We start from the raw sequence: 72,089 nt of genomic DNA on the forward strand, positions 1-72,089 counted from the left end.
AAATTGATAATAGGATTAAATTAAAAAGTTGCTTAAAATTGTATGCTTTCGGATAATAGGAGTAAATTAGAAAGTTGCTTAAAATTGCATGTTCTGACTCAGGATCTGGAGGAGGAGTTCAGGTGTGTGGTCACGTATCGCACCTGCTCTGATTCACCTTCCCCCAAGCTGTTGGCGAGAGATTCGCGCCCAAACCCACAGACCAAGGGAGGCTTGAACAGCTGAATTTGTCGCTGCCAGAACCTCCATAAGTGCCACAATATCGCACTTTAAAGCTACATTTGACTGTCTTCGAAAGGCTCACTCTTACTTGTATTTAACTCTACAACAGGTAGACATCCTGTGCTGTTATACAAAGACCATCTCCGGGACGCAGCAGCGAACCAACATACTCACTAAGAAGAACAATTACCCCGATACTATAAGGGCAGTAGACAGGAGAAATAACTTACCCAGCAGAGCTAAGAGAAAGCTGGTCGACAAAGCCCGCCCGGGGAATTACTAAACCTGGACCCACAGAAGTTACCTGTGCCCTGTACCGGCATATGCATCCGTGCGGGGGACGTATCTTCTTTAAACAGGCTTGAATCCTGTCTGCACCTGCCTGTCGGTAATCCAGCTGGTAAGAAAAACTTTTACCCTCTTCTGCTCGGTTGAATATCGCTGTCTGCACCCCTGCGAGGGATTCCTCTTTCCCAGGTCGCTTTGTATCCTGTGCCCACCTGCTCCTGGCTGCCCGGCTTACAAGAAAGACCTTACCTGCTGCAGCACTGCCAAGTTACTTGCGCTGTGGGCCACCGGGTCGCTCTAACAACGCTCACAAAGCTCCCTCCCACTGAATCTGCGAGAGGGATAGGAGCTGTTCAGACCGGCAAAGGTTTTTTTTTTCCCCTCAGGCTCATCTGTGATTCTTCATCAATCACGGGCACAACTCCTGGCTAAAGTTTAACAGCAACCACGGCCATTTGACAAGGCCACCCAAAACCCCCCTCCCACAGGTGCTGCGTGAGGGGTAGGTACCGGGTAAATCTGCAGAGCTGTTTGTGTAAAAAAACCCTGGGGAAGACCCCACTTCAGCTGTTTCCAAAGGAATCGTTATACAGAACTTTCAGATTTCACTCTTTGTTCCTCCTGGACCGCTGGTAATCCCTGTTAGACCCCCTTCCCTTGCTCTTTGCCTGGTTCGGAGTGCACGGAGAAGGTTAAAAAGGTGGAAAGAGACACAACACAGCTGGGGACGGCCACCAAGAGAGCTGGTAACGTATACAGACAGTGAATGTTGGTTCTATTTCTCTTCCCTCCTTCTGCTGAATTAGCTGGGCAGACAATACCCTCTGGGTACCTGCAAAAGGGGTCAAGGCTGGAATCCCCTGGAACTTACCAAATTTAAAACACGGGACAATAGCACAGAACTTTGCATATAAAATAGTCTACACTGGGTACTATTGTGCCTAAGCAAAGTGTACAATTAGAACTTTTTTTTTTTTTTTTTCAGATTATCTCTCTCATTATAGAGGACACCACTAAATATCACATGTCATTTTGGTTTAATCATACTCTGTTTTATTTAATAACAAGAGATACCCTTCTATAACTTGAGGCTATTACAGAAAATTGGTTATATAAACTGATCATAAAGTGAGGTTAAGAGATTACACTCTAAGATATATTGTTTAAAACTGCAATACCTCTACTTTTCTAATTGTACAGACATATTGTTGCAACTGAAAGAGCTTACTTAGACAATCGTATTATTTAATTTCCTTGTTTTAGCTAATAACAAGAGATATTTTTCTACAACCTGAGGCTACTATAGAAAGCTGTTTATGCAAGTTGTTAACAAAGTCGCATTTTGTACATCACTAACAATAGAATACAGGTTGAAGCACTGATACTGTTTAAACTAAGTAGGTTGCTTGTTGCGGGGAACTCACAGAGTTAAAGGAGAAGGGAGGAAGGGGAGGAAGGGGAAGAAGGGTAGAGGTAAGGAAGGGGGGAAAGTGGGAAAAAAGGGAGGGGGACAGTAACTGTACAGAACCCCCACAATTTTATACTTTCCCAATAAAGCCCCCCCCCCTTTTTAGGAGGCTAAGAGGCTACACTCTAAGATATTTTGTTTTGTTTAAAACTCACAATGTCTCTATTTTTCTAGCTGTACACATACACTACTTCAATTGAAGGAGGTCAATTTGATAACCGTATTATCTCATTTTACTTAAGTATCACCCTTCCCCCCCTAGAATTTATAAGCTAACCAATTCTTCCTGGGTGATAGATGAAGGTGTGACTGAAATATTTCAGATCAGAAGCTTCAACTGAATTAAGTTGAAATTCCCCTTTTTTTTTCTTTGACACACCTTGGACCTAGCCGGTAATTCTTGTAACTGTGTATACTTGGATAACTTTCCAAGCCTATTTATCTCCTGGAAAGTAGAATAATTGCCTGTGCACCCAGGAATGCTTTATGTTTCTAAACTTGGAATCTACCTGAGTTTGCAGAAATTAAATCTCTCTGCTGTTTCTTCTCATAGACATACAGGTCTCTTGAAATCAGTGTATTCCCCCTGTCACTGCCTAAAGGAAAATTTCTATAATCTTTTATTTTTTGCTGGAATCCCCTTCTTAATTTTTTTTTTTTTTTTTTCCTCCTCCCTCTTCCCCACCTTTTTTTTCACCTCACATATGTTTTTTTTTTTTTTTTTCTCACTTTCACCGTCTTATGACACAAATGGGTAATATCACCCCTTGAACCTCACATTGAATTCAAATTTCTCAGACTCACTCACTTCCACTGGGTACCTTTTACCCCCTTCAATTAATCTATAATCACAGCACTTTCTAACCACAACCCACTTCACTAATTGGACAATCCTACATAGTAATTTTTATATCACCCCACTATTTATGGATAGATTTTTACACGGGCACCCTAAAACCCCTCCTTTGGCCATGATGGGGAGACAAAAAGAAAAGAGGAATAAAACTGTCCTAGAAACCTCTGCTGATATACAAATACCTCTCACTTCTGCCTCAGGCACCTCAGAACAAATAGATATTCACTCATTAGTTTTTAAAATCTCTGAAGCACTATCTCCTAAATTTGACTTATTAGAAAAAGAAATTAGACAAGACATTGCTTCCCTATCTACTGAGATAAAACAGTTCGCTTCCAGATTATCTGAAGCCGAACAAAGAATTTCAGATCTGGAAGATCTGACCATTAACTATAAAACTAATTTTGAATCTACAAATAATATTCTATCAAGAATGCAAAATAAAATTGATGATCTAGAGGATAGATCGAGAAGGAACAACCTCAGGATCATAGGGGTTCCTGAGGAAGGGCAACACGAAGACTTGGAGAAGTTAGTTAAGGTCACACTCCCCAGGCTATTACAACTATCAGAACTTCACTCGTCTATAATTATAGAAAGAGTACACAGGGTAGGCCAACTCAACACACATAGAAACAACACCCGGCCTAGACCCATTATTGTCAAATTTTTAAACTTTCAACACAAGATGTTATTACTCCAGGCTTTTCGCAAACAGCAACCTATTTTTCTAAATGAGGCCAAAATCTACCTGTTTCAGGACTATTCTATAGGCACAGCCACAAAACGAAGGGAAATTGCTCCACATTGCACTAACTTCATTAAGAAAGGGGTGCAAGCAACCCTGCTATACCCAGCAAGGTTGAAACTCTCACTTGATGGTCATACACACCTCTTTGATACAGCACGAGAAGCAGCTAAATTCTATGCTGAATCTTTCTCACAAGACAAAAACTGAGTAAAGTTAATCACCCAAACAGAGATACTCACTTAGAGTGAGTCCAATGTACAAGCAGACAGCAACGGGATGGGGCTGGGAAGCAAGGGTAAGTCTTCCCATGCTACCTGCCCCTCAAGAGGTTATAGGGTTAAAATCATTCTCCATCCCCCCCATCCTTCCCTTTTTTTTTTTTTTTTTTTTTTTTTTTTGTGTTGTAGCCCTTTATCATTTTAAATCAAAATGGCAGCGGGGAGTAATTTAAAAATGACCTCCTGGAATATTGGAGGCCTCACCTCTCCCATCAAACGGAAAGCCATACTTGCCCAACTAAAAAAGATAAACACCGATGTAGCTTTCCTACAGGAAACTCACCTAAAACCAGAGGAAGTTTTAAAACTTAGATCTTCCTGAGTTAGGGAAGTCTTTTTTTCTTCTACTACACAAAGGAAGGGTGGGGTAGCAATCCTCATTGGGAAGAAACTCCCCTATGAGGTAAAACAACTAGCCACAGACCAGGAAGGAAGATACCTATTGATAAAAATCAAGATTTTAAATACATTATTTACATTATGTAACGTATATGCCCCCAATGTTTTTAATCTTCCCTTTTGGGAAAATTTGCAAAATAAACTCCTTTCATTTACAGAAGGGTATCTGATACTCGGAGGCGATTTTAACATGGCTCCTCAATACCCGTTGGATAGGCTTAGACAGAATTCTATTCCAATTAAAACAAAACGAGATAACTTGGAGTCCAAACTATTCATTAGGCTGTTTCGTAACCTAAAACTTTGTGATATTTGGAGACTCCAAAATCCTGACAATAGAGATTATACGTGCCACTCGAGAGCGCATAAAACTCTCTAGAGAATCGACCTTTTTCTAGCAGATGAAAAAACATGTAAAATGAAAGTGTCCACCAAGATTTTACCTATAACAATATCGGATCACGCTCCGATTACTCTCGAGTTCCACTTAAATTCCTCAGGGTACAGGAATGGTAGCTTTGTATTTCCACAATATTTAACTTCAGATTTAAAATTTAAAAACTGGCTTATCTCCAGATTTCAAGAATTTGCACTGTTTAATCAACAACATACTTCCAAACCTGCCCTATTTTGGGAAACTGCAAAGGCGGTCCTTCGTGGGGAAATATTAGCATATTCCATATTCAGGTCCAAGAAAATTAAAAGGAGGGAAAATGAAGTCTTAAGGGCCGTTACAAACGCATATAACCGTTACATCTTAAATAAAACTTTAGAAAACTGGACTAGATATAATTCAGCACTAGCGGAGAGGGATTCTCTTCTTCTTTATAAAACTACCCAGAGAGACCTTAGGCTACAGGCCAAACTATATCATTATGGTAACAAAACAGGGAAGCTTTTGGCTAACCTGGTTAAGATTGAAAAAGGTTCTCGCATAATAAAATCTATCATAAATGGCAGCAAAAACCTTAATTCCCCCGAGGAAATTCGTGGAGTATTCGCAGAATACTATGAATCTTTATATACTTCTAAGGTTTCTAATATACTCCAGAGAGAGAATTTCTGGGATAAGCTAGTTTTCCCATCCTTGGCGCCTGATCTGCTTCAATCATTGCAATCTCCCTTTACTGAAGCAGAAATTTCAACCTCGATTCAAAGGCTGTCCTCCAATAAAGCTCCGGGACCGGATGCACTCCCGAATGAGTTTTACAAAATATTAGCACCCGAAATAATAAGCCACCTAACTTCACTTTTTAATGACATCTATATTTCTGGTAATTCACCAACTAAAGAATTTGTTGCGTCATATACAACCCTCATCTTAAAACAGGGGAAAGACCCAAGTAAAAAGGAGTCATATAGACCTATTGCACTATTAAACACGGACTATAAACTTTTGACATCTATCCTAGCGCATAGACTCCAACCACTGATTTCAACTATCATCCATAAAGACCAAGTTGGTTTCTTGTCGAACCGAAACTCATCAGCTAAAATAAGGGAAGTATTTACGCTAATAGAACATTTCAAGAGGCTTGAGGTTGGGGGGACGGGGGGAGAGGACACCCCTGATATGGCAATTATATCTATCGACGCTGAAAAAGCGTTCGACTCAGTACACCATGATCATTTAAGTTTCGCGCTACAGCAGTTCGGACTTAGAGGTAATTTCCTGCGTTTATTTAATAACTTATATAGTAATACATCCACGAGAATCATGGTTAATGATGGTTTAACACAAGATATAAGATTAGAAAGAGGAACCAGGCAGGGGTGTCCTCTCTCCCCGTTACTTTTTGATTTGGCCATCGAACCCCTTGCTATCCAAATTCGTCATCAACTTGAAGGGATCAAAATTAAGGAAAAAGAATTGCAAATTGCACTCTACGCAGACGATGTCCTGATTTATATCTCAAATACAGCCAGAAACATACCAAAACTTCTTGACATTATAGATCAGTTTAGCTCTTTTTCTGGTTATAAAGTGAACATTTTAAAATCTGAGTTATGTTGGCTTAAACACACAAAGGACTCTTATGTAGCTATTCCATTCTCTATAGTCCCAGATGCTTTTAAATATCTAGGCATCTGGATTTCCCCTAACCCTAATGATTGGTATGATCTAAATATCCCCCCGGTACTTAATAGAGTTAAGCAAGCTTTCAATAACTGGCAGAATCTCCCTCTCTCCTTGTCAGGACGTATTGCTCTTTATAAAATGTCTCTTCTCCCCAAAATTTTGTATGTACTTCAGAATACTCCACTCATCTTGAAAACAAAAGATATTCTTTCCTTTAACTCAGCTCTTCGCTCTTTTATATGGCAAAGTAAAAAACCTAGGATCTCTCTTTCTAAATTAATGCTTTCTACAGAATACGGGGGTCTTTCGCTACCAGATATTCGATTATATAATATAGTCTTCCAGGCTAGAGTGGTGGTAGATTGGTTGACAGGCGCTAATTACATTACAAGTCTTGATCTTGAAAATAACATAGTTTACCCATATTCTTTAATAGCGATACTACATTGTAATAACAATATAATTCCACCAGAAATAAAAAAAATGAAGTCCATCTATAACCCAATCCAGATGTGGAGAAAGATATGTTCTATACTGCATATTCAATTTAGGGTTTCACGCTTTTTACCTCTCTTAAATAACCCTCAATTTCAGGCTGGGATACAATCGGCTCTTTTCTCTAACTGGGAAACTCTGGGTTTAGTAAATATTGCTCAATTACTTGATTTTCCTAGAAAATGTATCAAAACCTTTGATTCTATTAAAGAGAATTTTCAGCTTTCTAATAAAAACTTCTTTGCTTATCTTCAAGCAAGACACCTTGCACTTAAATTAGTAAATGATTTTGGATGGGATTGGTCTCTGGGTATACTTGAGAACTGGATATTATTAGTTAAAAATGGCCGGTCATCAATTTCATATATATACCAAAAATTGACTTCCTCTAAAGGCCCAGAAATAGTAGAAAAAATTCAGACTAAATGGATAGCAACTCTCCCGGAAAACTCAGTGGTCCTTCCTGTAGTAACCTCATCAATACAAGCAATCTCGAGTGCCACATTTTCTGCCACTTGGCGGGAGGCACATGTTAAGCTATTACATATGACGTACTTCTCGCCAGAGAAGGGAGTTAAATGTCGAAGTCGTAGTTTTAACAAATGCCCAAAATGCTCATACCCTTCGGCAAATCTCATTCATATGTTCTGGTATTGCCCAACAATCAGGAATTGCTGGCTAAAAGCGCAATACTGGCTTACCAACCTGATGGGCATCACTCCACTGAAGCTATCCCCTGCAAATATAGTTTTCCCCACGGGGGACTTAGGCCTTCCCCAGGAGAAATTTAAACTCGTAGTTTTGGTAATCCTAGCAATGAGGTATTTAATTTTGAAGAAGTGGAACTCGAGAGCAGTCCCGAGCATTGTAGAGATAAAAAACTGTTTGAAGAAACAGTGTATTATGGAACAATTAGACACTAACTTACAGAACGACCAGGATGTAAGAAGTTTTTTCTCCAAATGGTCAAATTTCATTAAAATCTTACCTCCTAGCGAGATTGATCACCTGATCTACCCATTCAGAGATACGGAATTGGTTCTTCTGGGAGTTTGGTAAACTCCCCGCAGCCAATAAAGGGCTACCAACTTTTTAATTTTTTTTTTTTTTTTCTCTTTCTTCCCTACACACTGGAAGGATGCTATGTAAGATTTATTGATGTAAGTCATTATAACAATTGATATAAAATCTGGGGAAGATTAGAGGAAGGGGGGAGGGGAAAGGGGAAAAAACCAAGAAAAAGCAGCATCAGGTGGTATGTTCAAAGAATATAGTTGAATAATTCACCTAACTGTAATAACCCATGATTTTATTACTGTCTATTTATGATGTGGCCCTGGTGTTTTAAGGGCTGGTTATGCTTGCAGGGTTTTTTCTTTTCTTATGTATTTTCTTTGCTTTTGTTGGATTGATCTTATGTTTTGTTAAATACCCCTGATGCTTAATAAAAATAAAAAAGTAAAAAAAAAAAATTGTATGCTTTCGTATCCCATTAAGACTATGAGATATAATCCTAAAGGAAACAATAGAAAAATAATTTCTCCTTCACAAATCATGAAGTGAAGTAGCAACTTTTATTTTAAACAGGAGATCCTTCACTTTTCAATGAACCTTCCTGATTCCCTAATAACAATGGCAAATGCCTCTTGCTGATAATTTGTTTGTGGTTTCGGCCATTTTGAATAAGCCCTTGCTACCCCACTATCACCAGTTATGGAAATAAATAATGAGATGTTACAATAAGAGAAGAGTCCCATGATTCTACAATTGTGTATCATGTACGTATAGCTGTTGTAATAATAGCAATTGTCAGGTATCATCAACCTGTTGTTTGTGTTGAAAAAGTTACCACCCCTCTTTGAAATGAACATTTTGTGTAATTTAAAAAGAAATATCTCATATATATTATTTTGATAGTTTATATTATTGTTTGATAGTTTATTATTATTCTTTCTATTTGCATAAGGAGTTAGATGGTATAAAGTGACAAACTGCAAATGAGTAATTTCTGGGAAACATAAGGGTTAATCACAATCCTTTAGAAAATATGTATCAAATGATTTAGCTACAAAAGTCTCCATACACTGTAATGGTTTAAACATTTTTCTAAAGGTTTTGTGATCGACTCCATAGTTACAGTATATAATCCTAAATCACCAAAACCCCCAGTTTAAAGCCTAAAAATCTGTTTGTTTGTTTTAAGTCTGTAACTTACGTATATGAAATTCAGGTTTTCCAGTTATTATATATAAATGTTAACTTTTATAATTCAGATAGAACATTCAATTTACCAAAAAAAAAAATAACCTTCCAATTTATTTGTTATCAAATATTTTTCTTTTTCTTGGTATCATTTGTTGAAGAATAAACCTGGGTAGGCCTAAAGAAGCTCAGGAGGGTGCACACGTCTCACTCTATGGTAGCATTGTTTTCAACAATGTAAATCATTGCTACATTGTTGCAAGCACTGCTTGGATTTTGTTTTTATTATTTACATCATTTATGAGCAACCTTGGCTCTCCAGAGTTTTTGAATCTACATTTCGCATGATGCTCACACACTTAAAGCTGGCTGAGCATTATGGGAAATGTAGTGCCAAAAACTCTGGAGGGCTAAGGTTGATCACCCCTGAATTACATGTTGTTTCGGATTTTTTAAAGTTTAAATTTCATGAAAATATTTTAATTTAAGGGACAGTCTACACTAAAATTATTATTGTTTAAAAAGATAGATAATGCCTATACTACCCATTCCCCAGCTTTGCACAACCAACATTGATATATTAATATACTTTATAACATTTAAACCTCTACATTTCTGCCAGTTTCTAAGCCACTAAAGACAGCCTCTTATCACATGCTTTTTTATTTGCTTTACACAACAGGAGACTGCTAGTTCATGTGGGCCATATAGATAATATTGTGTTCAGACCCAAGGAGTTATTTGAGAGTTAGCACAACTCAGTACAAAATGCAAGTCAATAGATAATAAATAAAAAGTCATGTGATCAGGGGGTTGTCAGATGATGCTTAGATAAAAGGTAATAACAGAGGTAAAAAGTATATTAATATAACTGTATTGGTTATGCAAAACTGGAAAATGGGTAATAAAGGGTTATCTATATTTTAAAGCAATAACAATTCTATTGTAGACTGTCCCTTTAAATGTTTGCATTTTTGCTTGTAAACCACATAAAAATTAGATCAAAATTCAGAATTACCCTTATTTTCCATCACCTCCCCAAGGTCCATAAATCCTTGGAGGAGGTGAAGGGTAGGCCTATTGTGGCGGGGATAGGGTCCCTCTTCGAAAACATGTCATTTTGGGTTGACTCATTACTTCAACCCTTGTCTATAAACATCCTTCTTATTTGAGGGACACAAAGCACCTTCTTAAATGCCTCCAACAGATGACCTGGTGGGATGAGTCTCAGTGGCTTACTGTGGATGTAGTAGGGTTATACTCTGCTATCCCTCATTCTAGCAGTTTGGAAGCCATTTCCTACATGCTCGATACCCTTAGTAACTACAACGATGTACTTAAGGCTTATATTTTACGGTCATTGGAGTTTCTTTCCCACAACTTCTTTCACTTTGCAGGGGATTTCTATCTCCAAAGGCATGGTATAGCCATGGGGGGCCAAATTTGCCCCAGCCTATGCCAACCTATTCATGGGTTGGTGGGAGGTGGCCCAATATCTTTGGAGGTAGAAATCCATATAGGGATTGCATCTATATGTATAAGAGGTACATTGATGACCTTATGTGCATATGGACAGGGGGTCAACAAGAACTAATTGATTTATTCAGTTGCTTGAATACAAATAATATCAATTTACAGTTCACATATGCCCATCATGCATCATCCAATATACCCTATCTGGATCTCCTGCTTATAGGTGATTTAGAGTCATGCAATGTCAGGACAACCCTCTATCGCAAACATATAGCCTCCGATGCCATACTCCATTCACGTAGCAACCACCCCAGGCACACTGGATTTGGTATGGCTAAAGGACAGTTCATTTGTGTTAAAAGAAATTGCATGAATGACTGTGATTATGCAAAAGAGAGTGAGGTATTGGTGACCCAACTTTTGGATAAAGGTTATTCTAAGAAAGTAGTCAACAGAGCACTACTGGAAGTTAACGGTATGGATAGGAGTCAGATGCTCCTGGAACGTAAGGTCAACACAAGGAACACTAATTATGTGAGCTCGAAGCCTACTTTTATAACAACATATAGTGCCCAGTTCGATCAGATTTGTAACATTATTTAGACTCATCTTCCGATCTTAACAGCGGAGGACAACTTTAAGGATTTGGTGTCAGAAGGATGCAATTTTGTATCAAGGAGATGATGTACCTTGGGAAATGTTCTGTCCCCCAGCCTGCTCCATTCTACTCCCAGAAGTAGAAACAGTTGGTTGAATGTTAAGGGACACTTCAAATGCCACTTTGGGAATTGCATATCTTGTGGACACTCACTGATATCTAAACAATTTCAATCATATGTTACCCAAACAGTATATGATATTGATGCCCATACCAACTGTCAATCCACTTTTGTTGTTTACATGATTGGTTGTATCCATTGTAAAAAACAATACGTGGGATGTACTACCAGGGAGGCACGAAGTAGGATTAAGGAGCATTTAAAAAACATTGAAAATGGTATAGAATGCTCCGATTTAGTCAGACACCTTATTTACGCCCATAATAAGAATGTTACTACTTTTAAGTGGCAGGTGATTGATCAGGTCTGACCCTCAGTTCGTGGAGGGTGACAGAACAAGCAAACTTCTCTATAAAGAGGCATTCTGGATCTTCAATTTGAAGACCAGAAGACCAGGTGGATTTAACATTGATGGAGATATTATAAACTTTTGGTCGCGTCAATGATGATGCTGTGGACCTCTAGTAAGTGTCAATGCTATATCCATGGGTCCGAGCCCTACCCCAGATATGTGCTGGTCCTCCTCCCCCCCTTTTTTTTACATCATGTCCTATTAGTTACAGATATCGGATATGCCTATACACCAGATTATTGATTGATTCTTTGGTTTTGGGAAGTAACTAATTATCGGTATATTTGTGATGATGCCCCTTTAAGTAACCTTTTCTACCTTACCATACTAATATGGTTAATATCACACTTTAAGTGTTAGGATATAACTATACATCATAGCTTTGATAAGCACATGAGGAGATAGTAGGATATAGGTTTTGTTGGGGCATCCATCTTTAATACATTCACATTAGTAAACTCATACTAGCTTTGATTAGCCCTAGTTTTACTTATAGATATATTTGTTTGACATATTTAAATCTAGGAGGTGCTAGCTTAAATGAGTTGTATACTCTGTGTTACATTCACACATAATTGTCATACTCTAATAAACGTATCTGTATATATATATGTTCTATAACAGAGCTAAAATTCTATCAGAGGCTAAATTCAGTATTATTACTTAATCAAATTTTTTGTTGTGACTATATACAATCTGTTTCTATGTTCTAGCACTCTTAAATATGTATTCAGGGTTTCATTTAAAACTTTTTAACTATGTCCCTTTAAGGCCACAGCTTTAATTTCAATGCTTACATTTATTATGTCCATGATTAAGGCAGAACACTGCCAAAATGCGTAGGACCTCTCTTTTCTATGCTGTGTGCCAAGATTTTGTGTTTTTACACTGGATTTTATTTCTCCAAATAAATGTATATCCACACTTTGAGAGTCGCCGGATTTCTTTGTTCAGTAAAAATTAGATCAAGGCTATTGAAAATGTCAGATCAGGATCACTTGTTCGTTTTTTGTTTGTTTCTCATTTACAGTGCACTGAATAAGAGAAAATGTTTAACGTTTGAATTAGAAACCCCTATAACAAAATCTATTTAATCACTATAACATACAAAAAACAAACAAACAAACAAACAAAAAACCCAATAAGAAACAAGTGTATTGCACATTTTGTGTCATTTTAGTATTTACCATGTTTAAAGTGATGTTAAACAGTCAGTTTCATTCAAGGATGGATTGGCGTACCAGGATACCAGGAGATTTCCCGGTGGGCTTAAGCAGCAGAGTGTGTGATGGTTCTGGTGAGGCGATGTAGCTGTATCACCTCTGTTCTTTTTGCCTCTAAATTATACTTATTTCATTGTAAATTCTATTTCCTAGATCATGTACTATTTAGTTACCCTTTGAATGGTTTCTAGTATCTAGTTAAGTCACACTTCAACACAGAATGACACACTATCTTGAAGGTCTTCTCCAGATCACACTATGAGCTGGATTTATCAAAGCCCTTCTCCTATAATTACATCTCAAAAAACGCATATGAACTGTTCATCATATTTATTATTGCTTTCTGCACCTAAAATGGCGCCAATCTGAAGTAAACTTGCTCGCACTTCGCTTACATTGACCTAGGCGCACGGGCGCGCTCCCGACAGCACTAATACACATTTTTTCAAAGGTGTAATTGTACGTGCAGACATAGAAATACGAGTTGCTTGGTATTTATTATTACTTTTCACCAATAGTGAAGTGTAGTCTAACCTTCAATTACGTCTCCGCAATTTCGCCATATATACATAGGCGAATCTCAGTAGAGCCCACTGTTTCACATATCTGAAAATGGAGTACTTTCTGATGTTAGCACATTTGTCCGTTGCTCGGCGCGTGGAAGAGACTGATTCTGACACAAATATGCCCCTACAAAGGCGCACACGGGTGCTGAGACTTTTCCTGCCCCATTGTGGTCTGCATGCTCTAACTGATTCTGAAATTAAAAAAAGGTTCAGGCTCAACAGATCAAGTATTTTAGATTTATATGGACTAATACAACATGAACTAGAACCAAGCACAAGAAGGACAAGATCAATCCCTGGAATAGTGAAATTATTAGCTTTGCTACATTTCTTAGCTACAGGATCTTTTCAATTGGTGTCCAGTCCAATTGTAGGAATGAGTCAGCCATCATTTTCAAGGCATATGGGTGTTGTGTTAAAGGCAATCTTAAAATATCTAAACAAATATATATGTATTCCAAAGAATTCCGGACAGTGGCGCAGGATAAAAATTGGATTTTATAATGTTGCAGGGATTCCCAATGTGCTAGGTGCTATAGACTGCACTCATATTGCATTGGTACCACCTTCATCAGTTGAGGAACTCTATAGAAATAGGAAAAGTTTTCACTCCTTTAATGTACAAGCAGTGTGTGATGCAAAGCTTCAGATTTGGGAAGTGAGGTCTGGGTTTCCTGGGTCATGCCATGACTACCACATACTAAAGCAATCACAATTATATACATCTTTTGAACGTGGTGAGATGCCACACGGTTGGCTATTAGGTAGGTGCGATACAAATATCTATACATATCTATCTCTCTCTCTCTCTCTCTCTCTCTCTCTCTCTATATATATATATATATATATATATATATATATATATATATATATTGACATATATATATATTCCTATTCTGCTTTTGAAAAATGCAATTTCTTGATAATAGTTATAAATGTATATTACACATTGTACGTATATATGTCTTTTTTTACAAATGTGTTTATATTACATATAATTATATGTTCCTTTTTTTATAGCTGATAGTGGCTACCCTTGTCGGCCATGGCTTTTAACACCTGTATCCAATACGAAATCTGATTCTGAAATTCATTTTAATGAAGCACATCAAAGTACACGGAGTGCAGTTGAGAGGACAATTGAGAGGAAAATGCGTTTTCGTGCATTGGACCGCACAGGTGGTGTTTTATTGTATTCTCCAGATAAAGTAAATGACATAATACTTGTGTGCTGTATGCTTCACAACATGGCAGTCCGTTGTGGGGATGTGGATAACTTTGAAATTATGGATATCCCACATGATGATTATTCACCTCCAGAAGTAATATCTGAAAATTCAACTCAAAATGGATTTTCTAACAGGACCGAGCTAATAGAGAGATACTTCACCTGTAAGTATTTTTGTATTTACTGTTTTAATGCAAAACAATGTAACATTATGATGAATAAGCAATGCAAACCCCAGTCCGCCTCCGCTTCATAAATCTAGTCCTCTATCCCCATAGTTCATTATAGCATTCACTCATTCAATGAAAAGTAGATGTTTTATGTTATATTCTCATATGTACTACTCAATTTGTTAAATTACATCCTCTGTTTGTAGTAACACATTTTTTCTTTGTCTTACTCAACAGGAAAGGTGACACTGCCTCCGAAATCATCAATTGCAATAAGTAATTTGAATATCGACAATAAAATTTTACATTTCTTCATTAAAACTTTCTTTGTTTTCCGTAATTACTTGGATTTATATATTTAAATGTGTGTTTCTGTGACTACAGTTGTCTTTATCTTGTTCATATTGCTATAATCTTTTCCATGTTCACGCTAATATTGATTGATAAATTACAATAACTTATTTTTGTTTCAACATGCGCTCTCATTACAATTCAAGTGTCGTGCGAAATAGATCATTGCAATAAACAAAGCATTACAATTTTTAAAATTTTATTTTTTTAAACAGCAGTGTCATATTAACCACACGTGTTATATGTTATTGGTTCCATTTTCTTTACAAGCTTACACAATAATTCATTTTGTTTCATCACGAGCTCATTTCTGTCCCGCATCACATCATTTTGGTCACGCAATAAATCCTTTTGGCACCTCAAAACATCATTTTTGTCCCTTTTATTCCCCTCAAGAGATTATTTCTTTCACCTTCTATTAACAGTTTCCTTTCAATATATTCTTTATGCTCTAGTCTGTAGGTAAAAGCCATTTCATTAATACTTTCTATTTCTGTTCTTCTGCTATTGTGATTATCATTTTTTTTCTAATACATGTTCTGTGTCCATGTTGTCTGTTGCTGGGGGTGCAGAAATAGGTGTCACTAATTGTGTTTCATCATCCTCGCCATCATCTTCCTCTGTAATAGTGTTTTCAACTAGTGTTTCCAGATGAATCTCACAAATCTCCTCTGCATTATCTATAAGCCACATAACATTGAGTAAATTGCAATGAAATGTAATTCAAAAATAAACATCAATATTATAAGTTTGATTAAAGATTATAGTTATAAAACATGATTTAAATATTTGCTTACGCTGTTCTGCAATTTATATTTTAAAGGGATATTACAGCCAAAATTGTAAACCACATGGGTGCATTTCGGTATTGAACAGAAGCAATTTTGTAATATACATGCATAAGCAAAAATGCTTCTAACAAAAGCTATAGCTGTTTCAAAAGTGTATTTAAGTATGCACCGTGCACCAGCATTTGAAACACAGCACATGCTCAGAGAGCCTAAGTTGCTTGTACCATCTGGTAATGACTAAATTTGTTAATTGCTGAGATGATACAAGCCCCACTGATGATCTTAGCAGCTGCATTATTTAAAATGTGGGTGAAGGGACAATATCTAGCTATGGTTCACATGCACGTGCAGAGAAAAATGTTTGAAGATTAACAAAGACAATGAGGGATTAAAGCTAAATAGTAACAAATAGATTTAGCTACTTAAGAGTTACTACTATCATTGCACAGATAAACAATTGTTATATACTTACCTATGCTATCTTTTTGTGTCCTCAAAGTGCTGCTTGATGGGTCTTCAACACATCCAGATTTTTGAGATTCTGCATTTGCACATTCTCCCTTGTGACTCTCCATTGTTAATTCCTCATTGCTAGAAGCTTAAAAAATTCATAATAAATCGATTGCTTTACATATTATTATTTATTAATACATGTGTGGCACATGCTTCAATTGTTAATATCATGATATAACCAAATAATAATAAACATTTGTCTAATACTTTGGAAAAAGTAAAAATAGTATATCCAGGCGCCAGCAATGGAGGCTAAGGTTAAAATTATCAATATTTATTCAGGACAATTCCTCTATTGTAAACAGTTATAGTAGTAAAATAATTTAAAACAATTTAAAACAATAATATGAGTTTTAAAATCTAGAAGAAAAGCATGGATCCACGCTAAAAATTAATAAAAACAATATTCTTAAACTGTATGCAGGGTATTTATAAAAATAAGCAAGTTTCAACAGTAATGTTTTTAGACAATTTGGTGTGATGGTGTGTGTGAGAGCTTCCGCTCCACACTGTGAGTGCAGGATAAGTCCAAGTGGTGATGGGTGTGCTAAAAAATAAAGCAATCAATCCTATGAAAAAAATAAAACAATAAATCCTGTGAAAAATTAAGTCCTGTGAAAAAATAATAATATAAAAGTCAATCCTGTTAGAAACAAAGTTTCACTCCTGTGTGAGAAAAAGTTTCACTCCTGTGTGAGAAAAAAATCACTTCTGTGTGGGAGATGTCCAAAACAAACGTGATGTATGTTGCAAGTCAAAAGACAAAATAGAAAAAAATATGTGAAGAAAAAAACAAGAAAAAAGTGCTCTTTGGAGACTGAGCTCCAGGCAAAAATAGAGACAGTACACAAGGAATAACAAACAAATGTTAATGGAAAAGCATAGTATCGGAAGGCACATCAATACCGACAATCACGGCATTACCCATCCTTGCATACATTTGACGTTCGTAGTGGGTTAAATCTGCATTGAATCCCATTCCTCCACCTGTTTTTTTTGCCGAATGTTTTTCTTTACTAATTTTATTTTTAATTTGACGTCTAATACCATCAATTCTTTTTTTGCATGCCTTTGCATCTTTTGGAAATTCACCTTCTGAAGAAACAACATTGCTAATTTTTGACCAAATATTTCTCTTTCTTTGTGCAGGTACAGTTCTTGAATGATATCCAATAATCTCATCATAATTCTGCATTACTAAGTCAACTAGTATTTCATTTTGAGTTTGAGTAAATTGCACTGATCTTCCTGATTTTTTAACATTGTTTGTAGAATCCAATATAAACAAGCATAATTTTTGCAATAAAATATGGGGAGCTTATTACTAATAGTACAATGTTTTGTTTTGGACTGTTAAAAAGCGCAAATTAGAGTTACGGAAATAGTTATACATACACTACCATAATATTGCGCTATGAAGCTTCAAAATACTGCGCATATATGTTGCGCAGACTATACACTTGAAAATTAATACACATATTTTCTGCGTATTACCATTTGCGCTTGGTATCGAATAAAATAAATAATAGATATATATGTTTATAGCGATATTAGTACTATTTGTAGAAATCGTGTATACATATTAACATTCATTTACACTATTATATAGTTTTCATTTTGGTTTTTTTGTGTACGCTCGAAAAACTACTTTTTTGCGCATTGATATTATGCAATATTGCACTTGTTTAAGCTACATAAATCGGTCAGTTCCGGGTTTTGTTTACTTTCAGTTTTGAATTCCTTAGAGAATTGGTCATAATACTGCTCTATATAAAAAAATGTCTAGGTCCAGAAAATTTTCCTTAGGTGAACTAATTATAGTAACATACACCATGGAGAAATATTTCCCAAGGCACAAGAGGGGAATATACACCCTTGATCCAGACCGTTGGGGAGATGGTGCGCAGGATTTCGGGCCATCCAAGGACCAGGAAGCCTGAAAAGGTTTAATGACCTTAATCGCAGACAGAAGAAGCTGCGCACTTTAATACGCAGTTATCTGCGTAAATATAAGTATTTTTGGGGTTAGCATTCAGTCAATTCAATACACATACATATGTCTGTACACTGTGATACTGACTTACATATGGCTTAGGTGTAAACAATTTGGGTTCCTAACTAGCACTTATATGATAATTGTGTTACATGCAAATAAATAAGATTACTTGAGGAAATAATTTACATAGTATTCCTTTTTGTAGTTAAAGAAATGCTTGTGTACACATGGAAATGTAAGATAAAGAGTATTCCTTTTTACATAAAGCACTGCTTGTGTACACATGTCAATGTAACATTTAATAATAATTGGCATACAATTTATTAGTGTTCTGTAATAATTAAAGGGACAGTATACACCAAATTCTAGCTTATGTAAAAATATGAATAATCACTTTATTGACAATTACATGTTTTTCAATTTTGATTTCTGTAACTTTTTACAGTCAGACAACGAAGGGCTCCCCGGTATTTGCGCCCGATTCTGAAGGATGTGATTAGTTCAGAGGACTCCGACCCGCTGCCGAGCGTTTTCCTCGACCGTACCAACCAAGGTAAAAAAATATCAAAAATAACTAATATATCTTCTGTATTTGGTGAACCTTAATGTACATGCTCTTAAAGGGCCACTAATCCCAAAATGTTTCTTTCATGATTCAGATAGAGAATAGAAATTTAAACAACATTACAATTTACTTCCATTATTTATTTTGCTTCATTTTTTAAATATCCTTAGTTGAAGAAAAAGCAATGTACATGGTGAGCCAATCACACGAGGCTTCTATGTGCAGCAACCAATCAGCAGCTAGTGAGCATATCTAGATATGCTTTTCATCAAAGAATATCAAGAGAATAAAACAAATTAGATAATATAAGTAAATTAGAAAGATGTTTAAAATTGCATTCTCTTTCTAAATCATAAAAGAAAAAATGTGGGTGGCATGTCCCTTTAATTTTTATTATTTCCAAATAAATTACCTAGCACATCCAGTCATGGAAGAGCAGGAGTCAGTGGGTGCAGCACCGGAGTAGGCAGTAGTTGCAGGACAGGAAGAGGCAGCGGAGTCTACCGCGGAATGTAAGTTAATTGTTTGAAAACATGACCATAATCTATAGAAATTTATATATATATCAATTTATATATATATATATATATATATATATATATATATATATATATATATATAAAAAGGTATATATTCTAAAGAAATTCATATTCATTACACAGCAACTCCTGAAGATTCAGTGAACATGGTTCTGCAGAGGAAGGTTTGGACGCAGGGGAGGATGAGGCTTCAGCTGCCTGTAAGTTTGAGAGAGAAAGAAAGAGAGAGAAACATAGGGAGAGACAGAGAGAGACAGAGAGACAGACAGAGAGAGAAACACTGACAGACACAGAGAGAGAGATAGACTGAAACAGAGAGAGAGCTAGACAGAGAGAGAGACACACAGAGAGAGAGAGAGAGAGACAGTCAGTCAGACAGAGAGAGAGAGAGAGACAGACAGACAGACACAGATAGAGAAACAGACAGACACACAGAGAGAGAGAGACAGAGAGAGAGAGAGAGATAGACAGATAGACAGACAGACAGACAGAGACACAAATAGTGATTGTGAAAAATAAAGAGAGTGAGAGACTGTGATTTACTTCTACATATAAAATCTTAAATATTTATTAATAATGTATTAAAAATGTTTTTTTTTTTTTTTTTTTAGTTTCAAATTTTTTTTATTGATAAATAATATTCTCAATTACAAGGTAACAAAGTGAATGTTTTTTGGAGCTCGCAGGCTCCTGCCGGAAATATAAACAAAAACTTGAAACAATTTCAACATTTCAGGTTGGAATGTATTCATAAAATGGTGAGTGAGCGTGATATAGCTCTTATCATGAGAGGTAGGTTAGTTGGGATGGGAAAGGGGTTGGAGAGAAGAGGAGGGTAATAGTAGGGTTAGAGGTAGAAGGAAAGTTCTTATTCAGAGGATGGACATCAGAGGTCATCTAATGCGTGTTTATTCTAGTATTCGGGGACCAAGTAGTGGTGTAGCAGGATTGCCAATCTGCCCACACTAGTTCAAACAGGTCTGACTTATTTAGGGAATAGAAGATAGGTTTCTCCATGTTGTATATATATGCCATATAGTTTAGGATGCATGACCATTTTGGGGGCGTCTTGGTTTTCCATGCTTGGGCTATAGTCGCTTTAGTAGCTGTTAACAAATAGATTGCCAGGTATGCTTGGTGCTTAGGTAGTTTAAGAATGCCTATGTGTAAAAGGGCATTGGAAGGAGTTGTGGGAAGCGCTATACCAAGTCCCGCTAGTGTACGGAAACAAGTGTTCCATAAAGGTCTCAACTTAGGACATTCCCACCATATGTGTAGGGAATCTCCTTTTTTACCACAATTACGCCAACATGGAGGAGATGCTGAGTCAAACATTTTGTTTAGTCTAGCAGGGGTGAGGTACCAGTGCGTTAAGAGTTTGTAATAAGTTTCGAAGAGTGTAACACAGTGTAGTGCTTTTTTGGTGAGGGAAATTACATGTTGCCATGCCTGTGGGGGTACGGTCACGTTCAGAAACGATTCCCATTTGAGTAAGTGAGGGAGCTTGTTCTCAGAGTCTGAGTTTCCTATTAAGGTGTAGTGTATTGATAGGGGCCTATGTAGTTTGCTGCCTTGTTGCCAAGTCGTTTCCCAGAGTGTTCGGGGTCGCTGCAATTCGGGTTGAAAGCCCCAACTGAGAAGGAAGCTCTTTAGTCTCGTATATTCGAATGTCATATGTCTGGGTAGGTTGAAGTCAGCCTTTATTTCTAAGAGTGTCCTATAGCGCGGAGCTGGTGAAGTGACCCAAAAGTCAGCTACTGTCTGTATTCCTACTCGTGTCCAGCCGTGAAGATGAGAGTCAGGTAGGCCTCGAAGGAGACCTGTCATGGAAGTGATAGGTGAGGGATGCGGGGCGATATGTGGATAATGTCTCAGCTTATCCCACATGGCAAGGCATTCTCGTATTATGGTGTTACTAATGTCTGTGGTCCGTCGTATGTGGGTAGGGGTCCAAATCAAGTCAAGTAGAAATATGTGGTTTGGGAGTGAGGCTTGTTCTATGGTTTTCCATTTACTAGGAGAGTCCTTCGCACCCCATTGCGAAATGTGAGTGAGCATGGCTCCTTCATAATACCTTGTTATCGAAGGGGAGGCTATGCCTCCTCTACTGAGGGGACTTTGGAGAATTTTATGCGCCACTCTAGGGGGTTTATGCTGCCATATATATTTTGTGAATTCGCTCTGAAATTGATGGAGGAGATATCCCGGAATACGGAAAGGAAGGCATCTAAATAGATAGGTTATTTTGGGTAGGAATGATATCTTAAGGGCCGTTAGTCTGCCTACCCATGATATATAAGTGTAATCCCATTTGTCTTTCAGAGTGCGCAGTTCGGCTAAAAGGGGCAAATAATTGTCTTTGATCATCTGAGGGATATTGTTTGATATCTTGACCCCTAAGTGTGAGATGAAGTTGTTGGCGCAGTGTACTCTATATTGGGTCTTTAGGGTGTCAGCAGTGTCTTGGGGAAAGCCCCAGGTGAAAATTTCAGTTTTATCTAAATTTAGTTTGTAAAGGGACATGTAACCAAAGGAGTCTAAGATTTCCTTCAGCCTCGGAAATGAAGATAGAGGGTCTGAAGAGAATATTGTTATGTCGTCTGCAAAAAAATGTTTTTTATTAGCATCGGAAGTAGTACAGGAGGAAGAATCTGAAGAAGCAGCACATGAGGAGGAGGAGTTGCTCACGCAGTCTGATGAATGTAAGTTGATTACAGAGAGAGAGAGAGAGACAGAGAGAGACACAGAGAGAGAGAAAGAGAGAGACAAAGAGACAGAGAGAGACAGAGAGAGACAGACAGATAGAAACAGAGAGAGAGACAGAGAGAGACATGGAGAGAGACAGAGAGAGATACAGAGAGAGACAAAGAGACAGAGAGAGACAGACAGATAGAAACAGAGAGAGAGAGACAGAGAGAGACACGGAGAGATACAAAGAGACAGAGAGACACAGAGAGAGACAAAGAGACAGAGAGAGACAGAGAGAGACACAGAGACAGAGAGACAGAGAGAGACAGAGAGAGACACAGAGACAGAGAGACAGAGAGAGATACAGAGAGAGACAAAGAGACAGAGAGAGACAGGGAGACAGACAGAGAGACACAGAGAGAGACAGATAGAAACATAAACAAAGTGAGAGACTGCGATGTACATATAAAATGTTAAATATTTATTAATAATGTATTAAAATGTTTTTTTATTAGCATCGGAAGTTGTACAGGAGGAAGAATCTGAAGAAGCAGCACATGAGGAGGAGCTGCTGCTCACGCAGTCTGATGAAGGTAATTTGATTACTGAAAATCAATACATTATTACATTGCAATACAGATAGATTGATCAATAAGTGCAGATATAGAGAGATTGAAAGACATGCTTGTAGATTGACAAAGGTTGAACTAGTAATTAATAATCATCAAACTTATATAGATAGATAGTGATAGTGAACGATTGAAGGTTAAATCGAGTAATGGAAATAAAGATAGAAAATTATTTACTTATAGATGGTTATGCCAATCAATAGCTAGCGATTGCAGCAATGTGTGCATGTCTTTACTTTGCTTTTGAGAAACATTTTCCGTTTTTTTTTGGGGTGCCAAAGTTGGCACAATGGCTAACGAAGAGACTCCTGAGGAGGAAGAGGGTGAAGAATCTTTAGTGGAGGGGTCAGAACAGGAAGAGGAGAGAGTGGAGGAATTTCCTGATCAGTCGGCAGTGGAGGACGAGTCCTTGTTGGAAGAAAATAACGATGGTACGTTCAAAACATTACACCATACTCAAAATGGGGCACCATTAGAATCAAATACTATAAAATACTACCATATCGATAGAGCGAGAGATAGACAGATTTTTTAAATGTTTTTGCAGAAAGAACAGCAAGACAGGAGAGGAAGAGGATAATCGATTTCCTCAAAGAAACAGAGAACCAAGTCCGGGAACTACTACAGAAAATAATCACTACCAGATAGGCTTTTGAAGCAATGTGATTTTAGTTTATTTTTACTTTACGTTAATAATTTATTTGTTAATTAATTATTAAAATATTTTTACTAATTAATAAAAAAAAATTGGTTAAGCAAAATAATGAGTTGGTCGCATTATTTATGACTGAAATTAAAATATTGATAATGTCACAATGAGCATAGTTGATTCACATAACAGTATGGCACAATGAGGAGAGTCAACATTTTCATTTAGATGAGTTTGAGAAAATTGAACCTAACCACCTGCTTTGTTGTCAATACTAATATTATTACAATCTACTTTTGCCTGTTTAAAATGCGCAAATTATATCTATTTTTCATGCGCATATATGTTGTGCAATGTCTCTACAGGACATGTAGCATTTGTTGATGCATTTGGCATAGACAGGTGTAAACTTTTTGTAACATTTTGGAGAATGGTTGTAAAGACGTGAAGTATATCATGGAAGTGATAATTGAGTTAAGAAGATTACTATACAAATACATATATAACATTCAATAGACTGCTTTGTGTAAATACTATTTGACATATATCTATATATATATAAATTGTAAACTAACATGTAAAATGTAAACTACCATGCATGCTATAATATTGTTATTGTGATATCTACATAAAACTACATATTAGATGTACACACAATTTATCTACATATGTAGACAGACACTGAAATTGAAATATATGAAACTATTAGGGCATACATAGCAATATAGAAATATATACAGGCGCAAAATTGAGTTAGATTCATGATAAATATGGGGAAGTACAATTGCGACCAGCGGGATTTATCATAATACTCTACAGCTCGCCTGTTTTAAAAGGCGTATAGTTGCGAGCAGTTTTGTGATAAATATGAGCCCATATGTGCTCCGTCACAGAAGCGAGCAGAGGCGCAGTTACAGGCGCACGTATCAGACACTACGACTTGCCTTTGATAAATCTAGCCCTATAGATAATCATTTTCACACAGTGAAAGGGAGTCATGCAAAAAATTGGGTTGTTGGGTGCTTATGAAACAACAATTTTGTATTTTTTATTTTATTATTATAATAAATGAATACAATTTTATGGTGAAAAAAGTATTTGGGGAAAGAGTATCCTAGTAATCTCCTTGAGAAAAACCGGTGTATGGATTCTACGGCCTCATAGGAATATAGGGCTGATCTTCAAAATTGTTCAGGGGAGCTTTTAATTCATGGTCCATCCCTGGTTCTATTGTAGTATTAAAAAAAAAATTAAAAAAAAATAATATATATGTGTTATGCATAATATAATATACTCATGGAAACTTGTACTTTTTAATATTTAAAAAAAACCTGAAGATTATTCAAAATAACTTACATTTTGCTTTAAGACACCAAGATAAGCTGGTCAATGTTACTGTGTGTTACAGCTATTTCTGATAACCAAGGTTTATATGCCTATAGAATGCAAGCTGTACAGCCCTACAGGGGAGCTAAATGGCTCAAATTTACTTATACGTTTGCCCTTTCTCTGCCCACTAACTCAAGTTTTATGCAGATCAAGTTATGGTGATTAGGGGAACAGATTTCAGAAGAAAAATTGAAGACTGTACAAAAGAAAGATCAAAGTATATTTATAAATAGGCATCTGAAATATATATATTTTAAGGTAATATTCAAATGTGTTATATAGTGAATTGTCTTTATTAAAGCACATATCTGCTATATCAGACTGTGTCATCAAACTGATGCTTTGGCAGACTCTGTTTAACAAATCACATTAATCATTTTTAATCCTGTATGCTGCTGATTAGCCAATAGTTAGTAGAGCTGAACCCATCTAAATCTCATATACTGAACAAAAATATATAGCTGCTTTGTAATTTGCACATCATCAGACATCTTCAGGCTTGTAAAGTAATCAGCCAAGGTAAAATATTCTGGGTGATGACTTTAGACTAATTAGCAGATTACTTTACAGATTACGTCAAAAGCATGAACAGCCAGTGAATGCCTCTAGAGTCATCTCATATAAATATTTTGGCCTGTGGGCATACTTCAGGATGGCTTCTGATGGCTAGTCTGGAGTAACTGATTACTTCAGAATTACACCACGAAGATCATCCTTTTTGACTATAGGGCACATTCTGGATTTCTCATCTCATTTCACCTAGGAACAGTGCAAATACTATTAAATTACTAATGATTTAATAGAGGAAAGTCCTTGTCTGATAGCACAAATACTTATTGGTATCTCATTTGGAAAAATACAAACAAATGAAAAATCCAGACTATATTTTTTCTCTTTTACTCTGAAACATTTTTCAGTTTTTATATTTTATTTTTTGTTGTTTGAGCTTTGTTAACTAATACGTATTTGAAATATCACTTCATTTCTATACATGGGCTGAAAAATGATGGCCAAGGACTGCAATAATAAATCTCAGTGATAAACTGCTCTATGTAATGAGCAATTTATTAACCTGTCTTATGAATTAACTGGGGAAATGTATTATATCTAACTTAATTATGAAACAAATGATGTTTGCTCTTGCATTTTGTTAAGCTCAATAAAAATATATATACAAAAAAAATTATTTTCATCAGTGTTCTCTAATTCAGAGCAACTATTTGTACCGTTCTCTACATGATAAAATAAAAACCAGCATATCAGCATCATTAGTAGGGATGGGTGAATTATTGTTTCGAATTCCAAATGTTTGTACAATATTCTAACATTCATTTAATGTATTAGTATTTTTAATGCTTGCTTTAAATGTAATATTTGATTTGAATTTTTCTAATAATTCGATTAAAATTATGCAATATTAGAATTTAAAAAAATTGAATCAATGTATTTGTAATACTATTTCTAAAGCTTTCTTTAAATGTAATATTCTAATTATGCAATATTCAAAATAGAAACATTCAAATTGATATATTTGTATCTATTATGTATCAATTTACTAAATTCCCTACCACATGAACTATTGAACTTCTGAATCGTATTTGTTAAATCAAATGTTACATTTAAAATTTTGAATGTGGATTTTTGATCTAATTATGAATATTCAAAAACAAAAGTAACATTCTAAAAACAGAAATAACAACATTCAATTGTCCAAAATGAATGTACACTGGAATATTCTTTCTATCAAACAAATTACACTTTCAGCACATCGGCCCATTCCTAATCATCAGTGCTGAGTTCAGTTCACACTTTGATCTACTGTGATCTCCTGAGAATTCACAGAAATCTTGTGAGATTTCATTGTAACCTTTCTTATACCAAGGAGAAAAATAGCGTTACTGTGCATTCATATGTCAGATAACGCTTCCTTGCAAGTCCCGGGATTGGATGCTTAAAATCCCTTTACAATAGGCTACTAAGGAAATTGTGAGGTAAAATATCTTCCTTTTTACATAGAAATGTTCAGGGGATATTTTCTGTCAGCTTTGTACAGCTATGCTGCATCACTTCTTTAACCTTTGGGTATCTAGTCAAAAATAAACTTTTATGATTCAGATAGGGCATTTAATTTTAAACAACTTTCCAATTTAATTTTTTCTTAAATTTTGCACTGTTCTCTTAGGTATTCTTAATTAAAAGCTAAACCTAGGTAGGCTCATATGCTTATTTCTTAGCCCTTGAAGGCTGCTTCTTATCTGAATGCATTTTGACAGTTTTTCACAACTAGAGGGCGTTATTTTATGTGTGCCATATAGATAACATTGTGCACATGCCTATGGAGTTACTTATGGGTCAGCACTGATTGGTTAAAATACAAGTCTGTCAAAAGAACTGAAATAAGGGGGTAGTCTGCAGAGGCTTAGATACAAAGTAATTACAGAGGTAAAAATTATATTAATATAACTGTGTTGGTTATGCAAAACTGGGGAATGGGTAATAAAGGGATTATCTATCTTTTTAAACAATAAAAATTCTGGTGTAGTCTGTCCCTTTAAATAAAGGTTGTTCATGCATAATAAGTCTATATTTATCATCTCTCTCCTATCCTGTTATTCATTTCTTCTTTTCTTATACACAGAGGACAATGAGCAACTAGCATCCAGCAATATATTTGGTTTATGATTTCCTTACTAGAGGAGGAAGAAATAACAACTAAAGCTGTGCACCTGCTCTGATGTGCATAGATTACTGTCTGGGGTAAGACAGATGAAGGGGTCTCATTCATTCTTTTTCCCATATGGATTTTGCATTAGTTCATCATTATATCAACACGTCAGTCTTATTTCCTCTAAAATATATAATTCCTATGACTGTTCAGTTGCAATCAACTTTAATTAGTTCCTTGATATTTCTCTTATTAATATTTCTAGAATAATACTTTTTTGTTTTCAGATATTGAAAGGTCTGCAATTTATTTACTTAGCCTGGATGATTGGAACTATATATTATGATAATCAAAGGCAATATATTTAAGGCAAACTTATTGAAAATACATTACCAGGAATTCTATCACACACTATGGTATGCGAAACCTTTCAGGAAATGTGTTGACATTAGTTAGCTACATCAAGTCTAAATAGGAAAGAAATCACAGTCAAAATGAAAGACATTACTTAAAGCTAGAAGGTGCACTAAAAATATAATATGTGCATATGCTCATTAATAAATCAGACCATATTTTTGGAACACTTGTATCATGCAAACATACCTTTGTTATTCAATATCAATATTAGAGCTCCCCTATAAATCTTTTTTTCTTCCTGACTTACACTTTAATATAGTTTACATTATACCCATATTCACTGCCAAACCTGGCAATATACCTAATACTCACATTATTAGCTCAGTGCATGTTACTCTCTATACAATCATTTTGTTTCTCAGTTGGTAGAGGAGATGAAAAAGAGACTGATCAATTATTAACAATTAACTACTATTATAGAACACAGAAAGCTATTGAAAAATCTCACATTATTTAAATATAATAAAAAAAGGTTTAACTCACACATTTTCTCAATGTAGTGGAAACTAGTATTTAGTATATCACACAATGGGCTCCATGTATTAACGCTGGTTAAGATAGCTGCTTTTTAACCTTCCAACCACCTCAAGGATGATGCAGTTAAATCATACTGGACAGGTCTGGCCAGGAGGATTGAGAAGCTCTGATCTTGCACAATTGTTTGCATGAGAGCCAGGGTAGTGGTTGCACAAGCATTGTGCATCAGCAGTGAACCTTATGCACCCAGCATTTGTTAAATGGAACCCAATGGCCTACATTTATAAAAGATTGTAAGGCTTTGTGATCATGTTTGAAATTAAGTGCCAGGGCCGGACTAAGAAATCAGACTGGCCCTGGAAATGTTTGAAGACTGGCCCCAGCACCCCACCCGGCCCTGCCTCCATCTCCGACCTTGCCTACCTTGTCTAGATCCACTTTACTGCTGCCACAGGCCCCCACACCCTTGCCAGAAGCAGAACAGCCTTGAAGAAATGTGCTACGCATGCGCACAAGGCTCCCTGCGGGACCTCCCTGACAAAGGATGTGGTCCTACAACCTCAACGGCCCACCAGCCGTCTTTACCTTTATTTTTTAACGTTTCATTACTGGGTGTTTCTGACATTAACATCTATAGTTGTCTGAGGTGTCCAATACAACATCTCGCACATCAGATGCAAACTGCTAGTAACAGAGAAAAACAATCATTATAGCTTCAACACTTAGGAACCATTCCTGCAAAACAATTTATGTCAATGTAAAACATTAGCATTTTCATTTTATTCTGATAAAATAGACTCACTGGATAGAAAGAAGGGAAACTTGAGGGGCGAGTGTTCTGGAGCATTTTAGAGGTGATTTTTCACCTACTCTTGTGTAATTCAGAAAATTTCTATTATCCTTAAAGGAACAGTCTAGTCCAAAAAAACTTTCATGATTCAGATAGGGCATGTAATTTTAAACAATTTTCCAATTTACTTTTATCACCAATTTTTCTTTGTTCTCTTGGTATTCTTAGTTGAAAGCTTAACTTAGGAGGTTCATATGCTAATTTCTCAGACCTTGAAGGCCGCCTCTTAAGAATGCATTTTACCAGGTTTTTCACCACTAGAGGGTGTTAGTTCATGTTTTTCAAATAGATAACACTGTGCTTGTGCACGTGAAGTTACCTGGGAGCCATCACTGATTGGCTAAACTGCAAGTCTGTAAAAAGAACACATAAAGGGGCAGTCTGCAGAGGCTTAGATACAAGATAATCACAGAGGTAAAAAAATATATAAATATAACTGTGTTGGTTATGAAAAACTAGGGAATGGGTAAACAAGGGATTATCTATCTTTTAAAACAATAACAATTCTGGTGTAGACTGTCCCTTTAATGTCTCTTCAGGTCATTTCTCACTATTTCAAAGCTGAAGAGGTTGTTACATTTTTATTACTATTTTATTTCTCTTTTATTCAAGTTTTCATTCTTTATTTTTTTGTTTCTTATTTTTGCTTTTAATGTGGGGTTTTTTCTGTAAGGTTTTAAATGTATATCCTTTGCAGAACTAGTTATATGCACCAAGAAGTCAATGGTTACTTGATCAATCAATAGGTAGAAAAAAAAAGAAAAATAAGCCTCAAGAAATAATACTGTACAAAACCAGGTAACTACGAATCAGATGCTAGAAATGTGTTTTGCAGTTTGCTTTAAAGGGACAGTCTAGTCAAAATTAAAATGTCATGATTCAAATAGGGCATGCAATTTAAAACAACTTTACAATTTACTTTTATTATCAATATCAATTTTTTTTGTTCTTTTAGGGCCGATTTATTGAGCCTTCAGGTCTGAGGCGGTGGACAGCAATCCGCCTGATCGCATACGATGGGGTTGATTAACACCCCTTGGCCGCAAATCTGCAGGGGGCGGCTTTGCCCAAGCATTTCACATCGGTATTTATCGATGTGCTGCGAACATTGTTAAATCAGCCCCTTTCTTTGTTGAAAGCTAAACCTAGGTAAGCTCATATGCTATTTCCAAACCCTTGAAGGCTGCCTCTTATCTCAGAGCATTTTAACAGTTTTTCATGACTAGAAAGCGCTAGTTCATGTGTGCCATATAGATAACATTGTGCTCACTCCTGTGGAGTTATTTATGAGTCAGCACTGATTGGCTAAAATGCAAGTCTGTCAAAAGAACTTAAATGAGGGGGCAATCTGCAGAGGCTTAGATAAAAGGTTAGCACAGAGGTAAAAAGCATATTAATATAACCATGTTGGTTGTGCAAAACTGGGGAAAAGGTAATAAAGGGATTAAGCCTTTAAAAAATATAAATTCTGGAGTAGATTGTCCTTTTAATTTTGGCAGTATAGTAACAAAGCAGGCAATAATTATATTATATTGTTCATGTGTATATCTAGAAAAGTTAGGACGCTTATTTTTTACAGCAATTATCAGCATAGAGCATGTTTTACCACAACAGGTTCTTCACATATTTTAACTTCTAATTTCACTTAAAGCCATGAAAAATTTCACAATTTCAAATTAATGATACAAATTCATTCTTCTATAGCATAATTCTATAAATGAAAAATGTATGTGATAAATCACAAGTAAAATAAAAGAAATATACAGGTATACCCCGCTCATACAGCGGGTTAGGGACCGGAGCCCCGCTGTAAAGTGAAAACCGCCTTAAAGTGAAACAAGGCAGTTTTAGCTTTCTTTTCACTTGCCAGTGTGTTTAAAAACTTGACAACATGTTTGAACTAACATATATTAGGGGTGCAATAGTGCTAGGTTTAGTTTAACACTAGCACAGCACAGTATTCAATAAATACTGTACCTGTAAAATAGTGACAGTGACTGTAGTAAAATTTGCCAGACTATAGCACTGAGACACAGTTTGCACTGTAATGCTGTAAACAGAGTAAACTAATCATAACAGAATGGTGCCAGTCACTTTTCTCGCAATCTCACGATGATTACAGCACTGTTTTAAAATCACTGGAGGATGAACTTCAGCTCCACAAAGCGCTGTATTAGCGAAACGCTGTAAAGTGAAGCGCTGTAAAGTGAGGTATACCTGTATAGCGCGCTTAAATAATTTGGTATCAATTACCCAACATAATCCTTAAAATTATTGAATGCTATGAACAGTAATACATTGTTTGTTATGATTTTAGTGTAATAGTGCAAATTTTTGTAGCAGAGTAAGAAATTGAAAGGTAAGCCTCAAAAAGTAAAATAATAGTTTAAGAATTATAAAGCTTTCAATTGCATTGCTCCCCCTTACATCTCAGACAATGGCCTCTATTTAACAAGGTCTGGCGGACCTGATCCGACAGTGCGGATCAGGTCCGCCAGACCTCGCTGAATACGGAGAACAATACGCTCTCCATATTCAGCATTGCATCAGCAGCTCACAAGAGCTGCTGGTGCAACGCCGCCCCCTGCAGACTCGTGGCCAATGGGCCGCCAGCAGGGGGGTGTCAATCAACCCGATCGTACTCGATCGGGTTGATTTCCGGCGATGTCTGTCCGCCTGCTCAGAGCAGGCGGACAGGTTATGGAGCAGCGGTCTCTGTGACCGCTGCTTCATAACTGCTGTTTCTGGCGAGTCTGAAGACTCGCCAGAAACACAGGCCGTCAAGCTCCTTTCGGAGCTTGATAGATAGGCCCCCTTGTCTCCAGATACTCTCCCTCCCGACCCCTTCGCTTCGCTCATGATCTTCTACTCTCCTCCTCTCTTGTTACCTCCTCACATTCCCGTTTACAAGATTTTTCCAGACTGGCTCCCATCTTATGGAACTCTCTGCCTCGCTCCACAAGACTCTCCGCTAGTTTTAATCACTTCAAGTGCTCCCTGAAGACTCTACTATTCAGGGACGCTTACAACCTACACTAACCTTCCTATCTCTACTGCTATCCCCTTAAACCCCATAGCATGTAAGCCTATGAGCCCAGCTGTTTGCAGTCCACCATCATAAGGGCTGACTGCAACAGTGCAACTCTCGGCAGGGACCTTTACCCATTTGATCCCTGTAATTGTTTTTATATACCACCTATGTTCATAGCGCTGCGGAACCTGTTAGCGCTCTGCAAATACCTGATAATAATAATAATTAGGTAAGCAGAGTCCAGGCAAAATATGAAGGGTTAAACTAGAGCCATGGTAAAAATACAGGCAAAGATCAAATTAATAGATAAGCATGGTCCAGACAGGTTTTAAAAGGGTTAACAAGTGGTAGAGCAAATGCTAATTTATGCAAGCAGGAAAAGGCCCTGTAGAGTGCAAGTGTCAAAATATAGGTAGAGGTCAAATGTTCAGAAAGGCAGCATTAATCAAACAGCAAATACAGAACACAAACAGAAAAACAAATAATCTGCAGAGTTATTTAAGTAGCCATTAAATGATTACATAGGGCTACAGAGGAGAAGGACATACATGTGTTCACATGCAAGTCAAGAAAAATAAAACCTTGTTCATCAGCTGCAGTCCATTGTGTGCATACTAGATAAAGGACTTACTGAAGGTAAGTAATTCAGGGGTTGATCACAATCCTTTAGAAAAACAGAAAAACACTATTAAAGTCATTGGCATTTCAACATGTTAAATGAGTCCCAATGAACCTTTGAATAATACCTAATATATATTTTAATTCCATTTTGAAATTCCTTGAGCCCTAATGCAGAATACTTTTATACAAAAGCCGTAGAACCCCTGGGCTTATGGGCTTAGAATCAGCCTGGTAATGTTCTAATTCAGCATAGATCACATAGTCATAGCCATTCACTTCTCTTATTCCTGAACACATTGGATCAGCATGCACTTTTTCTACAGCTCAGCTTCTATCATTGCTTGACCTTCACCTACTTTCCCACTCATTGGCTAATGAAGCTAATGGTGATACATAAGTGTTATGAGGGTCTAGTAGCTTTTTTATTTGTGGCCTTTATACCCTCATTTTAGGACTGAGGTAATCTAAGTTCACTGGGATATACCTACTGTTGCTTATATAACTTTTTTTGGGCCTTCAACTCATAGTTGAGTGTGCAATATAGTTGAGTGAGTGAGGCCTAAATGATGTGCAGGTTAATATGAACATATGATGAGCTTTTCCATTTTAAGACATTCTGGGTACAAGCTAAGGTCTTTGGGAAATCAGTACAACATTTGATTATATTTGTGTAAGGTACTTTCATTTAAAGGGCTTTAAAGTATCAGAACTTCTGATATTAATAGTAAAACAATCCTCCTTAATACTCACTAATTAAAGTGAATGGTAGGTGATTAATGTCATTGGTTATGTCTGACCAGTGTTTAACATAACTATGGACAATTTACGTTAGCATGTCTCTATGATATCAGGCTATTAAGTTTATACATTCATCTGCTACTTATCTTTAGACAATAGCATTCTTAATTTGCATACTTTTTCTTGTGATTTCTTTATTTTTATTTTTTACAGTCTGGTTATTTCAGTTGATAAATTCCTTCTGGATCTGAATTTAGCAGAAACAACAGAATACATATTTATTTTGTTAGCAGATTAACATTTTTATACGATCAAGTGTGAAGGTGGTACAATTCAATGAAGGGAAAATTGGAGTGGGGTAGTTCAGAGAGTGAACTGGTGAAGGAGCAATATACAAAGAATGTGACATAGGTTTAAATGAAATTAAGGTTATATATGCATATGCAAGAAATTTGAAGTGGAAAAAAGAAAAAAGGGTGCATTGTTTGTCAAGTTGAATGTGGAAAAAAATAAATGAATTCTATGTTAGAAAGAAGTAAATTATTTATAACTTTATAAAGGGGTCTAAGGGAAGTTTAACATCAAAGCAGAATAGAGAATGAAAAAAAAGATAAGAAAAATTTAAATTGTAATCGATAAATACAAATAAATGCTAAGGTAAAATAAGGATAAATAGCTGAGAAATGCTGATCCCGAGCTTTGGATAGGAGTGGTAATTTACTTTCCTTAGGTATAAATAATACATTTATTCAAATTGAACTAATTTGCTATTCTAATGATTTTGAAATATGTTTAACTTTTAATGGTTCAGAGTGTATGAGTCACGCACAGTCTTTAATTTATCTTTTTTTGTATGTGTATTTTTAATTTCATCTAGTTTTTAATAATTTGTCTCTCAGTGTGAAGGGTGTTATGTGAAGGAAACTATATCTGCAACAAAAAATATTCTAAATTTACAATACTCAAGTTCCTTAATTCTTGTAAATAGTGGAAACTTACTCAGTGTTTCATCATTTTGTTTCCATAATGAAAATGCAATAAATGTTGTCATATTCATTTGGGGTTTCACTACAATGCCACAAAACAATACAAAGCACATTTTAAAAATATCTCCAATTTTGCAAACATTGTGATATGTTCCAAACTGTTAAAATAGCAGTAAAACATCTCATGTAAGGATTTTACCAATGTAATGCCATTTCAATACATTAGAAAACAAACAGAAACCCAGCTATCATGTAGATATTCAGTGGTTTGGACTCCGTTAAAAATGGCATTAAAGAGTCAAAAAAAAAATCTAGATACAATTATGTATGTGAAGCAAAGATTAGCCCTAAAATAGTTTGTTTATGCATTTTTAAAAAATTGTATTAGTTGCTTAAATAGTGAAGAAATACGTATAAAGTTTTATGGTTACATTTATTAAATGTCGAGCGGACATGACAGCGTACGCTGTCCGCATTTATCATTACACAAGCATTTCCCCAGAAATGCTTATCCAATGCTACCTCCTGCTTATTGCTGGCCAATAGGCCGCTATCAAAAGCAGTCAATTGTCCTGATCAGATCGAATTGGGATTGTTTCAATCTGCCGCCTTTTAGGTAGCAGACAAATTAAGGAGCAGTGGTCTTACGATGGCAAAAGGGGTTCAACTTATAATAATTAGTCAGCTCTAGAGAACCAATAATAAGAGACACGTGTTTAGTCACCAATTTAGCTATCAGTAGTTTATTGATGCCTCTAACCCTACCTAAGTATGCTTTTCAACAAAAATATACAAAGAGAACAAAGTAAATGAGAGGACAGAAGTAAACAGAAAATCTCTAAAATTAATGTTGGATTTTGAATTTCATGTTCTTTTAAGTATTTTTTATTTAAAAAAAAGTATTAATAATAAAATATTCAAAATTATATGAAACCATTAAGTGCCAGCACCTCAGTAACCTATATTGTTCCTAGGTGGTTGAGTGACCTTAAAGTGAGAGTGCACTTCTGCAAGATTATATATCTTTTTATAGTCTCCAACTCCCGCAATCGTGTCCAATATCCACAAAGCCACAGATTCAGCTCTTTTGCCCCTTTCTGTCTTTATATCCTTCTCTCAGCTCATTTCCTATCCCCTTGATCCCATCCCCTCACAACTGCTGCCCTGTCTCTCTCCTACTCTTACTCCAATCCTCACACATATTTTTAAAATCTTCTCTCAACCCATCATCCTCATCCAACTACCGCCCTATTTCCCTACTCCCCCTGTCCTCAAAACTTTCGGAAATGCTTGTATATACACGTTTATCACATTAAACTCCCTCCTTGATCCATTGCAATCAGGATTTTACCCCAAACACAGAAACCACAATCATTAAGGTTAATAATGACCTAATTACAGCAAAATTAAAAGGCCACTTTTCTCTGTTAATCCTTCTCGATCTGTCTGCAGCCTTTTACACTGTTGACTACTATCCTCTCTTCCTCCAATTCATCTAATCCTTTAGCATCTGCAACTTTAGCCCTCTTGTGGTTCTTCTCCTACCTGTCTAACAGGACCTTTAGTGTAGCCTTGTCTGGTGTATCCTCTTACCCTTTACCACTTTCTATTGGGCTACCACAAGGCTCTGCCCTTGTTCCCCTGACCTTTTAAAGTCGTCAATCCCCGGCCTTAACCTTATAACCATTATAAGCTAACATAATAACATAAATAAAAGAGTTACACACAGCTTTGGTATAAAATTTGGCCGCAGCCATTTTATTAACATCACAAGTTAAATATTGAGTAATAAATATTTTCAAACATTTTCAAACATTTTTTCACAGAACATACCTGATGTTCATAAATAACATTACTGTCAAATAAAACTGTCAATTACCCACAGCGGTGCTAGTTCCCAAACCCACAAAACAAGATGGCCGTTATTCAACAACTGGACTCAACTATATCCCAGTTGAGTCCGTCCAAGGACACCTAAACTTTAATAGGGAACCCCTTGCCCCTATAAAACCAGTTGTCCACTCACCCCATGGAGAGGCAACTACTTAAAATCCTCCAAATCACTTGGCCATATTGCATACCATATTTGTCTGGGAACTAGCACCCCCGCCACCGACTGAACTGACCGAACAGCCCAGTCCCGCCAAACCCAATATTTTTCCCAACACTTCTTTTATATCAAAAAGAAATAGCTGCAGCCCAAATTGGTTAAAATGAACACCATCTTTTAAGTAAAATTCCTCAGCCCCATCTACTTCGAAATCTGGGTGGAAAACTACACCTCCCCCCAACCTCTTAACAAAAGAGCTAACTATTTTGTTAATTTTCTTGCGGCTCTTTTCTAGCCTATCATAATTCCTCGCTGATCTCCAAACCAGCCTAGGAGTAATCTGTGACCAGATTATTTTAATTCCGGGATAAAGTTCCTTTATATTGCCCAGATCCCTTTTGATTCTTCTCACTAATTCTTTTTGAGGAATCATACCTAAATCATTTCCCCCCAAATGCACTATCAAAACATGAGGACAAGGAAACATTCTGCCATAGTCTAGAAACAACGGAAACAAGAGTTCCCAGCACATGCCCCTAATCCCAAACCATTTGACCTCCCATTGATCAACAGGACACCCAAGCTGAAGGCCGCCCATTTTCTTACTGGCCTCAGCATTGGCCCAGTATATAAACGAATGCCCCATCACCCATACGATCCTTACACCTAAAATAAAAGAAATAAAGAGAGTATTCAGGATGATTACAGCTCAAACATTCCAAAACATAAGCTCTATTCAAGGTTTTTTTTTTTTTTTTTTTTTTTTTATATCCTTAAATCAGGCCTAACATAGGATTTATAACGACTTGAACACCATCTACAAATCTTTTTAACTATATCCTCTCTGAGACCTAACATAGCGGCTTCAGTAGCAGCTCCAATCCGGAAAGAATGAGATCCGAACTCTAAAGGATTAAGACCCAATAAAACAATTGAACCTTTTAAAATGGCTCTAAATTGATACTGTGATAAAAAAGAACCATCTGAGTGAACCAACAAAGGGCCATCCTGCAAAGGCCGTATGGACCCATAAAGCATCATTACCTGACATGGACATATCTCTCCACCACTAGGGAATAGCACTATGTTCTTGCCTTTCCCATATATGTCTGTTTTACTACTTCTCAGTAATATTTCTACTCTGCTATCATTCCATATTACATCTTCTTTTTGTAAACCTCCTGAAACTTTTTTGCTAGGGCTTACCAATTCCGAAACTCTAAATGCCCCAAAAAAGGCCAATACAAAGGCCGTTCTAAACAATATTAATTCAAATCTTGATGCACAAATCTCTGCTAATACCACCCAAATTTTTTTAAGTAAAGAAAATGTAATAGGCCTTCTCTTATCTCTAACCTTTGTCTTTTTCTTCAAGCCTTTAAGAACTTGACGGACCCAAAAAACCTTTGTAACATCAGACAAACCTAATAAACGAAATCTAAAAGCAAGGGCCGCCAATCTTCTTTCCATATTAGATGGTGACAAACCCACATTTCCCCAATGCCACATCCATTCCAATAAGCAACCCGTGACATCATCAGACCCTTCTTTAATTTCAGATTGACATAACCACATTTCCCATTCCTTCCAAACTGATACATAGGACGTCCAAGTACCTGGAGCCAAAGATTTTTTAATTAATTCAGCCAATCCTCTGTCCCAAGCTTCCAAAGTTGGACAGGAAACATCGCTCCAACTACATCCGCCTGAGGAGCCAACTCTCGAAAGCGAGACCACTGTGAACGAGATAAAGAATCTGCTATCAAATTAAGCTTACCAGGGATATGCTTTGCCTTGACAAATACATTCATACTTAAACATTTCAGGACTAGTACTCTTAATAAACGCAAAACTGGTAATGATGATGCAGATAAAGAATTAATAGCAGAAACAACACCCATATTATCCGTATGGAACAATATGGATTTATTCATCAAATCAACTTCCCACACAAACAGAGCCACCAGAATAGGAAATAGCTCAAGGAAAACTAGGTTCTTAGTTAAACCCAAATTGACCCACTCTTGAGGCCACACTTCTGCACACCAATGCCCTTGAAAATAAGCCCCGAAACCAACACCCCCAGCTGCATCAGTTATCAAATCCAAATCAACATTAGAGATCCTAGCTTCCATAAATATTGCAACACCATTAAAATTTTTAAGGAATTCCAACCAAACTTTCAAATCATCCTTGTGGCCTTTTTTAATCCTTACAAAATGATGAGGCTTACTAACACCAGACGTAGCCAATGACATTCTTCTAGAAAAAACTCTACCAATAGGAATGATTCTGCAAGCAAAATTCAATTTTCCCAGCAAAGATTGCATTTTTCTCAAAGTCACCTTACGGACCGCCAAAAATTACTGAATCATTTCTGACAAATCCACAATCTTTTCCGCAGGTAGCCTACATTCCATACTTTCAGAATCTATCGTAATACCCAAAAATTTAAGGGCCGTAACTGGACCCTCAGATTTTTCCATTGCAATAGGAACCCCAAAATCAGATGCCATTGAATAAAAACAATCCCTTAATTTCAAACAAACGTCCGAATCAGGGGGACCAACAAAAAGAAAATCATCCAAATAATGAACTACTGACGAGAATACAGACTTGAATTTAACAACCCATTCCAAAAAGGAACTAAAGCATTCAAACAAAGAACAAGAAATAGAACAGCCCATCGGGAGGCAGAGGTCGATGTAGAAAAAACCCTCAAAACAACAACCCAACAGATAATGTGAAGAAGGATGAACTGGAAGTAACCGAAAAGCCGCCTCAATATCCACTTTAGCCATTAAAGCAAATTGACCAGCCTCTCTAACCAAATTAACTGCCATGTCAAATGATGTATAAGACACAGACGATAATTCATCCGGAATATCATCATTAACAGATCCACCTTTTGGAAATGATAAGTGGTGAATTAAACGAAATTTACCAGGCTCTTTCTTAGGAACCACTCCTAAAGGAGAAATACGCAAATGGGGGATAGGAGAGATTTTAAAAGGACCTGCCATTCGACCCAAAGTAACCTCTTTCTCAAGTTTAATCCTGACAACCTCAGGCCATTCTCTAGCAGACTTAAGGTTACCCCTGTAATGAACAACACCCCCTGAAGATGGAATTCTGAAACCAAACTCAAAACAATGTAGCAATAACAAGGCCTTATCACCACAACCCTTCTGTTTAGCGTAAAGTACGAGCCACAGCTCCATCCCGCTTAGCCTCACTGGAGTTAATCCCTTTTTCAGGAAGCTCCTGGGTTCCTCCCAATTTGTTCTTTTTGAAACACTTAATGGAAGGGTGGGATCCACCACACCCAGAGCATTCGTGTCTGAATTTACATGATGCTCCCCATTTACAGAACTTTTCATTGAAAGCAAAACAGAAACCTTTTTTGACTGTTGCCGACGAACCGTTTTGAAGAGATCCGCCGGCACTCCCGCGAAAGGGCTGCGAAGACCTTAACGGGGTCATCACTTTTAACCATAGACCCATATCACGATCGTCCCATTTCATCTCAGGCTTAACCGACAAACGTTGTCTAAATTGTTCATCATAATACCACCAAGCCATACCACTGTATGTTCTCTGAGCAGCAGCAATTTCATCTAAATAACAAAAGAGGGCCGCGCCTTGATCAGGGAACTTAACAGAAAATACACTAGCATAAATAACAAAAGCCTGGAACCAGTTAGTAAATGTTTTCGGTAATTTTCTGTAACGTCTTTTCCTTTCCTCCTCCTCCTTCTTGGCCGAATCCTTTTTTGAGTCCTCAGGTATCTCAAAAGACTGATCAAGAGGAAGGAGGCAAAATAATTCAATAAAATCTCTCTTGTATATCTTTTCTTAACTCGACCGTCAAATGCATGCGCAAAGGCCCAATAGAACACAAACAAGACCTGGCCAAAGCCATGTCAGCAATCTTCAGCTCGGGACCCCCAGCTGCTTTATTATCAACATTAGCCACCTTTTGCTGGGATAAACCGACCATTTGAGATTGAGGTACTGACCCTACCTCTTTTATTCCCTCACCAACAATCCCTAATACCCTATTTTGGATAGCCAATTCAGGGGGAACCCATGAATTGGCGACTCCCCCCGTGACTTTGGCTCCTTCTAATTTGGCTAACAAGTCCCTTAAACCCGCTACAACAGTTATAGATAAAGGATCAGCATGCACACCAACTGTATCAACCCCCACATTCAGATTCACCACCCCGGATCCCTCATTTCCTGTACTCGGATCCTGAGTCACTGCAGACTGAACCCCTTGAGATGCAGCCGTAACCTTCTCTGTATTCTGGAAACCAGTAGCCCTGGGATCCGTATTAGTCATTAATTGCTGCCCTTTTTCCGTCTGTAAAAAAGAAACATGTGACAAACTCCCAGAAGGTGCCCAAATTCCAATGCCCCTACTAGCTGTAGACATACCCAACCTACTATCCACTAAAACACCCTTACCCTTCTTAGCTGATGGAACCTCAAACCCTTCTCCCTTTAAATCCCCATACCTCTTGCGTTGTCTACCTCTACCTTGTATTCTCCCAATCCCAGACCTGTTTGGACGTTGAACAGAGTTAACCGAGCTATGAAATGTATTATTAATACTCTGACCCATCATGCCCTGAAGACCAAAATTAAGATTGTTGGCCGTACTCACCCTTGTTTCTTCTCCCCTTGCATTAAAATGTTCCACCCCCGGAACGCCGTCCTCAATATCCAGCCTGATATTTTCCGTCCAGGATTCCTGCAGACCATAAGCATCCCCACTTAGGCCGTCATTTCCCACCATTAAAAGACCCTGGGAATTCTCAGGCCGTGACCCAGTCTCATTCCCTTCTAAAAGAAAAACATCATTAGTGACAGGTAAATTTTTAATTACTTCAACGTTCCTATCCCTCAAATTTCTTAACTCACCCTTTAAAACCGAATCACTCGGGACCCTGACTGACGGTTTAAACTGGCGAATAGGGTTAATTACACTGGGAGAAGGTGGAATAAAATCCTCCTCAGAAGAATCTAAATATAAATCTAATTCTACCACACCGTTATCAACCTCGGTATCATGCTGACTTTCACTGACTTCAGGCCCTTCTAACACTCGATAAGCCTGATCCTCAATATTACTGCAAGGTCTTAAAATCTGTGCCGTCTTTGAAACATTATGTAACTGTTCTGAAACTGCCTGAGGTAGTTCAATCGGCCCCGATACATTCAAACCCTCACCTTTCTTTTTCACTAAGGCACTACCTAAACTACATATACTCACTTGTTCATTACCCCCACACGGAAAACTAGGCCTCGGCGGGCCGTCACTTTTACTAGCTTGCCTTTTTCCTCTAATTACTACTTTTTGGCCTAAATTGGCCATCTTACCCTTAGGCAAAGAATCACCCTTCATTACAGGCTCAATGAATTGTTCCGTAAGGGAACAGGTGCTCCCGGACTGCATCACATTATCAGCAACCTCCGCTCCGGTCTGCCGACTTCCGGAACTAGAACTTGACTTCTTCCTCACAGACGTCTTTAACCCCGGACTGGGGCTGGATTTTCTCCGACCGCTATTACCCCCTTCAGGATCCGGATCCGAACGAACTGGGGGCCTCGAACGCCTCGCTGGTCTCGAAGCCACATCCACGATATCCTCCCTGGGTTCAACAACCGGGCTAAGCAAAGGACGTAATTTATCTTCGAGCCAGGTAGGGCCCATTTTAGCAGCTTCCAACTTAAGTTGGTCGAAAATCGCATCAAAATGCGCCATCACAGAATTACCAACTGACAAGCACTTTCCAGAAAGGTTTGAAAAATAATCTGATGACAGATTCTCCCGCTCTTTCCTTAAATGCGTAACAGCGCGTGCTAAGCCCGCCCCCTTACAGGTACCAACCAATCACACCCAAGGCCTAATTCCTCCAACGGTCAAGTCCCCTTCCCGTTACTTCGAACTCCCAGGGGTTCCCTTCTCTTTTCAATTTATGCATCATCCTTAGGTTCCTTAATAAAGTCCCACAGGTTTCAATATCATTTTTTATGATGATGATACCCAAATCTACCTCTCTGTATCAGACATATCCCCTTCCTTGCTAACTTATGTCACTAACTGTCTTTTTAATATTTCATCCTGTATGTCCTCTCACTACCTTAAAGGGACAGTTCATATAACTGCATGTAATAAACACTACTATAAGAAGAATATGCACAGATACTGAACTAAAAATCCAGTATAAATCCTTTTAAAAATGTTCTTAGAAGCTCCCAGTTCAGCAATTTTTAGACTGGAAAGGGGCTGTGAAAAGACATTTCCCCCTTCCCTGCGTATGAAAAGATAGATTATACAAACAGGAGCCGCAGGAATCTGTAGAATTCAATACGCATCTAAAACTTTGGGGCTTGGGTAGGAGTCTGAAAATCAGCACAATGTTATTAAAAAAAATAAGCAAAGCTATACATTTTTTTTTTTTTTTAAATTTCAAAAATTACATCTTGAATATGACATCAAAACAATCAAGTACAAAGAAAAAAGAAAAAGAAGGATCCAAGTGTATGCACTAAATAATTACATTTGCATTATAAATATCAATAAAACAGTAACAAAGAATTTCGTCTTGTCAGAATAAAACAATTGTCTCTCCTCCAAGTAATAACGTATGTCAGCTCAAACTAACAAGTCTATTACGTGCTATTAAGTTGCAGGATTTAGGCTATGGTATTGTGCTGTGTTGCTAATATAAGTCTCCCACATTACTTTCATTTGGATGTATCTGTCTAACCTTCTGTTTTTCACGTAGGCGTATTCCTCTAGATCTAGAATGCGGCTTAAATTACATTGCCACTGGACTAGTGTGGGAATTTCTCTACTCTTCCAGTTTTTTGCCACTAAGCCTTTGAATCCGTTACTCGCTATATATAATAAGTTTCTCTTATGGCTAGGGACCCTACCACTAACTATATTAAATATCCATATCAATGGGTCTACTGGTATGTCTGTCTCTAGCATAATCGAAGTTTTCTTTGGATATTCTCTCCCACATCTTTTGGAGAGGTGGACAGGTCCACCATATATGTGTCATATCACCCAGAGATATCTCACACCTCCAACAGCGATCATTACTGGATGGGAATATCTTATGTAATCTAGAGGGTGTAAGGTACCATCTCTCAATAATTTTGAGATTCAATTCAACTAATCTGCTAGATGTTGAGGTTTTCGTTATGGAGGCAAACATATGCATCCTATCCTTATGTGAGAATTCTATATTAAGTTCCCTCTCCCAGCTCTCTATATAGTGTGGTATATTTAATGATGATTGCAAGATAGAATATGTAAGTGAGAGAGTTCTCCTAATCGGGGAGGGCAATTTACACATATTTTCGAATGGAGTTAAGGAGCGCAAGAGATTTTTCCTATCGTTGTGTTTATAAATGTATGAATGGCACTGTCGTAATAAATACCAATCTTTAAAAATGGTAAGCCCTTCCTCAATTAGCTCATTTGGGGGTTTCAACCCTTGCTCATTCCCTAGTTGGACTATCGTTACAGCTCTTTGACCGTTTATGAGGTTGGGGACTCTCTTGAGTTTAGACCCTGGTATAAAATCAATATTATCCGAGAGGGGGGTCAAAGGGGAGAATCTTGAGGATACATGAGGATATTCTACTATAATTTTATCCCACATCTTAATTGTTTCTAAAACTATTGCATTCTGGGAAATGCCTGCCTGTAGCATGCTTCTCCTCTGCCAGCATAGAACCCCCAAGTGGTTTTGCTCTGTCATATCATGTTCCAACTTAACCCAGGCCTTGGTGTCGTAATTAGTGAACCAATCCACCACCCTTTGCATGAAGACTGCCTGTCTGTATTTTTTAAGATGGGGAACTCCAATATCTCCGTTTCTAATATGTAGGAACATGAGTTTCCTATTAATTCTAGCTTTGCGTTTGTCCCATATATTATCAAATATATGGTTCTGCAGGTTAGTTAGATAATTTAAGGCAAGGCCTGTAATAGATATAGGAGACGTGGCAGGATATTCATCTTTATTGCATGGATTCTACCTAGCCAGGTAATGTGTTGGGACCTCCAAGAAGACATGTCCGCAATAATGGCTTTCTGCATGGGTTTATAATTGAGTTGAAACATCTCTTGTGCGGTGGGGGCTAACATAACTCCCAAGTATTTTAAACTAGAGCTTTGTACCCTGAAGGAACATATCTCTTGTATATGTGTCGTGAGTTTATTATTGCATTGCAGAATTAGCATTTCAGATTTGCCTTTGTTCACTAAAAAATTAGAGACTAATTGAAAGCTATCTAGTTCCTGCAGTAAGTGGGGAATTGATTCCGACGGGCTTGTAAGAAAGAATAGTATGTCGTCGGCATACAATAAAGTTTTATGTTCTGTGGATTCAATTTTAATGCCCGGAATATCCAGGTTGGATCTTATTTTCGATGCCAGGACCTCCACTACACAGGCAAATAACAGGGGAGACAGGGGGCAGCCATGTCTGGTCCCATTGGTTATTTGAAATTTATTTGATAGTATACCATTCTCTCTTACTCTTGCCACTGGCGTCGTGTAGAGTGCAAAAATCTTAGATATAAAAGAGTCAGCTATCCCAAATTTTTGAAGGGGCCCGAAGCAGAAATGTCCAACCCACGTGGTCAAAAGCTTTCTCCTCGTCGGTTGAGACCACCACCGTTGGTGTCCTATGTATTTGAGTGTCATTAATCAAGTGGAAGGCCCTCACCGTATTATCCTTTGCATCCCAAGAGTGGATGAAACCCACCTGATCATTAGATATAATATGAGGTAGTATCAGTTTTAATCTGTTTGCGAGCACCTTTGCATATATTTTTATATCCGCATTCAAGAGGGAAATGGGATGGAAATTTTTGGTTTTATTTGGGGGTTTACATTGTTTTGGCAAGACTGTTATATGAGCCTCCAACCCCGACGATGTGAAGGGTGAATCCTCTGTGGTGTCATTAAAGAGGGATAGCATATGGGGTATTAATATATCTTTACATTTTTTAAAATAATGGTTAGTGAAGCCATCTGGGCCAGGGGCCTTGTTAGTAGGGAGCTGAGTTATAAAAAAATTTATTTCATTATAGGTTATTGGTTCCTTGAGGGTTTGGTTCTGCTCCGCTGATATTTGTGGGAGAGATATGTTTTTTAAGTACTCATTAATGCTATTATCTTTATCTGACTGCAGAGCTGCCCCTCTACTTAAGTTATACAGTTGTTCATAATATGACCTAAAACTTTCCGCTATCTGTTCAGAAGTGTGAATCTCTTTATTGTTTTTGTTATAAAGAGTTAAAATATAATTCCTGTTAATCCTCCTCTTCAACTTCCTAGCTAATATAGGGCCACTCTTATTGTCTTCCTCATAATACTTTTCATTTAGCTTGTGGGCTTGTTGTTTGCAATCCTTGCCCATCAAGAAATTGACATGCGTTCTGCAGTCTGTGAGTTTTTGGAGAATGTCTGTCTGTGTTGGATGCGTCCTCAGTTGTTCTTCTAGGAGTGTGAGTGAGGTTAATGCGTCATTAAGAATTTTATTAGTCTGTTTGGACTGAAATGTGTGAATGCTAATCAGCTCTCCTCTTATAACTGCTTTCTGCGCATCCCACAATGTTCTACTATCTATCGTTGGGTGTGTGTTTGTGTTAAAAGTGAAATATTCTATAATGGCTTTTTCAATGCGCTGATGGTGTATAGGGTCTTCGACTATGCTATCCTCCATCCTCCAAGCTCGGTGGCATCTCGGGACGTGAGGCCAATTAAACTTGCATCTAACCATAGAATGGTCAGACCATGAGTTAGGAAGTATCCTCATCTGTGTGACCATAGCTAAGCTGGTGACATCCACCATAAAATAATCAATACGGGAGTGTCTGTTGTGTGGGTTGGAGTAGAAAGTGTATTCCTGTCTATCCGGATATGTTATTCTCCACACGTCATGCAGAGTCAGGTCTCTCAAATGTGTTTTAACCGAATTAATCACTTTGTGTGGAACAGAAGAAGTGTGGTTCGAGTTGTCTAAAGTGGGATTTAATGTCAGATTAAAGTCTTCCCCCATTATGATTGATCCTTTTGAGGTCTCTGAAATCAGATTAGCCAAATGTTTGAAAAATACATCCTTCTTAGCATTTGGGGCATACACGTTCACAAGTGTGACCATAGAGTTATATAACTTCCCTATCAAAACTAGTGTTTATCTGAGTGTTTCTTAATTAAAGTAAATGGGATCCTTCTGTTTATAAGGATACCCACGCCATTTGTCTTTGTGCTGTTAGATGCATAATATGTGGGGCCGAATTTGTAAGCAAATGTTTTAGGTTCCTTTTCCTCTGATAAAGTGAGTTTCCTGAACAAAAACTACGTCCCCCTTTTTCTGTTTAAAATCCTTCATGGCCAAATTTTACTTATATTGGTTATTAAGGCCCTTTGTATTAGCTGTGATAAAATTCAAGTTACCTGCCCCTTGTGTCTGCATTTTCCAATTTTACTGACCTATGTGATATAGGAAAAAGAAACCCCTTACCTGCAAACCAAGGTCGGACACAGCCCCTGTAGGCGTGTCTAGAGAGGAGGGTAATCTGCAAGCTATACTGACTTGTTTGTGGGAGATGATGTAGCTGTATCCATAAATTTGCACCGTGTGTCTGCATTCTGACTTTAGACTGCAATTATTTTGAAAACAAGACATAAAACAGTGATAACAAAAAAGACAAAACAACATAACAAAACACGTAACCTCTTGGACATACCCGCCAATTGAGGTAAACATCATATTGAGGAGTTTGTACAATACCTATTCCCCAGTTACGTAGATATTAGAACCTGGTGAAACAGAGGCATAAATATTTACAAACAACCTAAGGTAATTTAGCTACAACTTATCGTAATAAAATAATTTAACTAAACATCCTATTAGCTTTTCTATGCATTATAAAGAGTTCAATAATCCCTATGACCAATCGTAAGATACAATGTCTAGGCACTGAATACTCAGCTATGCAATTCTGGATTCTTAACCCTGGGGTACTTCCGGTATATGGAGCATTTTTCCCATAATGAGAATACCAATAATGACCCAAGTGAGTCTTCATCAATTTTGCCAAGCCAGGGTAGAAAGTCATGAGGTGGCTTTATCTCCGATTACAGCCATATTATTAGGATCTCTGTTTTTCTTCTGTTTCTGAGAAACTTTTGACCAGCTCTGAGTAGGGCCTTTGGAGTAGGGTTGTTGAGATGTCGACTCAGGTCCCCTTAATCGAACATCTGAAGGATGAGGTCTTGAAAATTAAAGATTCAGAGCATCTGACAGAAGAGGTAAGTCCTGTTTGTTCCTATAGACCACTGAGCGGCCTTCATGTGTCACATTCAGGCTGAACGGGAATCCCCATCTATACCTAATGTGATTGTCCTTTAGGACTTTAGTAATAAAACAAACTTCCTTTCTTTTTTGTACTGTTGAGGGACTTAAGTCCAAGTAGATCTGCAAGTTGTGGTCTAGGTAAAGGATATTAGGAGTTGTGCGGGCTGCTTGCCATATTTTATCCTTGTCAGTGTAGCGAAGAAATCGCAAAATTAAGTCTCTAGCTGGAGCATTTGGAGGGGGGGTCTCAGAGCCCTGTGTGCTCTATCTAGCTCCATTTTAGGGATCTGATTGTCTTTCAACAAAAACCTAAAAAGGCCTTGTAGATAATTAAGAATGTCCGTTTTTAAGACAGACTCCGGGACCCCCCTAATCCTCAAATTATTTCGGCGCCCCTATTGTCCAATTCTTCAACTTTCTCTTGTAGTGTCTCTATTTGGCTATATTGAACATTTGCTTGTGCAGTAACATTGTCAAACAGCGTGTTTAAGGTGTCTTGTGATTCTTCCACATCCTCAATCTTCTGCCCTATTTCAATTACAGGGAGTGCAGAATTATTAGGCAAGTTGTATTTTTGAGGATTAATTTTATTATTGAACAACAACCATGTTCTCAATGAACCCAAAAAACTCATTAATATCAAAGCTGAATAGTTTTGGAAGTAGTTTTTAGTTTGTTTTTAGTTATAGCTATTTTAGGGGGATATGTGTGTGTGTGTGCAGGTGAGTATTACTGTGCATAATTATTAGGCAACTTAACAAAAAACAAATATATACCCATTTCAATTATTTATTTTTACCAGTGAAACCAATATAATATCTCAACATTCACAAATATACATTTCTGACATTCAAAAACAAAACAAAAACAAATCAGTGACCAATTTAGCCACCTTTCTTTGTAAGGACACTCAAAAGCCTGCCATCCATGGATTCTGTCAGTGTTTTGATCTGTTCGCCATCAACATTGCGTGCAGCAGCAACCACAGCCTCCCAGACACTGTTCAGAGAGGTGTACTGTTTTCCCTCCTTGTAAATCTCACATTTGATGATGGACCACAGGTTCTCAATGGGGTTCAGATCAGGTGAACAAGGAGGCCATGTCATTAGATTTTCTTCTTTTATACCCTTTCTTGCCAGCCACGCTGTGGAGTACTTGGATGCGTGTGATGGAGCATTGTCCTGCATGAAAATCATGTTTTTCTTGAAGGATGCAGACTTCTTCCTGTACCACTGCTTGAAGAAGGTGTCTTCCAGAAACTGGCAGTAGGACTGGGAGTTGAGCTTGACTCCATCCTCAACCCGAAAAGGCCCCACAAGCTCATCTTTGATGATACCAGCCCAAACCAGTACTCCACCTCCACCTTGCTGGCGTCTGAGTCGGACTGGAGCTCTCTGCCCTTTACCAATCCAGCCACGGACCCATCCATCTGGCCCATCAAGACTCACTCTCATTTCATCAGTCCATAAAACCTTAGAAAAATCAGTCTTGAGATATTTCTTGGCCCAGTCTTGACGTTTCAGCTTGTGTGTCTTGTTCAGTGGTGGTCGTCTTTCAGCCTTTCTTACCTTGGCCATGTCTCTGAGTATTGCACACCTTGTGCTTTTGGGCACTCCAGTGATGTTGCAGCTCTGAAATATGGCCAAACTGGTGGCAAGTGGCATCTTGGCAGCTGCACGCTTGACTTTTCTCAGTTCATGGGCAGTTATTTTGCGCCTTGGTTTTTCCACACGCTTCTTGCGACCCTGTTGACTAATTTGAATGAAACCCTTGATTGTTCGATGATCACGCTCCAGAAGCTTTGCAATTTTAAGAGTGCTGCATCCCTCTGCAAGATATCTCACTATTTTTGACTTTTCTGAGCCTGTCAAGTCCTTCTTTTGACCCATTTTGCCAAAGGAAAGGAAGTTGCCTAATAATTATGCACACCTGATATAGGGTGTTGATGTCATTAGACCACACCCCTTCTCATTACAGAGATGCACATCACCTAATATGCTTAATTGGTAGTAGGCTTTCAAGCCTATACAGCTTGGAGTAAGACAACATGCATAAAGAGGATGATGTGGTCAAAATACTAATTTGCCTAATAATTCTGCACTCCCTGTATGTCTCTCTTCATATTAGACAGATCTGTAGTTATAATGTCTTTGAGAGCATCAAAATCTGCTTTTGTGGGCAGGTTCGCAATATCTGCTTTAATCTGTGATGTATAGTCTATGTATAGAGATTTCAGGTATGGCAGATTGAGAGGGTATAGAGTTATTAGTTGGCTGAGATAGGGTATCTGTGTCTGTAGTGCTACTGTTTGAGCTCTGAAAAAAACTACTGACAGAGGTTGTCAATGAAGCCTGGCTTTTAGAGACTTTTTCTCCTTTTGATTTTGACTTCGCAGCCATTTTATATTGCTGCTGTGTCTGGGACACACGTGGCTATATATGGGGATTTTGCACTAGAAACAATCTGACAAGAGTGGAGATATTGCCATATGATGATATCGCTACCATTAACTTGTTAGATGTACCTGTTTGTGTCAGCAGTGGCAGCAATGAATGCAAGCACTTTGTATTTATCTCCGTTTGTAGTCACTATCTGAAAAAACCCCAGTGGGTAACCTCCTAAGCACATCCGTTATCAAACAGTCAATTGTTGCCAGCCTTTTATCACATATATATATATATCGAGCCCCAAATTTCTATATAACAAACAGACCACCCTCGTTCACATGCTCTATCATCCCACACTGTTATACTCAGCTTTCAGGGATCCGTCTCGCTTCAGGCCACGTGGGCCAAGATGGCATCATCCAGCATCCGGAGACTGCATAAAGAAAGTATGCTGCCGATCTTGTTATGTGTCCCCTCGGTGAGTAAATACGTTGCCTCGGCTTGCAGCACACAGATCTACCCTGTGTATTTAGAAGACCGGTGTGGTGTTTCGGTAGCGCGGTGGTGTGCTTTTGTGCAGGTATACCAGCTCCGTTGTATGCAGCTCTAAGATAGCAGTCCTCTTGATCGCTGCTTATTTCTCTCACCTACACCCCGGCTGTTTCGTGTAGTTTTCGGATGTCAGGCTCTACTTCACTTTAATTAATAGCTTAAGGAATGGTATCTGTACATGGAGCTTCAGCAACCAGCAGCCATTCCTCTGCTTGGCCAGGCTCCGCCCCCCGCAAAGCTATACATTTTTACAAAAACACTCCTGTGCTATATAAATATATATTCTACAAAACATTTATACAAAGACAAATCTAGTGTAAAATATCCCTTTAAGCTAAATCTCTCCAAAACTGAGCTCATTATTTATCCCTCCTCTATCAAAATCTCTATCCCCCAACTTTCTTTAACTGTTGATAATAACATCATTACCCCAACCCCACATGCTGAAGGAACAGCATTGCACTACTGGCAAATAGATGAACACTTCTATTTTGCCATATAGCCAATCAAAATAGACAAATGTGTGCAGGCACTAGGGATGGGCGAATGTGTAAATTTTCGAATTTCGAATGTAGAACGAATGTTATTACCGAAATTTGAATTCTAAATCCGAATGTCGATAAGAAACGAATATTCTTAAAAATTCGAAAATCGAATGTTATTTACAGTTTTTGAATGTCACTTTCGAATTCGAATGTTTATAATTATATCGAATGTCCACATTCGAAATTTCGAATTTAACATTCTATTTAACAAATACTATTCAGAAGTTCAATAGTTCATGTGGTAGGGCGGGAATCTAGTAAATTGATACATAATAGATACAAATATATAATTTTTAATGTTTCCATATAGAATATTGCAGAATTCGAATATTACATTTAAAGAAAGCATTAGAAATACTATTACAAACATATAAATTCGAATTTTTCGAATTCGAATATAAATTCAAAATTTTTCAAATTTGAATATTGCATAATTCGAATATTACATTTAAAGAAAAAGCATTAGAAATACTATTACAATCTAAATTCAAATTTTTCGAATTCGAATACACGTATTGCATAATTCGAATATTACATTTAAAGAAAAAGCATTAGAAATACTATTACAATCTAAATTCGAATTTTTCAAATTCGAATATTGCATAATTCGAATATTACATTTAAAGAAAAAGCATTAGAAATACTATTACAATCTAAATTCGAATTTTTTGAATTCGAATACACGTATTGCATAATTCGAATATTACATTTAAAGAAAAAGCATTAGAAATACTATTACAATCTAAATTTGAATTTTTCGAATTCGAATATTGCATAATTCGAATATTACATTTAAAGAAAAAGCATTAGAAATACTATTACAATCTAAATTCGAATTTTTCGAAAAGAATATTTTCTAATGTAATCATAAAATTCGAAACCGAACATTCAAAAATCGAATGTTAGAATGTTATGTAAACATTCGAAATTCGATTCGAACGAACGAATGTGTTAAAATTCGTGCCATTTTTCGAATGTTGCGAAACATTCGCCCATCCCTAGCAGGCACAAATCACTAGCTAGCTCCCACTAGTGTAGAATATGTGCGTATTCATTTTCAACAAGGGATACTAAGAGAACAAAGCACATTTGATAATAAAATTGATTTTAAAAGTGTCTTAAAATTGTATGGTCTATCTGATTTTTGCAAGTTTAATTTTGACTTTCCTATCCCTTTAAACTTTTTTTTTTTCATTTTTACTTGTTTATTTTTGTGCGCTGCCTTTTTATTAAAACGAAAGAGTTTACTTAATGGTACAGTAAATAGTGCTACTATACTGAAAGTGTCTATTTCTTTAAGGGTCATGACATTTTTTCATTCATGATTCAGATAGAGCATGCACTTTTAAACAACTTTCTAATGTACTTATTTTATCTAATTGGCCTCTTTTTCTTGATATCCTTTGTTGAAAAGTATATCTACAGGTAGGCTGAGGCTCATAAGCAAGAAGGGAGCTAGCGGTTGATTGGTGGTAGCACATATATGCCTCTTGTCTTTGGCTTTTAATAATGTGGTCAGCTAGCTCCCTTCAACTAGTGCATTACTGCACCTTCAACAAAGGATACCAAGATAATGAAGCAAAATTGATAATAGAAATAAAATGAAAAGTTGATTACTAATTTCTCATGGCCTTCTTCGTCGGGATGGTTTTTGTTAAAGGGACATGAAACCCAAAATGTTTCTTTTATGTAATTTTAAAAACCTTTATAATTTACTTCTATTATTTAATTTGCTAATACTTAGTTATCTTGGTATCTTCTATTGAAAAGCATATCTAGATATGCTCATGAGCTGGGAGCTAGCTGCTGATTGGTGGCTGCACATACATGACTCTTGTCATTGGATTACCAGTGTGTTCAGCTAGCTCCTGGTAGTGAATTGCTGCTCATTCAATAAAGGATACCAAAAGAATAAAACAAAGTTGATAATATAACTAAATTGAAAAGCTGATTAAAAATGTATGTTCTATCTGAATCATGAAAGACAAAATAGGGGTTTCATGTCCCTTTAATAATTAATTTCTATTTAGGTTACAAATGATTAAAACAAATAACAAATACTACACAGTAAACTGTCACATACATACATAATTACACACGTGGTTTTACTCTTGCAGTGTCAGTAACACAATGTTATTGCATCAACCAACAACCATTTGTACTCAACGCACACACACTCTCACTCTCACATGCCCACTCTAATTTTAAAAATAAATTAACCCTTTTGCTGCATAGCTGTACTTTTCCAGTTTACTGAGTCTGTTTGTTCTGAAGCTGCGCTCATCTTTTTTTTATAGTTTTACTATTTAAAAAAACGTCCAGCTGGCAGCAACCATTTCTTTTTAATTTAAAAAAAAAAAATGCAGAGAATAATCTCTGTGTTTGTAGTTATTTAGTAAAGTTGTTGAGGGCCTATTATCAGTAGTACACTACAGTACGCAATTTGAAAACATAGATAAAATCTCCAATGCTCACTCTACATTTACTTTTATATTTTATGATTTAATTACAGAGTTTTAAGAGTGCCAAATAGTATTTATTTTCCTCTTGAATAACAACTAAATACAACTTTGTCTGAACCCCCCTCCCCTCCCAGCCACAGTACCCTTTCCTTCCCCAGCTACCACAGGATCTGTTTTGATTGTTGGGTCATAAACTTTGGCCAGTGTTACACAAACATTATGTGTGACTTAACTTTAAAAGGTAGCAGTACCACCAGCATTGCTATACATAATGCTACTATGACAAAACCACTGGATGTGTTTGTCCATAGCCTCCTCAAGATCACCCACAGATCTGAGCCTCTGAGCTGCTCTGAAATAAGTTAAAAATGCCCTTTCACTTCCCTCCCTCGCCCGAGAATGCTAGTTGGTAGAAAACATCACAGGCTGAGAGAAACTGTCAATCTAGTCTGCTGCTCCTTCCTGGTTAGCATTCATTGGATAATGCCTGCTTGCATAATAAAAACAGCAGCCACCAACCAAAAATGAAAAATGGGATTTATTTTATTTTTTGTCGATATTTTGTTTTTGGAGGTTTTAGTTTTCAGTAAAGCAAACAATATAACGAAAATACAAATTTTGTTGTTTTCTTTGAGTCTTCCTAAGATGAATGCACATGCCATATATATATATATATATATATATATATATATATATATATATATATATAATGAAACCTACATTCAAACAATTTAGGCAATCATGATCAATATTAAATAGAATTCCTTTTATATAGTCTACATTTTTTAATTGTTTTACTAGTTTAGTCTGTATTTCTTCTAATGGGACAGCTTGGAAAAAAAGGGGAAATCACAAAATATTGCATACAATAAATTTGCTTAAATTTCTGTTGGAATTATGAATGTGTGAACATGTAATTACGATAGCTGGAAATTTTATGACTGAAGGAATGCAATTAAAATTGGTTCTTTATAACATTTTTTTTAGAAATGGATACATAAATCGTTTAAACTTTATGGCAGGATCTTTAGAAAAGCAAACTTTGACAAACTATATTCAATATTTGATTTTAAGTAATTACGTTTAACTACTCCAGAATTGAAGACAATCTATAAAGGTTTAAATTTTATGATTCAGCTTGACTATTTTTTAGCTATAGTTTGGAATTAATAAAATACATAATAGAGGGCATATGTATAAAATTGAAAACATAGATTCTTTTCTTTGTTTAAATAATAAAAATGACTAAATGATCTCTCTGAAGTTTTAAACTTTCATTCAAAAGACAAATATAAATTATGTATTTTAATTACAATAAATGTCTCAGAGCTAAAAAAGAAAGCATATAATTGTGAAAGGTTGTTGTAGAGTGTTTTTCATTAAAAATTATTTTATTATAGACAGCTTAATTAATAATAATATAACAATAATGCCATTAATAATATTAACAAAAATTCTAATTATAAACTAACAAATGTAGATATAACCAGCACACAGAATTCACATAATAAACCACTTAAAGTAATATAATTAAAGTACCACTCAGTGCAGTAGAATTATATAACTAACAAGTACATAATAAAAAAAACAAGGCAATAACACATACTCTGAACTTCAAATAAGCAGTAGATTTTTGTTCTGACAAATTTATTTTTTCTCCCATTTTCCGGCCCCCTGTATCATGTGACAGACATCAGGCAATCACAGACTAGTATACGTATACCCTGTGAGATTGTGCAGATGCTCAGTAGGATCTTGTTCCGCAGAAAGTAGGAATATAAAAAGACCGTGCACAATTTGATAATGGAATTAAATTGTAAAGCGTCTTATAACTGCATGCTCTATTTGAATCATAAAAGTTTATTTTGACTTGAGTGTCCCTCTAAACAAAAAATCTCTTAATAAAAAATTAAAAGTCACTTGGTGATAAAGCATAGGGATCAAATAATCCCCTATAGACTCAACTGGAGATCACAGACAATGAGAATTGATTTGTATGTTCAGAAATCCGGCAGCTCCTCTTCAAAACTCTAATCAAGTGATGATCTATGTAGGAAATACATACCCAAAAAAGGCTCCTTCTTTTGTGTTTGCTAATATTTGTTGTTGTTTTTTTGTTTTGTTTTGTTTAAGTTCTTAACCCCCTATTCCATCTTACGACTTGCCTTATAACCTTATACTTATAAGAAATAAACAGACCAGACACATAGTTGGGAGAAAAAACAAAGACCAGTCACAGTCACGTTTATTTAACATAAACGGTTAACTTGTGCCTGCGATGATATTTAATACCATTGCAGGCACTCAAATAAATTAACTTCCAAACTTGGCAATAAGTTCGTTAAACAATCCGTTGGCGGCATCTCACCCTAACCTAACCCCTATCAGCAGCTGGTCAAGGCCCCTTTCGGTGTTTGCAGCGTGACACCCGGCTGTTCACGCCCAATGGCACAAAAAGAGAGCTGTGGAAATAAGAGATTTTCAGCCTGTACTCGCAAGGGTGGGGCCGCCCAAGCCGGCGCCTAGGCGGGAGTAACCAGTCCCCATTCTTGACCGTCACTCTTCTCCTTCTGTGCCCGCTCCCCAGGGCCTTGACCACCCGCCAGCTAGGGCATCTCCACCCAACCCAGTAAGGCACCCCCCATCAAGCGAATCGTACAACCCTCCTGATGTGGGTGGGTGGCTATCTTAACAACCCGGGCTTACAAAAGGCCAGCTCAAGTAAACCTACCCCAGCCGGGTTCACTCACCCTCATGCTTCCGCATAGTTGCCGCTACTCTCTTCTTCATCCCAGGGGCCGGGTGGGCGGGGAAAACTTTCTCCTCGAAGTCTGGAACAGAAAGAGGCCGGATACACTGCTGCAGGACCCTATAAAGGTAAGCACAAACACCGCCTCCTCTCCTGCAACATTGTAACAAAAACACCCTAGCATTCTCTAGACTTCAAGTTGGTAATCCCTTAATGATGTTACAGGCCCACTAGAGGGCCCTCCACTCTCATAAGTTCTTAGCCCCCTATTCCATCTTACGACTTGCCTTATAACCTTATACTTATAAGAAATAAACAGACCAGACACATAGTTGGGAGAAAAAACAAAGACCAGTCACGGTCACGTTTATTTAACATAAACGGTTAACTTGTGCCTGCGATGATATTTAATACCATTGCAGGCACTCAAATAAATTAACTTCCAAACTTGGCAACAAGTTCGTTAAAGAATCCGTTGGCGGCATCTCACCCTAACCTAACCCCTATCAGCAGCTGGTCAAGGCCCCTTTCTGTGTTTGCAGCATGACACCCGGCTGTTCACGCCCAATGGCACAAAAAGAGAGCTGTGGAAATAAGAGATTTTCAGCCTGTACTCGCAAGGGAGGGGACCCCCCAAGCCGGCGCCTAGGCGGGCGTAACCCCTCCCCATTCTTGACCGTCACTCTTCTCCTTCTGTGCCCGCTCCCCAGGGCCTTGACAACCCGCCACAAGAGCCAGGCTTACTCTTGCCGCCAAACCTATAAGCCAACAGGCAACCTATAATACATAGCACTATTAACCAATTACAACACATTTTTTTTTTATATGACTAACAATAGAGCGCTCCTGATGTCTTTTAAGAAGATATCCAAACCAACATCTGTCAAGTGGACACCATCAGGGCGAAACAATTCCTTCCTGTCGGCCGTTATGAGCTCGTGTCTGACCACAAAGCCACCTAAGGCTGTGACCATCCTTCCCATCTCCCAGTTAACCTTTTTCCGTACATTGTACGCGGCCTTCTGGGTCATATATACCTCCAATGTAGTCATGCGACCACATTGGACCAGCCCAACTTAACATTTTTAAGCCATGTGTGCACCCACTTCAAGTCTGCAGTCATGCGTTTAATTAAATCCAATGCAGGGAGAGACCCCAAGTTATTTCCCCCGAGGTGCAGCACTATCACATTAGGCTTCCCCCACCTCTTGTGCGCCTCCTGCAATAAGGCCGGCAGATCTGCCCACGTAAGGCCCCTGTGCCCTAACCATCGGCAGTTCGCCCTGGACATTGCAAATCCAAGTTGCTGCCCTTCCGCTGACCGCAGCGCCCTGATGGACACCCAATGGATGTAGTAATGTCCGAAAATCCATACACGAACCGGTCAGCACTCTTCAAATGCATGCCTCGCAAGTGGCAGCCACGCTCCCTTGCCCTCCTGATCCGTTTTGGATCGAGGCACAAACAGGAGCAGCCCCTCGCCCGAGCAACGCACGTGCTCAGCAAGGATGCCCCCCGCTCCTTTAAATTTGGAGGAGGACACCAACTCCCCCACCCGTAGTGCACCCGCAAACGCCAGCGCAAATGCTGCGTTAAACAGGAGCTTTTCATAGTCTGACGTACAAACCGATTGTAATTGCCTCGCCAGTTCCCGTAACCGCCCCAACGTTATGGGCTCCCTCCGATCCTTCGGACAGGGGGGAAACCCTGCCCCAACCTTTCAGCACCTGCCGCACCAAAAATGACCTTGAGTGGTCAACATAGCCCAATGCCTTATTAAAGAATGCTAACGCTGCCAGTTTGCCTGCTGCTCCCACTTTACTAGCCCCTCCTATCCTCATCTGAGCCAACCATTCCAATACCTGAATCCAATCCAACTTTGCGTGGGACCGGCGTATCCATGGGCATATTTGGCCCTGGTGCCGCCGCCCCCGCCTGCACCTCTGCCTGTCCTGAAACTCCAGACCTCCTTCTTTCCTGACCTGACGCCATCTTCTTTATCCATCTAAACATCCTACGCTGCCCTTTCCCAACTAGCCCTAGGTCCTCACCACTATCTGAACCTGAACAGCTAGATGACGTGTCTGTGTCAGCGTGTGTAACGTTCAATAAATGAGACTCACCACCCCCTGGTCTCTCTGCATCCGTCATCCTCTGTGGAGCCGTTTTGTCCATGTTCTGCTGCTCCCTGCTGGGCCCTGCTACCACCAACGCATTAGAGGATCCTGCCCAACCATTCCAATACCTGAATCCTGGACATGTCTTCTACCCGTACTCCCATCTGTTGGCAGAACGCCACCCATTTGCTCCAGTGACTTACGTATGTAGCCCAAGTCTTTGGTGCCAATGACGCTCTGATTAAGGGGAGGATCCCCTCCCAGGCTGGAACAGCTGCCAAAGAATAGACGGGCATGTTAAACCCTCATTCGAGGCCCTGGGCGCTACCTTCCTAAACTGCCCCCAGTTGAATCGAGAGAGTGCATCAGCGATAACGTTATGCACCCCCGGGACGTGTTTGGCCGTGAAAATGATGTTGAGCTCCAAGCAGCGCAACACCAAGTGCCGCAAGAAGCACACTACCCCTGGGGAGGAAGCGGACAGTTTGTTAATGGCGTACACAACACTCAAATTGTCCGACCAGAACACCACCAATCTATTGCCCAGCCCCCCCTCCCATATCTCAACCGCGGCCACAATGGGGAAAATCTCTAGCAAGGTCAGATTCCTGACGCAGCCAGCATCCACCCACTCCCGGGGCCAAGGCATGCACTCCATTCACCATCCAGGTATGCCCCATACCCGAATCCGCCAGCTGCATCGGTGAACAGGTGCAATACCTGATTTGAAACAGTCGGGTGTCTCCAAAGACAAACCCCATTGAAGTGTGACAGAAATGTGTCCCACACTCCCAGGTCATCCCTCACCTCAGGTGATATTCTGACCAATTTTCCACCTCCAGCTGGTCCTTTTAGCTGCCCCTCTAGGCGCCGGTTAAATACCCTGCCCATTGGAATTGCCCTCCCAGCAAAATTCAGAAGTCCCAGGAGGGATTGCACCTCCCTCCTGGTGACTCTCTCTCGCACCTGCACCTGCCACACGGTCTGCCGCATCTGCTCCACCTTATCGTCCGGCAACCTGCATAGGGCCCTGACTGTATCAATCTCTATCCCCAAGAATGTGAGGCGCATACATGGGCCCTCAGTCTTGTCCGCGGCCAGTGGAAATATAAAACATTCCGTTATATCCCTCATAACCTCCATGAGCCGTGCACATTCTGTGCTACGTGCTCTCCCTACCAGCAGGAAGTCATCCAAGTAGTGGGCCACTGCCCCACCCCCAGACACCTCCTGAACCACCCATGAGCTGAAACACTCAAACAGAGCACAGGATAGGGAACACCCCATGGGCAAACACCTGTCCACATAGAATGCCCCCTCGAACTTCATCCCCATGAGCTTAAACGCCGAAGGGTGAAGTGGCAATAACCGAAACGCTGACTCGATGTCCAGCTTAGCCATCAATGATCCGTGGCCCATCGCCCAAACCAGAGCCAGAGCCTCATCAAAAGATTGATAGTGCACTGTGCTAAGCTCCGGGTCAATGGCATCGTTAACCGACGCCCCTTTTTGGAATGACAGGTGATGAATCAACCTGAACTTCCCTGCCTCCTTTTTTGGTACGACCCCCAAGGGGGAGACCACAAGCTCCGCGATAGGAATAGACGCGAAAGGACCAGACACCCGTCCTAACGCCATCTCCTTTGCCAATTTGTCCCTAACCACCTGAGGGAACTCATAGGCAGTTTTCAGGTTCCTATGTACCCCGGACCTGGCCACTGAAACCCCTAACCGGTACCCTAAACCCCTCCCCTAGCCCGATCCTGAGCAGCTCCGCTGCCTCTTGGTTTGGGTACTACGCCAGCCACGGCAGCATGGCCGACAGCTTAAGCGGTGTTGGGGCCCTTAACTCCAATTCCCTGTTTAAGGGGTGGCCTTGCCTGACCCTGCTCCTTCCTTTTCCCACACTCCGTTCCCGGGTGTGGCCCTCCACAGTACCTGCAGATGTGACGAAAGGAGCAATTGCTCCCCCTGTCACACAGTTTGTCCTGGAATTTCCAGCACTCTCTGCCTCGTCTGCCCTGCTTCTGGCCAGTCTTCCCCGCCGCTTGACGCGGAGGTGAGGGGAGGTTTGAGGGCCCCTCTAAGCCCAGTTTAGATCACAGATGCATATCCTGTGTTCCAAAATGTAGCAGGGGGTTGCCCACCATTTTGCGCCGGAAGGCAATGTCGTACTCACGCCATGCACCCTCCTTGAACCTGACATGTATGTCCTCAATTGTGTCTTGGTATTTAAACAGGTTGTGCCCTTGCAGGGGCCACCTATCCACATAACATGATGGAAATGCTTCAGGACCCTGAAGCATTTCAACCACTCTTCATAGGTCTCTGGCCTGCGCACCCTCTCAGGTCCCGATCCGTCCGCGGCCCGTTCTTTGGCCCGGAACGCATCTAGAGAGAGTTCGAATATATTGACATATCGGCCCTCCTGTATTTTCTTAATCACCTTTGCTTTAAGGTGACCATACAAGAAGTGCACCAGACAGGGGTACGTATCCCCTTGCGCCGCAACTTTGCGTGGGACCGGCGTATCCATGGGCATATTTGGCCCTGGTGCCGCCGCCTCCGCCTGCACCTCTGCCTGTCCTGAAACCCCAGACCTCCTTCTTTCCTGACCTGACGCCATCTTCTTTATCCATCTAAACATCCTACGCTGCCCCTTCCCAACTAGCCCTAGGTCCTCACCACTATCTGAACCTGAACAGCTAGATGACGTGTCTGTGTCAGCGTGTGTAACGTTCAATAAATGAGACTCACCACCCCCTGGTCTCTCTGCATCCGTCATCCTCTGTGGAGCCGTTTTGTCCATGTTCTGCTGCTCCCTGCTGGGCCCTGCTACCACCAACGCATTAGAGGATCCTGCCCAGCCCTGTTCTCTGTAGCTGCTGTCACCTGTGGAGATAAAACAACCTGGGGAGCAATCTGGTTAGCAGGAGGAGCCCCAAATGATGCCCCCAACCTACCCCCCCTCTGTTCCCCTGTATTCATCCCCAGCGCACTTGGCACCGCTCTTCTCACATTGGTTTCCTGACTAGGACCACCCTGGGCGTTGGCACCAAACCCAGGAGGAGACATCACACCTGCCTCACGCATTGCTGCCTGCACAGCCCTCTTAATCATCTCCTCCATGCAACCCCGGTTATCATGCATACCGGCATCCAGAGCCACATTCTGACAGACTCTACTGTCCACTTGCATCCCCCCATGCGCATTCCCAAACACAGGGTTACCACTACAAACATGCCTTGCAGCCTCATGGGCCCCCATCTGCCCGTATCTATTATCCTCTATCACACCATGTGCACTCTGCTGCACCACTCTCCCACTCCTGGCATGTGTCATCCCCTCATGTTCCCAAGCTGAGCCCTGCTGTTGCCGTATGTCCCCATCCGGGACCTGCATAACATGCCTTCTCTCCTTATGCGCCTGCAATTCAATTTGCGCATGCGTGCTTGTTCCTGGCCTTCCCATGTCACACACATCCATACTCCCGGATGCATCCAGCCTCCTTGCCGCCTGCGCTACACCTGCTGCCCTAGGTGAGTACCCCCGTACCTCTCGGGTCCCCCCCGCAGCCATTGGTGCCCCCCCCCCGGGAACCGGAGCCTCCCCAAGTTACCTGGGGTGCTCCGGTCGCGAGGTCCATCTTGCCCTCCTTGTTCCCTCCCTCCAAGATGGCGGCCGCGATCCTCACTTGAAGAGCGTGAGGTTGAAGTCTCTCGGGAACCGCCATCTGAGGAGGGAGGGCCTGCTGCGCACTCTGCAACTCTGGAAACTTGCGCGGCCTCTAACCCGGACCCCCCCCAGCAACCACCGTGGCCGACCCAGCCCGCTCCCGACCAGATGGGACATCCGCCGCAAGTGACCGAGCAAGAGCCAGGACCGCCGCCATGGCGGCCGGAGGGAGGGAGGGTAAAAGCTAATGGGCCATGCCAACTAAATCAGGCCCCATTGAAATCTGAGGCCCCAACACACTGTCAGACCCCTCGACACCATGCGGCCCACCACTCGCCACAGTTCTGTCTACCGGTGGCAGACCCAGCTCACCACTAGGCCCCAGCTACCTCCACAGGGCGGCCCCTCAGGCTACCTACTCCCTTGTCAGCTCTGGCCCCCTGCCTACCCCTGGGGGAAGGGATAACTTTAGAGCTACTGGTGACCGGATCACTACCCTGACTATCAGGGCCCCTTACAGGGCTGGATCCCCCCTCTCCCACTTTCCTAGGGTCTTTCCCCTTATTAAAACTCCTATGTGGGGGTGTTTGTTGGGGTGTAGGGGGTACCGCCTCATCTGACATGTCTTCATCTCTCTGCGTTGCAGGTCCCTTCTTCCAGGCTGCAACCTCCACCACCTCCCAAAATCGCTTAGGAGGCACCGACTTTCTTCTAGATCTCTCCATCATCCAAGTGCAGAACCACAGAAAACTTTCTCCTCGAAGTCTGGAACAGAAAGAGGCCAGATACACTGCTGCAGGACCCTATAAAGGTAAGCATAAACACCGCCTCCTCTCCTGCAACATTGTAACAAAAACACCCTAGCATTCTCCAGACTTCAAGTTGGTAATCCCTTAATGATGTTACAGGCCCATGTTACAGGCCCACTAGAGGGCTCTCCACTCTCATTTTGCTTAGAGACAGTAAAGTCAAAATTAAACTTTTATGATTTGGAGAAATTATGTAAAATTTTAAACATCTTTAAAATTTACTTCTGTTATCTAATTTGCTTGATTATTTTGATATCCTTTTTAAATAAAAGCATACCTAGGTAGGCTCATGAGCAGCAATTCATTACTTGGAGCTAGCTGGAGATTGGTGGCTACACATATATAACTCTTGTCATTGACTCATCTGATGTGCTCATCGAACTCCCAGTTGTGCATTGTTGCTCCTTTAAAAAATAATTCCAAGAGAACAAAAGAATTTTGATAACAAAAATCACTTGTAAAGTTGTTTAACATTGTATGCTCTTTCTGAATCATGAAAGAACAAATTTGGGTTCTATGTGCCTTTAAAGGGACAGTAAACACTAAATAAATGTTAGATAGAATTGATCCATTCAAAGAAAAGATTAGTCTGATAATAACATGTAGATGCATTTTTTACTAGCTATAAGTTTTATTAGCTGTTTAAATATTGACAAAATAAGTGTAAAGTTGTAGTGTCAATTAAACAATGGGAGCGGCCATGTTGTAACTTAGGCACAAACAAAACCCTGAGTAAACTAACCAAGAGCCAGGGGCACCTCAAACCAAGAATCAACTATATATATCATAAAATTATAAACGTTTGCAGTCTTCAGCCAAAGAATTCAGATCCTCTTGAAATAGCATCCAAAGTCAGTATCAAAAAATATAACACTGCAGTTCTTAGACTTTTTTAGATTTTGTGAAAGTTTTCATGATCGTTTGCGCTCCTTTTATTTGCGCTGGATATTACTAGTTGAATGAAATCGCTGGAATCATTACCGCGATTTCAGAGCTGTGGTTAACTGTTTACTGAAACTAAAAAGTTGCATACAACAATTCCAAAATATATTACAAAGTACAGTTACACTCATAACACCAACTAATAAAAATTATTACAAAAAAAATATTGCACAAAAATGTTATAAGGGCTCAAAGATATGAGATCTCGGGTAATAGGAAAAAAAAGCCACCAAAGGGCTTTAACATTGAGATACATACATACACATGTCTAAAGAAGTTTATGTATATATTTATAGATGTCTATATATGTGTATATACATATTAATATATTTATATGTGTATATATGTATTTACAGACATATATACACATATAAACACACACACACATATACAGTATATATATATATATATATATATATATATATATACATATATATATATATATATGTGTGTGTGTGTGTGTGTGTGTGTGTGTGTGTGTGTGTGTGCATTGGAGCCCTTTGCAGTTAGGTAGATGAAAACATGTTAAAGCATATTTATGCAATATTTATATTTCTTTCATGTAATTAGCAAGAGTCCATGAGCTAGTGACGTATGGGATATACATTCCTACCAGGAGGGGCAAAGTTTCCCAAACCTCAAAATGCCTATAAATACACCCCTCACCACACCCACAAATCAGTTTTACAAACTTTGCCTCCTATGGAGGTGGTGAAGTAAGTTTGTGCTAGATTCTACGTTGATATGCGCTCCGCAGCAGGTTGGAGCCCGGTTTTCCTCTCAGCATGCAGTGAATGTCAGAGGGATGTGAGGAGAGTATTGCCTATTTGAATTCAATGATCTCCTTCTACGGGGTCTATTTCATAGGTTCTCTGTTATCGGTCGTAGAGATTCATCTCTTACCTCCCTTTTCAGATCGACGATATACTCTTATATATATACCATTGCCTCTGCTGATTTTCGTTTCAGTACTGGTTTGGCTTTCTACAACATGTAGATGAGTGTCCTGGGGTAAGTAAGTCTTATTTTCTGTGACACTCTAAAGCTATGGTTGGGCACTTTTTTATAAAGTTCTAAATATATGTATTCAAACATTTATTTGCCTTGACTCAGGATGTTCAACATTCCTTATTTCAGACAGTCAGTTTCATATTTTGGATAATGCATATGAATAAATCAATTTTTTCTTACCTTAAAATTTGACTTTTTCCTGTGGGCTGTTAGGCTCGCGGGGGCTGAAAATGCTTCATTTTATTGCGTTATTCTTGGCGCTGACTTTTTTGGCGCAAAAAATGTTTTTCTGTTTCCGGCGTCATATGTGTCGCCGGAAGTTGCGTCATTTTTTACGTTCTTTTGCGCCAAAAGTGTCGGCGTTCCGGATGTGGCGTCATTTTTGGCGCCAAAAGCATTTAGGCGCCAAATAATGTGGGCATCTTTTTTGGCGCTAAAAAATATGGGCGTCACTATTGTCTCCACATTATTTAAGTCTCATTTTTTATTGCTTCTGGTTGCTAGAAGCTTGTTCACTGGCATTTTTTCCCATTCCTGAAACTGTCATTTAAGGAATTTGTTCAATTTTGCTTTATATGTTGTTTTTTCTATTACATATTGCAAGATGTCCCACGTTGAAACTGAGTCAGAAGATACTTCTGAAAAATCACTGCCTGGTGCTTGAGCTACCAAAGCTAAGTGTATCTGCTGTAAACTTATGGTATCTGTTCCTCCAGCTGTTGTTTGTACTGATTGTCATGACAAACTTGTTAATGCAGATAATATTTCCTTTAGTACTGTTACATTACCTGTTGCTGTTCCATCAACATCTAATACTCAGAGTGTTCCTGATAACATAAGAGATTTTGTTTCTAAATCCATTAAGAAGGCTATGTCTGTTATTCCTCCTTCTAGTAAACGTAAAAATTCTTTTAAAACTTCTCATTTTTCAGATGAATTTTTAAATGAACATCATCATTCTGATTCTGATAATGGTTCCTCTGGTTCAGAGGATTCTGTCTCAGAGGTTGATGCTGATAAATCTTCATATTTATTTAAAATGGAATTTATTCGTTCTTTACTTAAAGAAGTCCTAATTGCATTAGAAAATGAGGATTCTGGTCCTCTTAATACTAAATCTAAACGTTTAGATAAGGTTTTTAAATCTCCTGTAGTTATTCCAGAAGTTTTTCCTGTCCCTGGTGCTATTTCTGAAGTAATTTCCAGGGAATGGAATAATTTGGGTAATTCATTTACTCCTTCTAAACGTTTTAAGCAATTATATCCTGTGCCATCTGACAGATTAGAGTTTTGGGACAAAATCCCTAAGGTTGATGGGGCTGTCTCTACTCTTGCTAAGCGTACTACTATTCCTACGGCAGATGGTACTTCCTTTAAGGATCCTTTAGATAGGAAAATTGAATCCTTTATAAGAAAAGCTTACTTGTGTTCAGGTAATCTTCTTAGACCTGCTATATCTTTAGCGGATGTTACTGCAGCTTCAACTTTTTGGTTAGAAGCTTTAGCGCAACAAGTAACAGATCATAATTCTCATAGCATTATTATTTTTCTTCAACATGCTAATAATTTTATTTGTGATGCCATCTTTGATATCATTAGAGTTGATGTCAGGTATATGTCTCTAGCTATTTTAGCTAGAAGAGCTTTATGGCTTAAAACTTGGAATGCTGATATGTCTTCTAAGTCTACTCTGCTTTCCCTTTCTTTCCAGGGTAATAAATTATTTGGTTCTCAGTTGGATTCTATTATCTCAACTGTTACTGGAGGGAAAGGAACTTTTTTACCACAGGATAAAAAATCTAAAGGTAAATTTAGGTCTAATAATCGTTTTCGTTCCTTTCGTCACAACAAGGAACAAAAGCCTGATCCTTCATCCTCAGGAGCGGTATCAGTTTGGAAACCATCTCCAGTCTGGAATAAATCCAAGCCTTTTAGAAAATCAAAGCCAGCTCCTAAGTCCACATGAAGGTGCGGCCCTCATTCCAGCTCAGCTGGTAGGGGGCAGATTACGTTTTTTCAAAGAAATTTGGATCAATTCCATTCCCAATCTTTGGATTCAGAACATTGTTTCAGAAGGGTACAGAATTGGCTTCAAGATAAGGCCTCCTGCAAAGAGATTTTTTCTTTCCCGTGTCCCAGTAAACCCAGCGAAGGCTCAAGCATTTCTGAAATGTGTTTCAGATCTAGAGTTGGCTGGAGTAATTATGCCAGTTCCAGTTCTGGAACAGGGGCTGGGGTTTTATTCAAATCTCTTCATTGTACCAGAGAAGGAGAATTCCTTCAGACCAGTTCTGGATCTAAAAATATTGAATCGTTATGTAAGGATACCAACATTCAAAATGGTAACTGTAAGGACTATCCTGCCTTTTGTTCAGCAAGGGCATTATATGTCTACAATAGATTTACAGGATGCATATCTGCATATTCCGATTCATCCAGATCACTATCAGTTTCTGAGATTCTCTTTCCTAGACAAGCATTACCAGTTCGTGGCTCTGCCGTTTGGCCTAGCAACAGCTCCAAGAATTTTTACAAAGGTTCTCGGTGCCCTTCTGTCTGTAATCAGAGAACAGGGTATTGTGGTATTTCCTTATTTGGATGATATCTTGGTACTTGCTCAGTCTTCACATTTAGCAGAATCTCATACGAATCGACTTGTGTTGTTTCTTCAAGATCATGGTTGGAGGATCAATTTACCAAAAAGTTCATTGATTCCTCAGACAAGGGTAACCTTTTTAGGTTTCCAGATAGATTCAGTGTCCATGACTCTATCTTTGACAGACAAGAGACGTCTAAAATTGATATCAGCTTGTCGAAACCTTCAGTCACAATCATTCCCTTCGGTAGCCTTATGCATGGAAATTCTAGGTCTTATGACTGCTGCATCGGACGCGATCCCCTTTGCTCGTTTTCACATGCGACCTCTTCAGCTCTGTATGCTGAACCAGTGGTGCAGGGATTACACAAAGATATCTCAATTAATATCTTTAAAACCGATTGTACGACACTCTCTGACGTGGTGGACAGATCACCATCGTTTAGTTCAGGGGGCTTCTTTTGTTCTTCCGACCTGGACTGTAATTTCAACAGATGCAAGTCTTACAGGTTGGGGAGCTGTGTGGGGGTCTCTGACAGCACAAGGGGTTTGGGAATCTCAGGAGGTGAGATTACCGATCAATATTTTGGAACTCCGTGCAATTTTCAGAGCTCTTCAGTCTTGGCCTCTTCTAAAGAGAGAATCGTTCATTTGTTTTCAGACAGACAATGTCACAACTGTGGCATACATCAATCATCAAGGAGGGACTCACAGTCCTCTGGCTATGAAATAAGTATCTCGAATTCTGGTATGGGCGGAATCCAGCTCCTGTCTAGTTTCTGCGGTTCATATCCCAGGTATAGACAATTGGGAAGCGGATTATCTCAGTCGCCAAACATTGCATCCGGGCGAATGGTCTCTTCACCCAGAGGTATTTCTTCAGATTGTTCAAATGCGGGGACTTCCAGAAATAGATCTGATGGCCTCTCATCTAAACAAGAAACTTCCCAGGTATCTGTCCAGATCCAGGGATCCTCAAGCGGAAGCAGTGGATGCATTGTCACTTCCTTGGAAGTATCATCCTGCCTATATCTTTCCGCCTCTAGTTCTTCTTCCAAGAGTAATCTCCAAGATTCTGAAGGAATGCTCGTTTGTTCTGCTGGTAGCTCCAGCATGGCCTCACAGGTTTTGGTATGCGGATCTTGTCTGGATGGCCTCTTGCCAACCGTGGACTCTTCCGTTAAGACCAGACCTTCTGTCGCAAGGTCATTTTTTCCATCAGGATCTCAAATCCTTAAATTTAAAGGTATGGAGATTGAACGCTTGATTCTTAGTCAAAGAGGTTTCTCTGACTCTGTGATTAATACTATGTTACAGGCTCGTAAATCTGTATCTAGGGAGATATATTATAGAGTCTGGAAGACTTATATTTCTTGGTGTCTTTCTCATCATTTTTCCTGGCATTCTTTTAGAATTCCGAGAATTTTACAGTTTCTTCAGGATGGTTTGGATAAAGGTTTGTCTGCAAGTTCCTTGAAAGGACAAATCTCTGCTCTTTCTGTTCTTTTTCACAGAAAGATTGCTAATCTTCCTGATATTCATTGTTTTGTACAAGCTTTGGTTCGTATAAAACCTGTCATTAAGTCAATTTCTCCTCCTTGGAGTTTGAATTTGGTTCTGGGGGCTCTTCAAGCTCCTCCGTTTGAACCTATGCATTCATTGGACATTAAATTACTTTCTTGGAAAGTTTTGTTCCTTTTGGCCATCTCTTCTGCCAGAAGAGTTTCTGAATTATCTGCTCTTTCTTGTGAGTCTCCTTTTCTGATTTTTCACCAGGATAAGGCGGTGTTGCGAACTTCTTTTAAATTTTTACCTAAGGTTGTGAATTCCAGCAACATTAGTAGAGAAATTGTGGTTCCTTCATTATGTCCTAATCCTAAGAATTCTAAGGAGAAATCATTGCATTCTTTGGATGTAGTTAGAGCTTTGAAATATTATGTTGAAGCTACTAAGAATTTCCGAAAGACTTCTAGTCTATTTGTTATCTTTTCCGGTTCTAGGAAAGGTCAGAAGGCCTCTGCCATTTCTTTGGCATCTTGGTTGAAATCTTTAATTCATCATGCTTATGTCGAGTCGGGTAAAACTCCGCCTCAAAGGATTACAGCTCATTCTACTAGGTCAGTTTCTACTTCCGGGGCGTTTAGGAATGAAGCTTCGGTTGATCAGATTTGCAAAGCAGCAACTTGGTCTTCTTTGCATACTTTTACTAAATTCTACCATTTTGATGTGTTTTCTTCTTCTGAAGCTGTCTTTGGTAGAAAAGTACTTCAGGCAGCTGTTTCAGTTTGAATCTTCTGCTTATATTTTCAGTTTTTTTCTTTATAAGATTTAAACTTTATTTTTGGGTGTGGATTTTTTTCAGCGGAATTGGCTGTCTTTATTTTATCCCTCCCTCTCTAGTGACTCTTGCGTGGAAGATCCACATCTTGGGTAGTCATTATCCCATACGTCACTAGCTCATGGACTCTTGCTAATTACATGAAAGAAAACATAATTTATGTAAGAACTTACCTGATAAATTCATTTCTTTCATATTAGCAAGAGTCCATGAGGCCCACCCTTTTTTTGTGGTGGTTATGATTTTTTTGTATAAAGCACAATTATTCCAATTCCTTATATTTATGCTTTGCACTTTTTTCTTATCACCCCACTTCTTGGCTATTCGTTAAACTGATTTGTGGGTGTGGTGAGGGGTGTATTTATAGGCATTTTGAGGTTTGGGAAACTTTGCCCCTCCTGGTAGGAATGTATATCCCATACGTCACTAGCTCATGGACTCTTGCTAATATGAAAGAAATGGATTTATCAGGTAAGTTCTTACATAAATTATGTTTTTTATTTCGGGTATGCACATATTACAGTATGCAATCATGTTTGCGCATATTACAGTATGCGATTGGGTATGCGCATATTATAACCAAACATTAGAATATGAAATTTTCATATAATCATGTCAGGTTTCGCACTGATAAAAATATGCCATGGTGTTTGCGTCAGAGTGGGGTGTTTTTTTATTCCACTTTTTTTTTCTCCAGTGACTTCTATGTGAGCGCGCATCTGATATTCTAAGTTCTGAGTTTTGAGCTAGTTGGGTCACCACCAGTGAAAAATAAGTTTTTTTTGGAACTTGTAATACCAGCACAACCCGACTATAGCAAAAATCTTAATTCTAGCTGTTTGCTAAAGTAAAAACGCAAAATACAGCTCCACTTGTAATCTGTCCCTAAATGGTCCTTATTTTTCCAACCTATCTTAAAAAACAAAACAAAAAACAAACAAACAAAAAGCAACCAGCCTTCTTTGCGCTACAGCCTAACTGAATTTACATGATACAAATAACCTAATTTACTTACATGTCACTTAAAAAAACATTTGGGAGACCAAAGTTATTTTCTCCATGAACAAACACCTCATAATTAAATATATGTGACCTAAAATTTACATAATTATTTGGTGACACATTTGATCTAGAAAAAAAAAACTTTTTAAACCAATACAAAACGTGCTGAAAGGTAAAGAATAACTTTCTAGCAATACATAAGATGTATGATATGGTTTAAGGTCCTTTAAAAACCTTTCAGTTTATTATTTAAATCTTATTCAACTTTTTTACTTTCTACTTGCATCAACTAGATATTTATTGTTAGTCCATAGACAACTTTTTATTACTATATTAAAATAATTATGGAGGCTCTGTAATATAATTATTTTCCAACAGGTGCTGCATTTATGTACAGACTACACTTCTTGGACCACTTTAATTTGCATCAAGATTTGAAAAAACAAATTTGGACTGTAATGGTATAGGGTAATTCAAGAATTTCTTGATTATCCATCTGGAATCAAAGATGCAGAAATGGGAAGCAGGTATCAGCCAGTGCAGTAGAGGGGTAAGCTGTGTACAAGCCAAAGGTCAGAGCCAGAAGAGCTGCCCAAAATCAGGTGTCAAAATAGAAGGATAAGACACGTATGGAGAGCTGGGCACAGGCACAAAATTCATAAACCAGTAAATTAATCCTCAAGTAGCAGATCTTGGTAAAAGGGTCAGCAACAATCCTACTAACTTTAGCGTA

The sequence above is a fragment of the Bombina bombina genome, chromosome 4 (genome assembly GCF_027579735.1).
Source record: "Bombina bombina isolate aBomBom1 chromosome 4, aBomBom1.pri, whole genome shotgun sequence".
In the NCBI taxonomy this organism is placed as follows: domain Eukaryota; kingdom Metazoa; phylum Chordata; class Amphibia; order Anura; family Bombinatoridae; genus Bombina; species Bombina bombina.